We start from the raw sequence: 72,089 nt of genomic DNA on the forward strand, positions 1-72,089 counted from the left end.
AAAACACTTTAGAGAGCCCTATATTGAATATGAGTTAATCAGTACACGTTTCAACAAGGCTAAAAAAAAAATTAATATAAAATGTCTAGATTCTGATCATGTCTCAAAAAGATTTATGAACTACATCAACCCTTAAGAAATCTCATGCAGTTTTTTTTTTCCAGTTTTCAAGCACATGGCCCAGTCGGACCAGGTCGGCTGGGTCTGTGTTCTGCTAAACATGGTCCAACCTAGTCGAACCCAGTTTGGCTAGGTCTATACCCTGTTAAGACTCACCCAGCCAACACAGTTGGCTGGGTCTAGTCACATGCGTATGCCCAGTCAAACCCAGAGTTTGGCTGGGTCTGGTGAAAGCATATTATAAAACCCCCTTTTTTTTATATGGCTACAACCAAAATCATAGCACTTCGTTGCAGACCTGTCCAGGTATGTTCACCATTGCAGTGGACAGACCTGTCCTATCTATCCAGGACTAAAAAGGATCAAACATGTCCAAATTTGTCCGATTATTTCATGGACAAATATGTCCAGGTGTATATATATATATATATATATATATATATATATATATATATATATATATATATATATATATATACATATAACCACAAGCTTTGTATTTTCATCTATACATATGTGCACATATGCATATAAATTTGAAACAAGGCACAACATTATATGGGTATCACATCCCTAATTCGAAATACAACTAGATCGCCATGTATATGTCGGTTTTCCTTATTTTAAATATAAAAGATTAGACCAGATTCATGATCTTTTTATAAAATATTTCTTAAGTCATATTTAAACTATTTTTTTATTCAAATCGAAAGAGATGAACCCGTACCATTTTTTTTATACTTTACAAAGAGGATTGAAGAGCTTCGAAGCTTCAGAGAGGACAATGACTTCTCCCTCCTTCTTCTTTCCTTCCCTTTACCTTTTTTTTCTCTTTTCCCTTCTCTCTCTTTCCTTTATCTTTATCTTTTCTTTCTTTTTTTCTTCCTCTTTCTTTTTCTCTCTCTAGTTCACGCCCTCCTTCTTTTTTCTTTACTTTAAATAAGGAGAGGCCCTAGAGGTGCGCCCCTCTAGGGTTTCTCATTTGGGGGTTGGAGAAAAAGTTACCTTTCTTATTTTTCATCTAACTTCCTCATTTTTAGTAACATTTTTAAACTTCAAATCTTTCCACTTACCTTCTTTTACTTTTAATTGCCTTTCTCTCTCATTGTTTTAAGGTTAAAGTAGATTTTTCTAGAGGCTTACCATAAAACAACTTTTGAAATTTAGAATTAATTTACACTTAATATTAATTTAATTATTTATTAATAAATAATTATCTAGAATCTTCCAGAGGGTACTTTATCCTTCTGAGGCCCTGTTTAACTTTAAATTACGTTTAGTTTGAATATAAAAATAAATTTAAAGCTATATTAACATTGGGTATGAGTTTGAATTTGAAACAAAATCCAAGATCTAAATCCATATCTAAACCTTAATTGGGTCCTGGGCTAGATCAACTTCAGATTAATGTAGGTCTTGGATAGTGTCTAGATTCATATTAACATGAATCAAACACATTAGATCCAGTCCAATCCAAATCCAGACCTTGCTTGTCGAGGCGGTCTTTTTTTAAAAAATAACGATTTTTGGGCTAACCATAGTTAGGATTGGAGAAAGTAAAATATCGTTGGACTCGAGATTCCGACACATCCAACGACATATACTTTGAATTTCACTTTTGAATTTCACTTGAATTTAACTTACAATTTACTTGAATTTAAAGATAAAAAATAAATGTTTGTTGTACCTTTTAATTGGCTCGTTTAGACCTTAATGATGAGACCTAGGTCGATTCGAGACTCAAAAGACATAGGCCTATTATCATGGTTTACTCAGTTTTTCTTTTATAGCTGAGTATGAGAATACATGATATTACACGGACTGTTTTTTTCTTAGTGCACATTGTTATCGATTCATGCACCAAAACACCGTTGCTGATTACAAAAAGTTAGCTGAATTTCTGTTATAAGTTTGAACCGGATATAGCTTTGATTGAGTGAGCTTGATGTGAGTTTACAAATTGTCTAGTTTGTCGGCTGGAGGTCTTTATTTCAGTTGTTGATTTCTTGCTGCTAAAAGAAAGACTTGTTATTTGATCGTTAATGGCTTGTAAGTCTGCGTAGTTATTTTCTGTTTGAACGTCCCTGGTGTGTGCCCCAAAACAACAAACTGCAACATAGTTGTCAGCCCTCACTGGAGGCAATCAGCACCTTCGGCGCTAAGCGGTGGACGACCACGCTTCGGCGCCGCCGGCCTGGTCCTGTTCGTCAGTCCAGCGTGACGCTGGACATTGGAGCCGTTAATCTGATCCCTGAAATCTAATTGTTAGAACTGAAAGTGTTATTATATATCAGCTGCGATTTCTTGTTTTTGAGAAAAACTGAAAACTGTTCTGTTTATTGGTTGCTTTTGTTGTTCGGACTGAACCCCGTGTGTTTGATTCGGCATTGGCTTGAGCGGAGAAACCATTTTGCTGTAGGTAGATAGATATACATGTATATCTTGATGTTCACGATTGGTGATCCCTTTGCTTCAGAGTTGGGCCCCACTTCACAGATGTCTCTGACTTCTCTGTAAATGTGAGAAGGAATTTTAATGTTTTTTGGAAAATATCACATCAAAATCACAGATGCCTCTGACTTCTCTGTGAATGTGAACATATGCATGAACTTAGTATAATATATATGTATTCTGTCACCTGCCTTCATATAATAGTGAAACTTCTAGTATATATACTTGAACTTAGTATATATATATTCTGTCTGAATATAGCTATTCCTCAAAAACATTATAAATTTGATTTTTATTTTCTTATCTTCTAAATCTGAAAATTGCTTTCAAAAGTATTTCTAGTTTTGAAAATTAGTCGCTTCCCCATCGTACACTACTCGTGTAAGTGTGAACCGACTTCCATAATCCGTTTGCACAAGATAGACACTAGAGAATGGATTTCCTACAAAAAGTGTTTTCCTACCTGAGAATGTGAACTTTTTAAAGAACATGCGCTCGATATGAAAGTCACACTCCTGAAACAAACAGATCGTGGGCCTAGGGGAAAGGATGCGGGTCAGTCGGTTGGGTCAATAGCAGCATTATATAGCGTATGAATGTCTTGAACCACAGATCTAGTGTGGGGTTCACAGCAAATCGGGAAAATTCAGACAATGAACCTCAGGTCTTTTTACTTTTTTAGGATATGATCGTTTATTTTTTTTTGGTTCTCTCGTGCAAATTCACACATATTTGGCCAGAGTTAGTTCTTACTTCATATATCATACCCTTAGTATTGTAGCTTGTTGAGGCATTCAAGCACAAGTTATATGGCAAGGTAGGTTTAATTAGCTGAGCAGGATGGAACAAAAGAAGATATGAAAGAAACGGGCCTGGTTGGATATGAGTTGGATCGAGAATCCAACAAGGTAAGTAAGTTTTAACAAAAGAAGAGATTGTCGGGTCTGGTGCTGGTAGCTATCTCAGTCCAAACTAGATCTGGCCCTGCTTAAGCGAGTCTAATCGGACCCCGGTACCAACACCTTAACAACGCCCGATCAGCTACGGGACCAATGTATTAATCCGGCTCACGTCCGGTGCCTTACAGCCCCGTGGCTATCAGGCTGAGAACAAGAAAGACGGACACGGTACAGGTCGTCAAACCCGAACCGAACCAAACCAAACACGGAGAAACCGGTAGGCTCTAATCTCTTATGCGGACGGAACGGGTGGGATCAAAATAAATCGCTCGGCTTTTTATGTTTTGCCCCAACCAAGGAGAGGAGACGAGAACAGAGGGGAGTTGGGCGTTCTCTTCCTTCCCGTCGATTTCTAGGGTTTCCCCGTTCCCGGTATCCCTCTGCCTTCGCTCATACAGAAGATTCGTATTGTTGGTTTGTTTGTTTTTTTCTATTGACTTCTCATCTCATCTGTTTGTTCTTCGTTATCTCTGATATATGCCACGGATTTTCCTGTATTTATGTTTTTTCCCTAGAATTTCGTCGGTTTAATAATTAGCCCTAATTCATTCTTAAAATAAGTAGAGTGGTGATCTGCTTTAGTGCATATACTTCTCATCAGTAGTCTTTAGATTATTCATTGAAAGGTTGCTTCAAATGGATTTGTTGTTTCGATGACTTGGTCGTCATCTGTCGAACTATTATTACAGTAAATACGCACACACACATATATTTGAAGATTATACGTGCCGATTTTGTTGGTGATTGGTGAGGATGAACGCTAGTACTGTGTTTTGCTTGTGGCGTATTAATCTTGTGGGATGGTTGGCAGTCTTTCGTGGTTGTTAAATTTTGGGTCTTGGGGGATTCCTTGCATTTTTTGGTGAACCCTGAGAAAATGATGAGTCCGTGGAGTTTGGCTAGTTTCCGTTTGTATTTTGGCAATTGGTCGTTCAGTTGTAAATGACGCCTTTGATTTTACGGCTGGCATTTATTTGCTATTAGGGAGATTTCCTTTTCATGCAAATGCGGTTCCCGTGCCTGATGTTTCCACAACCAAGCGCACTCCCAAATGTGTTGTTGCAAGTGAGCATTGGTTTTTCCAGCAATGTTCCACTTGTTTTAGTGATTGGTCTTTCTGTTGTAAATGCTGCCTTTAAATTTATGGCTCGCAGTTATTTGCTTGTAACATACAAATATGCTTCCTGTAACTTCTTGTTTCCACAACCAAGCATGTTAACAAGATGTTGTAAGTGAGAGGTGGGTTTTCAAAACTGTTACGCTTGTTTTTGTGATTCCTTTTTTCAAATTTTTTGTCCTTCAGGGCAACACAAAAGAAAATGTCTGGAAGGAGTCGGGTGCCTCGTCATGTTGTAGACAATCGCAGGGGTTTCCGCCCTGGCATTCGTGATGGACCACCGATTGGCCGCGCTCTACCACCCCACCCTGCTGTACTTGAGGAAGAGCTTGAGATTCAGACGGATGAGATCCGTAGGCTATTGTTGGAGAACCGAAGGCTAGCTGAAGATCGTGCAGGCATGCAAAGGGAAATTGCTGTTACCAAAGAGGAGTTCCATCGCTTGAATTTGGTGATAAGGGATATTCGTGGGGAGAAGGAAGTCCATGCTAGGGAGTTGATAGAGAAGGGTTTGAAGTTAGAGGCTGATCTTCGGGCTACCGAACCCTTGAGAGCAGAAGTTGTGCAACTGCGGGCAGATGTTAAAAAATTAAATGCTTTGCGACACGAGTTGGGTATCCAAGTTCAGGGTCTTTCTCAGGATTTGACAAGGGCACAAGCTGAGAATCAACAGATTCCACATTTGAGGGCAGAGATAGATGGTTTAAGACAAGAACTAGCTCGTGCCAGGTTTTCTGCTTGACTGCTACTATAACATATTTAGTTTACATTTACATTGCACTGTGCTCTTCTTCTTTACATTTTTGTTTAGTGGAATGCCATTGGATTCTGTGGTCCAACTAGATAGTTGTGAGAAAGAAATCTCTGTTGTTGTAGAATGGCATTTGAGGCAGAAAAGAAGGCTAGCATTGAGCAGATGGAGCAGAAGCAAGCAATGGAAAAGAATCTCGTTTCCATGGCTCGTGAGATTGAGAAACTTCGTTTAGACATTGCCGGTTCTGAGCCTAGGTCTTGTGCTGCTGGTATTTATCTTTAAGTTAACAACTAATGCAATTATATTTACATGACTGTCAAGCTTGTTGCAGCAAGATTTGAGATGCCATGTTGGTTTGAAATGCTTGTCTTATATTTTTGTATATTCCTTCTGAATTAAATAGATGAAATTGTGTGTTGGTCAGCCACAATGAAAAGTTTCACTCATTGAGTGTATGATCGAAGGCTTCAGATAATTCAATGGATGACATGTTTGTTAGTTGTGAATATGTTATTTTTTTCCCTTTTTTTTGTAGCATGGATATTATTTATGTAACCTTGCTTCAGACAACTCTCTGATACAGTTTTGTCTTCTTTTAACTGTTTTTCTCACTTTATTTTAATTTTTCTTTAGCGTGTTGATTTATCTATCTTGACAACACTGCATCATTTAATTCCATTTCTTATGCAAAGATTCCTTGGTATGGTGTAAGTTGTAGCTTTCTCTGTGGTCTGTAACTCTAGTTGTTTAAATATAACTTGTTTGGTTTGGGGAAATTGTTATTGTAGAGCTTCATCTTGGGGCCCGATTGGTTGAACAACAAATTTCTGTTACAGGTCATATTTAAGGTTCTTAAGGTATTTTATTGAGGCAATGCTGGTGATTATTTTAAGGAGCATTTGATTCACAAATAAGGGAGGACAAGGACACAATGTCCTATCTTATCCTGCCTGCGGACAGCCTTGGACAAGGACATTTTTTTTCAAAGGTGTCCACATTGTCCTGTCCGTCCTTGTTCCATGGGGAGGGCAGAACAGAGTGGGACAGCAAAAGTGTCCATGTGGATACAATGTCCTGCCCATTCGCGCATCTTGCATTTGCATGGGTGCTCATGGGTCCCACAAGGCAGTACCATCTATGTCACACGGACTCGCCAAAGAGGCCGCCACACACCCATCGATGTGACATGACGTGGGTGCAGGTGCGGCACCCGGTGCGGTCAACTCTCACCCAGGGTTATATTTGTCCAAAATGGACTCGGTCAACTTTGAATGAGTCTATTTTGGTCAAAAAATAAAATAAAATGAAAGGGGGAGGGGTTGTTAGGGCATGATCGCGCCACCTCTCCTACCTTTTGCTGCTCCTGATCCTCAGCGCCACCAACACTGTGCCGCTCCACCAACGATGCCACCATGCTGCCTCCCTCTCTCTCTCTCTCCTTGCTGTGTGCCGCGTTCTCTTGCATCGTTCCCTCTTCTGCAGGTGCTTCTCTTCCTCCGCTCTTCCTGCTGTGAGTCTCTCTCTCCCCGTACTATGTGCCACGTCCTCCCTCTTGCGTTGTCGCCTCTTTTACAGGTTCTTCTCTTCCTCCTTTCTTTCTACTGTGAGGTTCTCTCTCTCGTTTTGTGAACTATCTCAACACCTGGTCGGCCAGGTGTTGGGTTTGTTTGACCTGAAACAGACCTGGGCAAATGGCCGTCTGATTAAACTAATTGAAAATTGTGTGGACCCAGGTCTCATTGAATCTGAATCAGAGATGGGTCCACACCCAGGTCTCATTCGATTAAATGAGACCAGGGTCTGGACCAACCCAGGTCTGATTCAGAGTATATCAGACTTGGGTAGATTCCAGAACTAGGTCTGATTCAATTAGTTCATATCTCGGTTAAAGCCCAGGTCTAATTCGATTAAATCAGACCTGGGTCTGGCCACAGGTTTGATTAGACTAAATCAGACATAGGGTCCATATCTAGTCTGATTTGATTAAATTAGATCTGGGTCTGGGCACTAGTTTGATTAGGCTAAAACAGACATGGGTCCATATCAGAGTTGCCAGTCGGAGAAGCGGGAGCCTGTAGTGATGCGGGGAGCGAGGTACTTCCAAAATTTTAGGAAGCGGGAAACACGGGACGACTTAGAAGCAAAATAGGAATCGTCTCGGAAGTGACATAGGAAGTGAGGGGGAAGCAAAAAAAGAGGAAAAAGTAAGAAAAACATAAAAACATAAAAAAATAAAAAAATAAAAAAATAAAAAAATAAAAAAAAATAAAAAAAATAAAAAAAATAAAAAAATAAGGGAAAGCGAAGGGGAAGCGCGCTTTCCAATTTTTTTAGTGCTTACTCGTGTGACACTTCCGAAACACGCTTCAGTGAGGCACATTTCCCTATATTGTATGGCACTTCCGGTAACCCTGGTCCATATCTGAATTAGACTTGGGTTTGGATACAGGTCTTGTTAATCATACATGGGTCCATATCTGGGCTGATTTGATTAAATCAAACTTGGGTCTGGGCATGGATCTGATTAGACTAGATCAGACATGGTCCAGATCTATGGATGCATCCCTAATAGAATTGAAAATTCAAACCTGGGCAGCTGATTGGACCCAAACTGTGACTAGACACTCCCCACATCTTGGCACCCAAGTTTTTTTAAAGTGTCACATCGCTGCGTCGACTCCTACACCTATGTGACATAAGATAATTGTTTTATTTCATTAGTGTTAACTTAAAACTGTTAAAAATTATATATATATACCCTCCCCCATGTTTTTTTAAAGTGCCGCATCACTGCACCCATACCCACACCCGTATCCGCACCCACATCCGCACCCGCAACCGCACCTATGTGACATAGGCGGGTATCTTGCGAAATCAAACACCCCCTTACTTCATTACATTCTTTTGTGCTTAACAGCTGGAATTGTATAGGGAGTCATAATGATTAATCAAGTAACGAGTGAACCAAAAGAACTGTGTTTGGCATGATATGATCACCCTATTGTTAATATATATATATGTTTGGGAAATGAAAACCTCCCCAATGGAAAACCCTCCCAAACCTCCTCAATGGAAGTTTTATTGGATTTTTGGTGTTTTTTTCAAAATTCCGACCGTACAGATGTGATCTATATGCTTGTTTTTATAGGAATCAGTTCTTGGAGCATTTGATTCCGATGCATGGATATGTTTTTATAAGTTTCAACATCAACGCCGTACAATTTTCATAAATTTTAGAGGCTCCGAATACCATTTTTTCTATCCAAAATTCGTGATCCAAGTGTCAATTTATAGTCAATCAATCATGCTGAACACCTGTGCGGTCAAAATTTTGAAAAAAACACAAAAAAAATTCCATTGGGGGAGGCGTGGGAGGGTTTCCATTGTGGAGGTTTTCATTCCCCTGTTTATACATATATATATATATATAATGTTTTTGTAATATATATTTATACACATATATTTCACAATTTTACATACATATAATATATTTATATATAGTTTTATTTCTGTATTTTCTAATGCCCATTAGGGGCAATTTAGTCTTTTTGTACCTATGTAAATAGTCATGTCCACTAAGGACATTTTTGTGTTTTCTTTATTTTTGTCTTTCCTTTTCTTTTTCCTTATTGACCAAGGGCAAAAGGGTCCACCCCCAATGGTCATAAATACGACCGTTCGGGAGCTCCCAATTCTCCTCATGGGGACGATTTTCCTAATGATATTCATATGTATACCTGGCGTGAGGGAAATGAGTATCAAAATGCTTTTGATATATATTCACAAAATCTCTCTTTAGATGACCAAGTAGAGGAATCCTTACCCAGATGGTCCTCTAGAAGTGTTAGACGGTCCTCTAGAAGTGTTAGACCTCCTCAAAGATTTGTGTCATATGATTCATTTTGTACAAATGATAGAGCTTGTCTAATGATGATCCGCTCCCATCATGAGCCTTCAAACTTTAAAGAAGCTAAGCAGCATTTACATTGGGTAGATGCCATGAAACTAGAATTAGAGGCACTCAACAACACTTGGGAAATGGTAACACTTTCTTTGGGAAAAAAGACTATTGGGTGTAGATAGGTTTATAAAGTAAATGCAAAAAGTGATGGATCATTAGAAATATATTGATGCAACTGACTACTTGGGGTCGGTTCGCAAACACACTTAAATAACTAATTTGGAATGGGGAAGCGATTTGATTTTCAAAACAGGATGTAATTTTGAAAATATATTCAGATTTTGAAAGTATATGTTAATCAGATTAGGTATGGCAGTTTGCTTGAATATATATATATATATATATTTGTAAACAATGATTGAGATATACCCTTTAGCAAATGCTCCGTATATTCCTTCACCAACTTCCAACAAACTCCAATAACACACACAACACACACACACACACACATATATATATATATATATATATATATATATTTGTAAACAATGATTGACATAGGCTTCTTATATTCCTTCACCAACTTCCAACAAACTCCAATAACACATTCAAGGTGCACTTCAATAATATTTATCAACTTTTAATGAACACACAATGATCGAACACTTTCAGCAAACCAAACAACGCACAACAATTAATAGAGGCGATTCAGCTGGGATTTTGCAAGATTGAAATAGTGGTCATCAGACCCACTATTGACATTGCTTGTTGGATATCAAACATAACCAACAACTAGATGGGGTTTCAATGATGAATCAGCAAACAAAACATTAACGCAGGAGGCTAACAGGCTCAAAATTCAATGGTGTTTACTGAACAATGCTTGTGAACAACATATACACAACATTCGTTCAAGACATGTAACCTGTGATTAATTTCGGTTGACAGAAAACAACCAAATCTCTGCTCAGTCCAAACAGTGGAAACATTGACAACATTTACTTGCTGAACAGATTTTCCATTGATCAATAATCTAAAACCTATTTAAATGCTGTTAGAGAAACACCAAAACGGGTTTGAGATGCAAGTCAACACAGATAACGAAACTCACGCTGAACAAGAACAAATCTGGTTGTTGGGAGCAAGTTCAGATCGCATAAAATGAATTCAGTTACAATCCAATTAACAATTTTGATAGCAAACAACAAAACATTACCTTAGGTACGACATTCTCAAACAAAAATTTAAGCCAAAGTAATACTGATTCAAGCAATAAATTCTTGCTGTAGTGACAATGACAAACATCAAACACAGGAAAAGACAATTTTCTGATATTCTTTCAAGTTCATAAAAACAGAGATTTCAAACCAACGTTTTCACGATTTACACACCAAGTTCTAGCATGCGACAATGGACATAAATCTAATTATCTGGTAAAAAAATGCAGCCACACATGCTCTGAACAACGTCAACTCGTCACCACCAGAAGGAGACACACACCTGGTACAATGGGGCCTGGTTCACGCCAGCCACAAGGATGCCTTTCACGAAAGAGCAGCTAGAAGCGACAGCAATGGGGGGACGTCCTTTACTTACAAGTTCAACTCACCCACAAGAGTCTTACAATACCTCCAAAACTCACATTTTCTCCATCTTTCTTTCCTCCCTTTTTTTTTCTCAAGATTTTTTTTAGAATAGCCAAAAGCCTCTGTCTTTTTTTCTGGATTTGTTTTTATATGGAGGAAAGTAGCATGGGTTGTCATTGGCCATGTGGGAAGCCACCTCCTTGGAGGCCAATGAGAGGCCTCTTTTTAAATTCTTTGTCCTATTCTCTTCTTGTCTGGCCAATGAGGAGCCACCAAGGGATAAGGGGCTCGAACCTTTGGGCGACACCTCTTTTCCAGCCCAATGAGGCTTGAGGAGAGGTGGTTAGCCCTTGGTTAGCTAGCCACTCAAGGGAGAAAGAAGATCACTTGGCGTGGAAGGAGGGGTTCTATTAACAATATGGATCCAGATCTTGGATTTAAAATTAAAACTACCCATTAGACCCACTACACCCTCTAGTACCACAAAAGTAAGCCTAACAAATACTAGATTTATCTGGATCCGTAGAATTCGGCTCCTAAAAAAAATAAAATAAAATAAAAAATTCAAAAGCTTTTTACTTGGTTTCGAAAATTCATACAATAGCAACCAAATATCAAAATGAATTTTCTGAGATATACTACGCAAAATTCTCAAAAAATTACTTATAGTAAAATTATAAAAATACCCTTGGGTGTCCCGAATTGGCCCAAATGGATCAAAATTGGATAGAGTATGTTTGGATTTACGTTTTGGATCATATATCTGGATTTGGATCTTTTTCCCACTACTCACATGTAGGGCATAGATCCCGATGCTCCTGCATCATTCCCTCCTCGGTCGAAAGGCTTCGTCCTCGGAGCCTGATTCTTAAGCAAATCTCCATAATACCTGGTTGAAAGATTACCTGATTCCTCCAATCTAATTCTTCATAAAATTTATATTTAACCTATTTTGGAATTTCAACAATAGATGTAATTTGCAAAAAATTATCTTGAAGCAACATTTCATCTAAGACAATATTTAACAGGTTTTCCTTCAAATAAGACAATCACAAATTCAGAAAAATTTTGAGCATCAACCGGAAAAAAAATTTATGTAAAATTTTGCTCAAATAAAAGGTTTTTTGCCTAAGATTGCTATATGATATTACATTCTTTTCTCAGAATTAGTAATGAAACACATTCTAAAAGGAAATAACTTGAATGAACTACATGCATTTTCCCTAGTTTCAAATGTAATGCTCAGTACATGTCCTAGATTAACCAAGTCCTGATGAAACCTAATTTTTTTTGGGGCTTTCACACACAAAACGTTCGATGTATTCAACTCACATTTAGGATCAAAATGTCTACCTGTACTCTCTAAAGCCTCAACATGATTTTTTTTTTCTCAACTCCTAAATGCCTGACATAACAATTCTCTTATTGACCCTCACTATCTTCACATTTATCAAAAATAGATTCACCCTCAATTTCGCGTTTAGGTTCCTTGCGAACCTTATCAACTACTAGGGCATCTATAAAAATATGTGGGGATTCTTCTTCTGACTTCCTCATTGAAGATTCGATCGCCAAGGGATTCACGTGGCTCTAAGTCAAAAATCCAAGGGGTTTGGACCAACTCATCTATCTCCATATCTTCATAGAAGATGGGCTCGTCCTCGAATGTAGGTAAAGATTCCTCATGATCCTCATCAAATGAAGGAACATCCTCAAATAATGACCTAACATGTATCAATCAATGACCTATCTATCAATTGGATGTCAAAAATGCATTTTTAAATGGAGATCTTTGTGAAGAAGTCTATATAGATCTCTCGTCGGGTCTTAAATAACCTCCAACAACTTGGTATGGCCGCTTTAACAAAGTTGTTCTTGATAGTGGATCTACTTCTTGTTATACTATTACTGCTCTTTTTGTTAAGAAAGCAGTGGACAACATAACTATTTTGTTGTTATATGTTGATGATATGATCATCAATGAGAATGATAAAATGCGTATCGAGTTTATTAAAAATGTTCTTAAAATTAATTTTGATATGTCAGACCTTGGAATGCTAAGGTATTTTATAGGAATTGAAGTTTCATATCTTTCTAGAGGATATGTTCTTTCTCAAATGAAAATTGCATGTGATATTATTGCCAAGTTTGGATTAACTGATGACAAGGTGGATACTACAAAAGTAATAAATGCTAAGATGAGAGCCAATGCTGAAACTCCTTTAGAAGATCCTACTCTTTATCATCAATTGATTGAATCACTAACATATTTGCCTATTACTAGGCCAGCTATTGCTCATGCCGTTCACAATGCAAGTCTGTTTCAAAATGTTCCTACTATTATTCACATGACTGCTGATGTAATGAAACAAGAGCCTTCGAACAAGAACACAAAAGTTCACAATAAGTATCCATGAAGGGCACATCAACAAAGCCTACAAAAGGGCATACACAAGAAGGCTCAAGAATATAAAAATAAATATTTTATTCAATCCATAAAAATGCTAAAAAGCATTTAATACAATGAGGCGCTTGACCCCTATTTATATACAAAAGGGAGCTCAAGAGAGAGGCCCTTGAGAGACTCAAATAGAGTCGTTGGAGTCCATCGACTTTATTTGTAGCTGTTGGACTAGCTCCAATGGCTATCAAACTAGTCAATAATGTGTTGACTAGTTTAAATCTAGTTCAAAATGAACTAGACAAAAAAAGAAGAAAAGAATATATATATATATATATATAAATAAATAAAAGGATATGAATGCTTTGAACCTCACCGAGGACATGACATTGGATAGAAATGATTGGGGGAGAATGATTCATGTGGAAGACCCAAAATGATTTTCTTTTTTGGTTTATATCGCCGACCCCAATTGTTTTGGGATGAAGGCGTAGTTGTTGTTGTTGTTGTATATATATACTACATGTACATACATTGGTATATACATATATATATGTTATATATATATACACTTTTAACACTCCCCATCAAACTTATTATACAATGATCGAAAGTTTGTCTAAGAGGAAGTGAAATTTTGGAGCAACACGAGGTTTGGTGAAGAAATTTGCTAACTGATATTATGATGTAACATAAGACAAATCAATAGTCTCGTGGAGATACTCCTCTCTGATGTAGTGACAATCCATTTCTATATGTTTGGTACGTTCATGAAATGTAGGGTTGCTGGCTATGTAGATCACACTCTTGTTATCACAACACATGCATGAGGTTTTTGTCACTTCAACTCTCATATCGACCAACAATCTTTTGAGCCAAACTACCTCTATAATTGTGGTCGCCATAACTTTATACTCAGTTTCAGTTGATGAAAGAGAGACCTTCTGCTGCTTTTTGCATCACCACAAAATCAAAGATTCACCAAAGAAAACATAAAAACCAGTGATTGAGTGCTTGTTATTGGGATCACCTCCCCAATTAGCTTTGGTGTATGCAATTAAATATAATGTAGATAAAGCAAACAGAAAGAGGCATCGAGAAAGAGAAGTCTTAGTATGTCCAATAATATGCAAAACTGCTCCCATGTGAACAGAAGTGGGAGCGTGCTGAAATTGACTAACTATGTGTACAACGTGTGATATATTAGGTCTAGTAATTGAGAGGTGGGAAAGTACTCCAATAAGTTGTCTCTAAGGAGTAGGATCTTCAAGAGGTTCTCCGTCATCAACTCACATCTTGGTATTGACAACCTCATGGGTATCAACTCTCTTATCATCTTTGATTCCAGACTTGAAGACAATGTCAAAAGTAAATTTAGACTGAGATAATAAATACCCCTAGGAGAGTTAGCAACTTCAATTCCTAGTATCTTAATAAACCCAAATCATTCATTTCAAAATGTTTTTTGAGAAGTTTTTTAATGTTTTCAACTCCCTGTTTATCTCCTCTCATAATGATTTGTCGTCCATACGAAGGATGAAAATAATAATATCTGCATCAGAAATCTTAACAAACAAGGCAATGTCAGTTAGATAACTTCTGAAGCCAATATCAAACATAACATAACTAAACTTGTCATATTAGGCTTTTGGTGCCTGTTTAAGACCATAAAGAACTTTATCTAAGCGAAGAGCTTTACCCTGAGGGATACTCATACCTACACGTATACTTCTTTAACTAAGTTTTCATTAAGAAATACATTTTTGACATCCATTCGAAATATATGTTATTTTCTAACCGAAGCTAAGGCTACTAATATTAGGCCCTAACTGTGATCATCCTGACAACTGAAACAAAAGTTTTTTCATAATCTATGCCGTACTCTTGAGAATATCCCTTAACAACTAATCTGACTTTATACCTTTCAAGAGTTCCATCACTATTGGTTTTAACCTTATATACCAACCTACAACTTCTAAGATTTTTTTTCCTTGTGGGATATCTTTAATAGTCTAAGTGTTAACTTTTGATAAAGCTTTTAATTCGACCCTCATGGCTTCTACCCATTCAAAATGTTCTTTGACTTGAGCATAAGTTAAAGGTTCTACATATGAATGTATTAATGCAATATCTGCCTTATAATTGGGAGAAAAATATTTAGAACACACAAACTTTCGGGGTGGTTTAGAGATTCTAGATGACCTTTTAGTTTGTATTGATCAAAATATTTTTTGACTCCACATGGATGACTGGGATCCCCACTCCTATGGTATTGCAAATAATTCTTGTCCTTATGGGATTGCTCTTCACTAATAACATCATCATGGTTTTGTTCTCTATCAATTATATCCTGACCATTATCAAGGTCACATTTACAATCACAACTATCATTATCATTGGTGTTGTTAAAATTGGTGAGACCCTTTGTGCCTTGAGGCGCATGTCTTAGGCGTAAATGACAAAAAAATAACAAAAAATGCATTTTCAAAAGATTAAAATGCATTATTTATTATTATTTTAAAGGTTTATTTTAATAAAATGCATTTTTAACATTAAAATAACAAAAAAGAGTTTTTTATTAATTAAAAACTTTAAAAATTGTCCTCATATCTTATTTTTCAAAACATTTTCAAACTTACGAGTCGAACCTGCTCATGTGTCCTCGTGTCGACGATGTGTCTTTCTGACATGCGTTGAGATGGATGGTCATCAACAATGGAGTTGTATGCTAAGCATGCGGCACCACTTCCTAAAAAATGAACTCATATGCATAACCCGATTCCGTAAGCCAAAACCACGTCCAATTATAATTGGATTCGGATTTGATTAGATTTGATCTAAATTAGTTCTGACCTAAAATACTAATCCGAATTTCATAGTTATAATTGGATTCAGATTTGATTAGATTTGATCCAACTTAGTTCTGACCTAAAATACTAGTCCAAATTTCATCAGAATCCAAACATGAACCAACTAAGTGAATCAGAGTCCAATCTGAATGCATGTTTGGATCTTACTTGAATGATTCAAATATGAAAATAATGTGCTAGACTTGGATTGAATATTTGACGGTATCAAATCCATTTTTACCCCTAGTCCATAGGATGTTAGGTTGGTAAGTCTAAAACCAAACTAAGCATTGATGGTAGAAAAGATTTTTAGGGTAATAAATATCCTTAGTAGTTTTTCTCGTGGAACTCATTTAGAAAATAAAAACTAATAGCTTTTTGTATAATTATGTGTTAGGAAAAAGTAATTATGTATAATAATTTTGTTGGTATTTATTTGAGATTTTCTATCTTATTGGTTGTTGCTTTATAAACAAAGCGTTTTTTTATTTATTTGTATTTTTAGATAATTTTAAAGTATTTTTTAAGTTTTCAAAATATTTTTTTAGGCTTATGCTTTATGTCTTGAGGCTTATGCCTCGCCTCAATTTTTGGTGGAGCGCTTCTTTACGCCCCAATGCTTTTCACAACATTGATTATCATACTTTGAAGTCAAATCTAATAAATAGGAATACTGAGATACTTATTTTTTTCAAAATCAAAGAAACTTTCCTTTTCTAAGAAGGGTACATTTTTTTGAAACATATAATTTTTTATTCTTAAAATGAAAGCACCTATAGCCTTTTTGGTTGTCTGCATAACCTAAGAAGGCACAAGGAGAAAGTTTATCATTCCTGTCAGTGAAAACAAAACATTTGCATTAAAAAACTCTCAATCTGGAGTAATCAGAAATTTAACAATTTTTTCAATTGGGGTCATTTTTTTCAACGAAGAATTTGACATTCTGTTAATGAGATAGGTAGGAGTTAAAGCGACTTCAACCCAAAAATCTTTTGATACTTGGTTTGCTATTAGTGAGGTTATATAGTAGTGTCTATAATGTGTCTTTGTTTTTATTTGGCCAAACCATTTTGTTGTAGTACATGATACAAGATTTTAGATGTTTGATGCCATGTAAATTAAGATAATCCTTAAATTCTTTTGATAAAAATTCTCTCTGAATCGTTACAAAAAATAGAAATATCATTTTGAAATTTATTTTTGACCAATTTGTGAAATATTTGAAAATATAAGAAAACCTCATATTTATGTTTAAGAAAGTAGATCCAAGTATGCCTAGAAAAGTCATCAACAAAAATTCTATAGTATGCATATCTACCTTTTGGTACGACTGATGCCGAACCCCAAACATTCGAATGTATCAAACCCAAATCCAATTTCGGAACACTAACAAAGGATATCCTTGGGTATTTCAAAAAAGTCCATATAGTAGGAACATGGTGGCGACTTTATCATTGTCATCCATTCTTACAAAGAGAGAGAGAGAGAGAGAGAGAGAGAGAGAGGAGTGTGTAATGAAATGGTGGTCTTCAACAAATGCACAAATAACTCACAAACAAGTGTCTATTGGAGACACTACAAGCATGACCCTTGAAAGGGTATAAGGGGAAGAACACTTGAAAAATAAATAATACTTTATTCATGAACAAAATGCTTAAGAAGCATGGTTGTATACATTGAAGGGGTTCACCCCTATATATACAAAACAATGGGAGAGAGAGGAGAGCTCATTTTGAGCTCTCCAAAAAGAGACGTTGGATTCCAACGTCTCTTAATATAGCTGTTGGACTACAGTCCAACAACATTTATTATTATAGCTGTTGGACTATAGTCCAACAACATTTATTATTATAGCTGTTGGACTATAGTCCAACAACATTTATTATAGCTGTTGGACTATAGTCCAACAGCTACTTGCACAGTCAAGTTCCAACAGGAACTTGACTGGATCAAAATATCTAGTTTCTATTGAACTAGATGCTAAAAAAGAAAATAAAAAAATAGAAAAAGAAAATAATAAAAGAAAATATAATAATATTAAATAATATATATATATATATATATATTGCAGTTTACATTTTAACACTCCCCTTCAAACTTACGGTACAATGAGCGAAAGTTTGTCTAAGAGGAAGTGAAATCTGGGAGCAGCGAGAGGCTTGGTGAAGAAGTCTGCTAATTGATATTCTGATGTAACATATGGCAGATCAATGGTTCCATGTAAGTATTCCTCTCTGACATAGTGACAGTCCATCTCAATGTGTTTAGTGCGCTCATGGAATGTCCGGTTGCTTGCAATGTAGATCGCACTTTTGTTGTCACAACACATCTTTGAAGCTTGCGTTGCTTTAGCTCCCATATCTGCTAGCAATCGTCTGAGCCAAACAACCTCCATAGTGGTGGTTGCCATGGCTCTGTATTCAGCTTCGGTGGAGGAAAGAGAGACTTTCTGCTGCTTCTTGCACCTCCACGAAATTAAGGTTTCACCTAAGAACACACAAAAACCAGTAGTTGAGTGTTTATTATTGGGATCACCTCCCCAGTCAGCATCAGTATATGCAATTAAATTTAATGAAGATGAAGCAGACAAGAAGAGTCCTCGTGAAAGAGAGGATTTTAAGTATCTAATAATACGCAAAATCGCTCCCATGTGCACGGAGGTGGGAGCATGCTGAAACTGACTAACTGTATGAACCGCATGAGTTATATCTGGCCTAGTAATGGAAAGATAAGAAAGAGCTCCAACAAGTTGTCTATAAGGAGTAGGATCATCAAGAAGTTCTCCATCATCAATTTTCATTTTAACATTGACAACTTCTGGAGTGTCTACTTTCTTATCATCTGTAATTCCAGACCTGGAAACGATATCAAGAGCAAATTTAGATTGAGATATCAAATACCCCCGAGGGGAATATGCAACTTCAATGCCTAAAAAATATCTTAATAAACCTAAGTCAGTCATTTCAAAGTGAGTTTTAAGAAGAGATTTGATATTTGCAACTCCCTGTTTGTCGCCTCCGGTGATGATCATATCGTCCACATAGAGAAGAAGAATAATGATGCCTGCATCAGATTTCTTAACAAATAAAGCAGTGTCAGTTAAACAAGGTTGAAAACCAATATCAAGCATAACATGACTAAATCGGTCATACCAGGCTTTTGGAGCCTGTTTAAGACCATAAAGAGCTTTTTCTAGACGAAGAGCTTTACCCTTAGGGATACTAATACCAGGTGGGGCTTCCATGTATACTTCTTCAACGAGATTCCCATTCAGGAAAGCATTTTTGACATCTAATTGAAAGATAGGCCATGTTCTAATGGAGGCCAAGGCTATTAAAGTTCTAACAGTGGTCATACGGGCCACAAGAGCAAATGTTTCTTCATAATCGATGCCATACTCTTGGGCATATCCTTTTGCTACTAAACGGGCCTTATATCTTTCCAGGGTCCCATCACTTTTGGTTTTGACTTTGTATACCCACCTACAACCTATAGGTTTCTTACCCGGAGGAATATCTTGTATCGTCCAAGTATTGGCCTTTTCTAGTGCATCTAATTCTATTTTCATGGCTTCTATCCATTCTATATGATTTGTTGCTTGAGAATAGGATCATGGTTCAACATATGATTGTATTAATGTAATGGCGGCCCTATACGTGGGTGAAAAAGATTCATAAGACACAAATTTTTCTGGAGGTTTAGAGATTCTAGACGTTCTTCTAGGTGGGACTTCAGAGTATTTTTGTAATGCACATGGAAGATTTTGCTCTCTACGTCTTGAATATCGTAGACTAACATCCCTATGGATTTGCTCTTCATTATCATCATTTTCAACAACAATAGGACTTTGATCATTGTCAAGGTCATATCCAACATCACATTCATTGGATTTTGAAGTTAGATCAATTAAAAACGAGTATTCAGTGACATCCTTGGATTTTTCAAATTCAAAGAAGCTTTCTTTTTCCAAAAAAGATACATTTCTTGACACATATAATTTGTCATTTTGAAAATCGAAACACCTGTAGCCTTTTTTATTATCAGCATATCCTAAAAAGGCACATGGGATTGCACGAGGAGAGAGTTTATCATTTCTGTTGGTGAAAACAAAACATTTGCATCCAAAGACTCTTAATCTAGAATAATCTGGAGTTAAATTAACAAGCTTTTCTATTGGAGTTGTATTCTTTAATGAGGAAGATGGCATCCTATTAATGAGGTAGGTGGCAGTTAGGACCGCTTCAGCCCAAAAACTTTTTGGAACTTGATTTGCAATTAGCAATGTCCTAGTAGTTTCCATAATGTGCCGATGTTTGCGTTCGGCTAGGCCATTCTGTTGTGGAGTGTGTGGACATGATCTTTGATGTGTAATACCATGTAAATTGAGATAGTCTTTGAATTCGTTGGACATAAATTCTCCCCCTGAATCAGTGCGAAAAACAGAAATATCATTTTGAAACTTATTTTTAACCATTTTATGAAATATTTGGAAGTTAGCAGAGACATCAGATTTATGTTTAGGAAAATAAATCCAAGTATGTCTAGAAAAGTCATCAACAAAAATGACATAATATGTATAACCACCTTTGGAAATAACTGGTGCGGGGCCCCAAACATCCGAATGTATTAACTCAAGTGGTCGTGAGGAAACAAAAGTTCTACTAAGAAATGGTAACCTTTTCATTTTGCCAAGAATGCAGTCTTTACAAGAAAAATTTTCAGAATTACAAAATTTTTCCAAACTTGGAAAATATTGAATTTTAGACATATGAGGATGGCCAAGCCTTTTGTGCCATAAATCCAATTCTAATTTCTGAATATTATAACAAAATGCATTCTTGGGTAATTCCAAAAAGTCCATGTAATAAAGTCCTCCTTCTCTATGGCCTTCCCCAATCAGCTTCCCTGACTGGCGATCCTGTACCCAACAACCATGAGAAGAGAAGGAGATATTACATCCATAATCAGATATTTGCGAGACAGATAAGAGATTCAAATTAAGTTTAGGGATATATCTAACTTCTGGGATAAAAAATCTTTTGGATTTTTGAAGATTTTCAAAACATCCTATTCCTTTTACTTCGAGAGATGTGCCATCGGCTGTAAAAACCTTTGACACACTTGAGTCATTTTTAAGACATTCGGATAGACTATTAGCATTTGGGGTCATATGAAAAGAAGCACCAGAATCTAAAAGCCAAGGAAAGTTACCTGGATCGGAGAAAGATGCAACTGCCGCTCCAGTTGAGGCTTCGGTTGAGGAGGATACCCCTTTGAGAAGAGGTTGAAGGATTTCCATCAGTTGAGCCATAGACACAGGTGCATCTTGATCTTTTGACTCAGATTCAACTCTTTTTTCTTCTCTTCTTTTTAACTTTGGACATTGAGGCCTATAGTGCCCCGGTTCATGACAATGATGACAAATAACTTTTCTTTTATCAAAGTCGCCGTTTTGCCTTCCAAAATGAGGCGGCTTGTAAGTACGAGTATGATTCCCCGGTCTAGATACAACTAAAACAGAGTCATCATCAACTTTTGGAGTACTTTTTCTAAGTCTATTTTCTTCCATAGTGAGCTCTTCTATAGTATCAACAATAGAAGGAATTTTTCCACGATGTAAAAGGGCCGATTTGGTGGATTCAAACTCCGGCCTTAAACCATTCACAAATTGATAGAAATGTTCCATATCGAGTTGTTTTTGGCGAAGCTCGATGTCTTCGGCACAATGCCATTTGGGCTCAAGAAGAGCCAACTCTTCCCAAAGTTCAGACAACTCATTATAATATTCTCTAATAGTTTTATCTTTTTGAGTCATTGTCCGAACTTTATCTTGAAAATTGCATACATGTGCAATATCTTTAAGGGAATACATGTTTTTGAGGTATTCCCAAGCCTTATCGGCATGCTCAAACTTAGCTAGACTAGAGCATTTTTTAATGTCTATGCTATTGATGAGCCATGACATAATTTTTGCATGCCCTATCCTCCATTCTTTCCATTTCTTTTCATAAGTGGCTAACGCCTTACTCTTCTCTTCTTCCGTTAGAGGAACCTCTTTATCACCATCTTTCTTGGTAAGAGATAGTTTAGGTTCCAAATCAGAACCATCCACTATACCCCATAAACCTTTTCCCCAAATGTGGTGCTTCATAATCGAAGCCCACATTACATAGTTAGTATCATTTAGCTTCATAGGAATGATGGTGATCTTATCATTGTCATCCATCTTTTACAAGGGTAAGAGAGGAATAAATAGGAGGAGAGAGAGAGAAAAATAAAAAGAAAAGAAAAAGAGTAGACAAAGGAATAAGAGAGGATACAAAACCAATTTTTTTTGTAGCACAAGTTCGCCTTTCTTCAAACAAATCTTCTTGAGCCAAGAACAAGGTGATGAAACACCTTTTGTAAATGTGGCACGGAAATCGAGGCGGAAGCACTTCAAGATCTAAGGATTTCGTAGCTTTGATACCATGTAATGAAATGGTGGTCTTCAACAAATGCACAAATAACTCACAAACAAGTGTCTATTGGAGACACTACAAGCATGACCCTTGAAAGGGTATAAAGGGAAGAACACTTGAAAAATAAATAATACTTTATTCATGAACAAAATGCTTAAGAAGCATGGTTGTATACACTGAAGGGGTTCACCCCTATATATACAAAACAATGGGAGAGAGAGGAGAGCTCATTTTGAGCTCTCCAAAAAGAGACGTTGGATTCCAACTAGCTGTTGGACTATAGTCCAACATCATTTATTATAGCTGTTGGACTACAGTCCAACAGCTACTTGCACAGTCAAGTTCCAACAGGAACTTGACTGGATCAAAATATCTAGTTTCTATTGAACTAGATGCTAAAAAAGAAAATAAAAAAATAGAAAAAGAAAATAATAAAAGAAAATATAATAATATTAAATAATATATATATATATATATTGCAGTTTACATTTTAACAGAGTGTATGAGTGAAACAAGAGCACAATCACAGTTTCACGAACTTTGAGTAGAATCAACTAAGACTCAAGCCAACAAACCATTCTTTTCTCCAACTACTCAAGCACACAATCACTTGAATCACCAATGACCAAGAAATTTCTTTTTGCTTCCACAAGCATGAAAAATGAGGCAACTAATCTCCAAGGATCCAAGAGCTACGAGGCTATGATACCATGTAATGAAACAAGAGCCTTCGAATATGTACACAAAAGTTTACAAGTGTCCACTAAGGGCACATCAACAAAGCCCACAAAAGGGCATACACAGGAAGTCTCAAGAATATAAAAATAAATATTTTATTCAATCCATAAAAATGCTAATAAACATTTAATACAATGTGAGGGGGATGACCCCTATTTATATACAAAAGGGAGCTCAAGAGAGAGGCTCTTGAGAGACTCAAATAGTGTCGTTGGAGCTAGTCCAATGGCTTTATTTGTAGCCATTGGACTAGCTCCAACGGCTATCAAACTAGTCAACAATGTGTTGACTAGTTTGAATCTAGTTCAAAATGAACTAGACCAAAAATAAAAGAAAAGAAAAAGAAAAAATATAAATATACATATATACTATATGTATGTATATAATATATGTACATACATTGGTATGTAGACATACATACATATGTTATATACACCATATGTATAGCTATATATATACACTTTTAACAGCTGTCATGCAAATTATCAGATATCTGAAGAAAACAACAACAAAAAGACTATTCTTATCTTCTTTTTCATCTCCAAATTTAATTGCTTATACTGACTCTGATTGGGGTGAGAACCCCAATGATCGTATTTTTACTACATGCTATTGTGTTTTTCGTGAAGAATCATTAATTTCTTGAAGATGTAAGAAACAATGAAAGGTGTCGCTATCTTCCACGAAAGCCGAGTATAGGGCAATAACTACAACTACAACTGATTGTATTTATCACTTGATTGACCTTTGTTTAGTTAAACAAACTGACTAAAATGCCCTCTTTTGTTGATTTGTCAAACAAAGACCATAAGATGAGACAAGTAGCCGTACTCCCATACCCATACTTTTTAAAACTTCGCATGTCGTGTGCTCCTTATTGGCGCCTATGTCACAAAGAGGTCCAAATAGATAATTATCTTGTGAAATTCACGTAGAATTTGCTTGTATGCATGTGATACATTCCTTTAACGCACATAGAATGAGGAATATACGTGCCAATGATTCTGACCCAAGCTTTATGATAGTTAGAATAGTTAATATCGATTGTTGCTATAGACCAAACAGTGGCAGATTCTAAGTCCAACCTGTTGAAATTGAGAAGACCACATGGATCTCTATCATGTTGCTAATTTGCTCTTCTGACTGCTTTAAGTGAAAGCTTTTAGTGTATGTTCTAGCTTAGATTGGTGTAGCTGGCAGTCACTAGTGGATATTATTCTCTTCCATCTTGATAGAGGAGGATGTACAGTGGTAAAGGTTTTGAGGTGTTGCACATTTTGCTTTAACATAATTCCTGTTTTAACTTAAGTAGTGGCAATTAAAACTTTATAATGGAACCATGAGTGCTCAGAACAACTTTAATTTTAGTATGTAATGACCAAATAAATAACTATGTCCATGAGTATCCCATGTCGATAAAGTTCAAGAATTATCTCCATTGTTGATCATACCTAGATGTGACGGTGCCAAATTCTAACAAAATTTCTGGTGATTAGTGATGCAGTATTTATTGGTGCATGGCTGGCTTAATATTTTGTGGTGATATTTCGAAGAATACTTGGTTGCTGCAGTCTAATGCTTCTTTGGTTGACTTTGTTATTATACTATCTTAATTTTTTTGGCACCTTGTTCATGATGAATTTGTGGCTGCAGGTGGAAATTATGGAATGAAACTTGGTAGTCCTGAGATGGGTTATCCAGGTTCATATGGAGATGGATATGGATTTTCATCGGTATGCTTTCCTTTGTGATTTTGCTGGCCAACTTGTTGGAAATTATTAGCTAGAAGCCTATGCAGTAGTCTACTGTAGTACTTATTCGAACCTTTTCCCCTCATTGTTGTTTCATTTCTCATCAATTTTCAGGCTGTTGGTGACAAGGGTCACACATTTGGGGTGGGATCTGGTTCGTATGCATATGACAAATCTCGTCTTGCACGTCGCTGACTGCAGAGATTGTGTTGATGTTCAATGTCCTGGAATATGCAGCTGTATTAGGATTGCTGATGTTTTAGTAGAAGTGCTAGACATAGTTGGGTGCAGATGAACATAAGTTTACTTATTTCACATGTAATGTGGACATCATCTTATGCATGAGCTTATTCTTCATCATTGCTCGTGTTGGATTTGATAAAAAAAAAACTTGATTGTTCTGGTCAAAGTAATGATCTTTCAGTTGAACTTCCTTGAGGTCCTTGGTACTTGTTAAATTACCATTTGATGTTTTTTCTTTTTCTTAGTCTTAGTTTTTGGTTCTAAAATTTGCAACCTTGATTGTGGTATGATGTTCATAATTTACTCAGTGAAAAATGGATGATGTCAACTGATTTATGGGCTCATGTGCTTTAAAACATTGCATATGTCGGGTTTAATTTATTTCCTTTTTTTTTTGAAATATGGACAACTACCTGATGCACCCTATTTATATTTGCGTAAACTGATAATTTTTCTATCACATATGATAGTATTGATAAACCATTTGTTAGTTGGTGACTTTCCCTAGCCCTCCCTCCATGATTTTCATTAATAAATTCTTGTTGAAAATTAAATAGAACTTTTTGCTTTAGAAATTGCATAAATTGAATGTTAGTTCCATTTTGGGACACGAGATGTAGATGCATGAAGAATTTTGCATTTTGTGCAGTTGGTTGACCTGGCATGAACACTGAAGTATGCGCTTCCAAATGGTAAATTGCGTTAATTGAACCTATTGTACCATGTTAAGAGATTGTTACATGGTAGGATTCAAGTGTAAAGAAATGAGGTGCAATAGATTGTGCGTTTGAATTGCTAAACGTTGGTAGATTTCAGGAGTGTAGAGCGCTAATTGATTGCTGTAAGGCCATAAGATTTATTTGATATGCACATCTAAGAAATGAAATTACATGGTAGTTAGCCCGTTCTACCTAATGGTAACGAAAAATTAGCCATGTTTCTGGTTGATTGATACTGGCTTTGTGTGGCTCTCTTAGCACTTCATTCAGACATGAATGTGCGTGGTCAAGGCCCTGGCTGATCTTGAAGATTAGTGATCCTTATTCTTTGTTCGTATTTGATTATGGTGATTGTGCCTTTTAAAGCAATTTATTCTAAACATTTTAATGGGATCTATCATTTGGATTATTAGACTCATTACCATGTTGTGTTAGTGTTGGATTGCACTTATTTTTGTATGGTCTAGGGTTGGTTATCGATTCATTTCTCGCATATGATTTCTTCATGTTCGCTTGAAATATGGAATGTCTTAACTTGCAACAATCCAATGAACTGTTGATATTGGGCCACCATGCCTATGGAAATGAATCTTTAGCTGGATGACACTTGTGAAGTTACTAATTTGGTTTTTCTAGTGAGTTTATTTTTGTGGCAAGCACAAAATTACTACCAGCACATGTGGACAAGATTGTTGCGTTCATTTTCTATTATATGGAGGTGATTTTCCATGCATGCTGGATTTGGGGTGTGAAATATTAGTTTATGAAAAGAAACTCCAAAAAGTAGCTATGTTTTTAATTTGGCTCGATTATTGGAACTTCCTATCTGGGTAATGAATTGGATTTGAAGGCTATCTCATGTAAGTGACAATGTTTTTGAGCTTTTCCCATGGATATGATGGGCCTTCATATGAATGCTCACATTATCACATTTGGATTAATAACTGTGTATGCAAAATCTGCTGATTTTGCATGCATTTGAAGATCTGCTGCTGAATAGAGTGACCTTATTTGGATCCCTTTGTTGTCAACTCTCCATAAAATGTCTTAGGACACAAAGTTATTTTGGTTGTTTGATTTAGTTGTACAAGATGGTATTCCAATGCAGTAACTGTGGATGTCTATGAGAAATGTATGGAATTAAACCTTTGAAAGTTGGTGCTGTTTCTGGAAAGATTATGATGCCATGCTCTCCCTTTTGGAATTTGTAGAATAACAGTGGCTGAAATGAGTTGGTTGTCTTGTCTTTTATCCATTTGACTACTGGATGATCAGTCAATACAAGGATCAACCATATGACAATATTTGAACACCTCGCCTTTTGTGTCTTTGATACTTTGCGAAAATTGTGGTTGAGAATGAGAATTTGGTTTTTAGTTGTGGTTGTTGATGGAATGAAGCATTATCAGTTAACTGTGTGCTGCTCCTAGTTAGTATTGGTCTCACAAAAGGGTTGTGACCTGTTGGTTTTGTATTTAACAGATTGATAGTTTCCGTAAAACCCCAGGTTTTCAGTCTTTGGACTATTGAACTATTTGAGATAAGATGCTGAGCAGGTGTTTAATATTCTTAAGCTGTATGGCTGCAGCATTGTTTGGGAGAGTGGATGAATTTTGCTTCTCTGATGGGACACTTAGTAATAGCATAAGTTGGAGGCAGTGTTTCAGGGCAGTTTATCAGAGTTTGTTGAATAAAGCCATTATAACAATTGGTGTGGTTATCAGATCATTGGAGTCATTATTTGTTGTTCGGCTGATCTGCTTCTACATAGCACTGCTGATGTGCTTCCAAGCGTTCCAGACCACCTTTGGATTCACATTTTTCTTATCTGTTGTTGGCATGACATGTAGCTTGCATTTTTATTGTTCAGCATGCCAAAATAGCCTGCACGTCTTCGTGGAAAGTAATCTGCAATTGCATGCCATGAGATGATGCTGCAATGCCTGAAGATGGTGAAAGTTGTGCCTGTGGAGATCATTCTACCAACTGGTATGATTTAATTAGGCAAGTATTCAATTTTTTTTTCTCCAGGGTTTTTGTGCCTTAGATTTGCACTTGTTTTTGCCTTTTGGTAAATTTATGTGCCTGTGTGCACAGGACCACTCTTATCAACATGAAAGCGACTGTACACCTTTTACGCTTGTTTTGTGCCCTATTGCATTGCATTTATTTGTTATTAATAGGTGTTGGTTGTCTACAATTATGAATTTATCAGAATGATGATATTTTGTAGTATTAATGATTTATATATCTTTCCATAATTTATGGATGATTTTTTTTTCTGAGTTCTGTATTTCTATCAATGAATTTTATGTTTCCTCTCTTGGTTGATGTATTGATCCCTGTTTATGGTGGCTTTATTGTTGACTTGAAGCTGTTGCTCAAAGGCCTCATTCTTTGTACAAAACTATCATGGCTTTTAATCTGAGCTCTGGACTCAAACATATGTGAATGTAATCTTTCTAGCTAAGTTGTAGTTAATTTTTAGAAATATTTTTGAAGTATTTGTACTTGTATGTCTGGTACATTGAGAAATTTATTCTTTTGAATAAAGTAGCACTTAATTGTTCTGGCAAAAGTTTTTTCAGCTTTTATGTCTGCAAGAGAGGATGCTCAAGATTTTGCTGACATGAATAGTTTCTTCACGAGTAGGATTTGTTATGACATTGCATTTGACTAGAAAGGTTTTGGCCAGACTATCTAAATCATTCTGTCAAGAAATGTTGCTGGAAAGACTGAGTTTGCATTTCAATGGTTAGATTAGTTACTGCCTATTGTTGGCCTATATGGTAGAATCACTCAGTAGGACCTGAGAGGCGGTAGTTTATCCTGCAGCAGATGTCAGCAGCTTGAGTCCGCTTATCTCTAGCTTGTGATCTTTGCTGAAGGTATATGATAGCACAAGTTGTATTTTTCTGATTTGCCAGCTTGATCTATTTTTTTATCATTCATGGACATCGATAAGATCCTTCCATTTACCAGCACCTTAGGATGGCATAGTCTTATCGTTATTGCCAAGGTTCAAACGAGGAAAGACTTACGATGGATACCTAGGCACCTGGAGATGAGGCTAATTTAGATTTTGTTGCTGTTGTGACATGTAGGCCTTTAGCTTTTATATGAGTGGTTGTTATTCCAAGTAATTTAGAAAATTGTAATATGGAGTTAGTCAAGGAATAAGTGTTTAAAACCACATCAAACTTATTCTTCTTCTGCTGATCTTATGGCCACATCAAGCTTACTATTCTTCTGCTGATCTTATGTTTACTTTTCTCATTCAAACACTAACTAGCAAGATAAGTGGGATGGTGGCTATTATAGTTGGTGACAATTTCTCATCTTCAATTAAGTATTCATATTTTCTAGCCATTTGGCTTAATGAGTGTTATGGTTCCTGGGAATATCCATCTCCAGAAGCTTGTGCATATGTTTAATTTGCACTGTGGGTTCAGAAGTACAAAGCTCATCACAGATGTAAAATCTGGGAAGCAGGAAGGTGTAGGGAAAGTGTTATTGGTGAAGTACATTGTTGTGTAGGATACCGAGTACAAGATCAAGCAAAGACATTGCTATCTACTTTATATCTGAATAATTTGCAATTATTACTGTTCAAAACATTATAATCTGTGCTCGCTTTCAAACTTTGCTGTATCATACTGATATGGCAATTTGAGTTAAACATGGTTGAGCATTTTAGTTGTGGCTAGCCTGCTATGTGCCATTGTGCAAGGTGCAGTTCCATTCGCAAGAAAGCTTGATGTTAAGTAAATTTGTTATTGAAATCCCAACAACTAGGTTTTCTCTGTTGTATGACTGCTGTTGCGAACTAATTTGTGCTTGTGTCGATTGTGAAACTCATGATCAGTGATGAGGTTTATTAATAAATTCGAGCCATCAAAACATTCTTCCATGACTGGATCCTTTAGATTTGGAATAAAGGTGGTTGTGGTTTTGAGTTTGGACAACTTGCTTCACTTGTATTGGTTAAAGAATGCTATTGCTATGAAGGGAAAAATTGGTAAAGTACCAACTACTGATACCTTGAGCCAGAACAGAGCCCAAAATTCAAGTTGTCGTCATGCCACACTACTGGTTGTACAAAACCAAGGATATATTTGGAGTAAGAAAGCTGATGATTTTGAGGAAAGAAATTTGACAACTTTACAGGTAGTAGCAGATAGCTGCAAGAATCAACTTTCGAACTTACAGCTGGGTCAAGAAGAAATTCCAGAAGTAAAACATGGACTTCATGATGATGCAGGTCTGGGGAAGGAAAATTGAAATTTTTTCAGAGAGCAGCACATAGCTGCAAAAATTAATTTTTGGCCTTACAACCAGTTATTCCAGAAGTACCAAGCATGGGCTTCATGATGTGCAAAATGAACAGATCTGGGGAAGGGAAAGTTTTTCTACTTTTGGTTTTCATATCTATACATAAAAGTCACTTCTTTCATGGTTGCGTTCTTAATGTTGAGGCGAGTTATGGTTGGTGGATTTTGCCTTTACAAAGAATTTGATGGATCATAATTATGTCAAAAAAGTCTTCTGGACCTTATTGGTTACATGTTTCTTTTGCTGAGATGATCACAAGATTGTTTTTTTTTGGAACATAAGCAACAGAAAAAAAGGAAAATCGTGCATAACACACCTTCAAAAAACCCACTTTTGTTTAGTAATCATTAGCCTGCAATTTGCAGTTTGAATTATAATATATTTGGTTGTGTATCCCATCTATGCTGTTCATTTTGTTAGGGACAATTTTCTCCACGTACACCTGTTGCTCTTACTGTTTGTGACCCTCTTGACATTTACAGTTCTCGGACATATTTAAAAGGTGGTCCACAGATAGATGGATGCTGCTGCTGGAATGTGTTTTCCTAGGTAACTGCATGATATGTTGGCATTGCAAGAAGTGTCGTTGGGTTTCTCCCCCACTGAGCTTGTCTGAATTCATTGTTTTCTTGCAGATAAGTGTCATGGTTTCAGGGCCATCTTACCTTTTCCATGATGAGAAGACTGTATATATTGCCAGCATTATTTGTTTCATGAAACTAGTCGGAGCTGGATCATCACTATGGTAGGGAGCAGCTGTTGGAACGTTTCATCCTTTGTGCTATGTTTGGAGCTTGCTGTTCCTGCCATTGGTTGACCGGCTTTCTCCTTGGTAAACTTTTGCCATTTCCGTGAGCTTGTTAGGGAGCTAGTCTTTGTAGTCATAGGCAGTTTGTTCACTCTTTTTTTTTTTTGTATTTTCTGATGTGCACGTGCATTTCTGTTGTTTACCTTTTGCATTTTTCTGATTTTTTCATGCCTTTTTATTCCTATTGCTCTGACCAACCTGAGTGTTTTTGTATATAGAGATATTGCAAAAGACTATTCCAAATACCCTCTAAATTATGTGGATTGTGTTTGGGATTTCATTTTCTTGACCTGTATAACAATATCCTGGACCCAAACATGAATATTTGTTATTTGGGCAGGTTTGGGTGCATCCTGACAGTCAGATACTGTAATGAAATGGTGGTCTTCAACAAATGCACAAATAACTCAATTCCAACGTCTCTTAATATAGCTGTTGGACTACATTCCAACAGCATTTATTATTATAGCTGTTGGACTATAGTCCAACAACATTTATTATAGCTGTTGGACTACAGTCCAACAGCTATTTGCACAGTCAAGTTCCAACAAGAACTTGACTGGATCAAATATCTAGTTTCTATTGAACTAGATGCTAAAAAAGAAAATAAAGAAAAATAGAAAAAGAAAATAATAAAAGAAAATATAATAATATTAAATATATATATATATATATATTATAGTTTACATTTTAACACTCCCCCTCAAACTTACGGTACAATGATCGAAAGTTTGTCTAAGAGGAAGTAAAATCTGGGAGCAACGAGAGGCTTGGTGAAGAAGTCTGCTAATTGATATTCTGATGTAACATATGGCAGATCAATGGTTCCATGTAAGTATTCCTCTCTGACATAGTGACAGTCCATCTCAATGTGTTTAGTGCGCTCATGGAATGTCCGGTTGCTTGCAATGTAGATCGCACTTTTGTTGTCACAGCACATCTTTGAAGCTTGCGTTGCTTTTGCTCCCATATCCGCTAGCAATCGTCTGAGCCAAACAACCTCCATAGTGGTGGTTGCCATGGCTCTGTATTCAGCTTCGGTGGATGAAAGAGAGACTTTCTGCTGCTTCTTGCATCTCCACGAAATTAAGGTTTCACCTAGGAACACACAAAAACCAGTAGTTGATTGTTTATTATTGGGATCACCTCCCCAGTCAGCATCAGTATATGCAATTAAATTTAATGAAGATGAAGCAAACAAGAAGAGTCCTCGTGAAAGAGAGGATTTTAAGTATCTAATAATACGCAAAATCACTCCCATGTGCACGGAGGTGGGAGCATGCTGAAACTGACTGACTGTATGAACCACATGACTTATATCTGGCCTAGTAATGGAAAGATAAGAAAGAGCTCCAACAAGTTGTCTATAAGGAGTAGGATCATCAAGAAGTTCTCCATCATCAATTTTCATTTTAACATTGACAACTTCTGGAGTGTCTACTTTCTTATCATCTGTAATTCCAGACCTGGAAACGATATCAAGAGCAAATTTAGATTGAGATATCAAATACCCCCGAGGGGAATAAGCAACTTCAATGCCTAAAACATATCTTAATAAATCTAAGTCAGTCATTTCAAAGTGAGTTTTAAGAAGAGATTTGATATTTGCAACTCCCTGTTTGTCGCCTCCGGTGATGATCATATCGTCCACATAGAGAAGAAGAATAATGATGCCTGCATTAGATTTCTTAACAAACAAAGCAGTGTCAGTTAAACAAGGTTGAAAACCAATATCAAGCATAACATGACTAAATCGGTCATACCAGGCTTTTGGAGCCTGTTTAAGACCATAAAGAGATTTTTCTAGACGAAGAGCTTTACCCTTAGGGATACTAATACCAGGTGGGGCTTCCATGTATACTTCTTCAACGAGATTCCCATTCAGGAAAGCATTTTTGACATCTAATTGAAAGATAGGCCATGTTCTAATGGAGGCCAAGGCTATTAAAGTTCTAACAGTGGTCATACGGGCCACATGAGCAAATGTTTCTTCATAATCGATGCCATACTCTTGGGCATATCCTTTTGCTACTAAACGTGCCTTATATCTTTCCAGGGTCCCATCACTTTTGGTTTTGACTTTGTATACCCACCTACAACCTATAGGTTTCTTACCCGGAGGAATATCTTGTATCGTCCAAGTATTGGCCTTTTCTAGTGCATCCAATTCTATTTTCATGGCTTTTATCCATTCTATATGATTTGTTGCTTGAGAATAGGATCATGGTTCAACATATGATTGTATTAATGTAATGGTGGCCCTATACGTGGGTGAAAAAGATTCATAAGACACAAATTTTTCTGGAGGTTTAGAGATTCTAGACGTTCTTCTAGGTGAGACTTCAGAGTATTTTTGTAATGCACATGGAAGATTTTGCTCTCTACGTCTTGAATATTGTAGACTAACATCCCTATGGATTTGCTCTTCATTATCATCATTTTCAAAAACAATAGGACTTTGATCATTGTCAAGGTCACATCCAACATCACATTCATTGGATTTTGAAGTTGGATCAATTAAAAACGAGTATTCAGTGACATCCTTGGATTTTTCAAATTCAAAGAAGCTTTCTTTTTCCAAAAAAGATACATTTCTTGACACATATAATTTGTCATTTTGAAAATCAAAACACCTGTAGCCTTTTTGATTATCAGCATATCCTAAAAAGGCACATGGGATTGCACAAGGAGAGAGTTTGTCATTTCTGTTGGTGAAAACAAAACATTTGCATCCAAAGACTCTTAATCTAGAATAATCTGGAGTTAAATTAACAAGCTTTTCTATTGGAGTTGTATTCTTTAATGAGGAAGATGGCATCCTATTAATGAGGTAGGTGGCAGTTAGGACTGCTTCAGCCCAAAAACTTTTTGGAACTTGATTTGCAATTAGCAATGTCATAGTAGTTTCCATAATGTGCCGTTGTTTGCGTTCGGCTAGGCCATTCTGTTGTGGAGTGTGTGGACATGATCTTTGATGTGTAATACCATGTAAATTGAGATAGTCTTTGAATTCGTTGGACATAAATTCTCCCCCTGAATCAGTGCGAAAAACAGAAATATCATTTTGAAACTTATTTTTAACCATTTTATGAAATATTTGGAAGTTAGCAAAGGCGTCAGATTTATGTTTAAGAAAATAAATCCAAGTATGTCTAGAAAAGTCATCAACAAAAATGACATAATATGTATAACCACCTTTGGAAATAACTGGTGCGGGGCCCCAAACATCCGAATGTATTAACTCAAGTGGTCGTGAGGAAACAAAAGTTCTACTAAGAAATGGTAACCTTTTCATTTTGCCAAGAATGCAGTCTTTACAAGAAAAAATTTCAGAATTACAAATTTTTTCCAAACTTGGAAAATATTGAATTTTAGACATATGAGGATGGCCAAGCCTTTTGTGCCATAAATCCAATTCTAATTTCTGAATATTATAACAAAATGCATTCTTGGGTAATTCCAAAAAGTCCATGTAATAAAGTCCTCCTTCTCTATGGCCTTCCCCAATCAGCTTCCCTGACTGGCGATCCTGTACCCAACAACCATGAGAAGAGAAGGAGATATTACATCCATAATAAGATATTTGCGAGACAGATAAGGGATTCAAATTAAGTTTAGGGATATATCTAACTTCTGGGATAAAAAATCTTTTGGATTTTTGAAGATTTTCAAAACATCCTATTCCTTTTACTTCAAGAGATGTGCCATCGGCTGTAAAAACCTTTGACACACTTGAGTTATTTTTAAGACATTCGGATAGACTATTAGCATTTGGGGTCATATGAAAAGAAGCACCAGAATCTAAAAGCCAAGGAAAGTTACCTGGATCGGAGAAAGATGCAACTGCCGCTCCAGTTGAGGCTTCGGTTGAGGAGGATACCCCTTTGAGAAGAGGTTGAAGGATTTCCATCAGTTGAGCCATAGACACAGGTGCATCTTGATCTTTTGACTCAGATTCAACAGATGCAACTCTTTTTTCTTCTCTTCTTTTTAACTTTGGACATTGAGGCCTATAGTGCCCCGGTTCATGACAATGATGACAAATAACTTTTCTTTTATCAAAGTCGCCGTTTTTCCTTCTAAAATGAGGCGGCTTGTAAGTACGAGTATGATTCCCCGGTCTAGATACAGCTAAAACGGAGTCATCATCAACTTTTGGAGTACTTTTTCTAAGTCTATTTTCCTCCATAGTGAGCTCTTCTATAGTATCAACAATAGAAGGATTTTTTCCACGGTGTAAAAGGGACGATTTGGTGGATTCAAACTCCGAATTTAGACCATTCACAAATTGATAGAAATGTTCCATATCGAGTTGCTTTTGGCGAAGCTCGATGTCTTCAACACAATGCCATTTGGGCTCAAGAAGAGCCAACTCTTCCCAAAGTTCGGACAACTCATCATAATATTCTCGAATAGTTTTATCTTTTTGAGTCATTGTCCGAACTTTATCTTGTAAATTGCATACATGTGCAATATCTTTAAGGGAATACATGTTTTTGAGGTATTCCCAAGCCTTATCGGCATGCTCAAACTTAGCTAGACTAGAGCATTTTTTAATGTCTATGCTATTGATGAGCCATGACATAATTTTTGCATGCCCTATCCTCCATTCTTTCCATTTCTTTTCATAAGTGGCTAACGCCTTACTCTTCTCTTCTTCCGTTAGAGGAACCTCTTTATCACCCTCTTTCTTGGTAAGAGATAGTTTAGGTTCCAAATCGGAACCATCCACTATACCCATAAACCTTTTCCCCAAATGTGGTGCTTCATAATCGAAGCCCACATTACATACTTAGTATCATTTAGCTTCATAGGAATGATGGTGATCTTATCATTGTCATCCGTCTTTTACAAGGGTAAGAGAGGAATAAATAGGAGGAGAGAGAGAGAAAAATAAAAAGAAAAGAAAAAAAGTAGACAAAGGAATAAGAGAGGATACAAAACAAAAATTTTTTGTAGCACAAGTTCGCCTTTCTTCAAACAAATCTTCTTGAGCCAAGAACAAGGTGATGAAACACCTTTTGTAAATGTGACACGAAAATCGAGGCGAAAGCACTTCAAGATCTAAGGATTTCGTAGCTCTGATACCATGTAATGAAATGGTGGTCTTCAACAAATGCACAAATAACTCACAAACAAGTGTCTATTGGAGACACTACAAGCATGACCCTTGAAAGGGTATAAAAGGAAGAACACTTGGAAAATAAATAATACTTTATTCATGAACAAAATGCTTAAGAAGCATGGTTGTTTACATTGAAGGGGTTCACCCCTATATATACAAAAAAGTGGAAGAGAGAGGAGAGCTCATTTTGAGCTCTCCAAAAGAGACGTTGGATTCCAACGTTTCTTAATATAGCTGCATTTATTATTATAGCTGTTGGACTATAGTCCAACAACATTTATTATAGCTGTTGGACTACAGTCCAACAGCTATTTGCACAGTCAAGTTCCAACAGGAACTTGACTGGATCAAATATCTAGTTTCTATTGAACTAGATGCTAAAAAAGAAAATAAAGAAAAATAGAAAAAGAAAATAATAAAAGAAAATATAATAATATTAAATAATATATATATATATATATATATATATATATATATATTACAGTTTACATTTTAACAGATACCTGACACATTGACAGCCATAACCTGAATCCATGCCCGTTAGGGCTTGACAGACCTGATCCTAACCTTGACATGCTGGGATGAGAACCTATTCCAACACTTGTTGGGTTTGGTTGGCCCAGGTCTTTTGGGCTCGAGTCAGTACCTTTTGAGCCCAACTTCTATTGGGTTGGGTGGGCTATAAGTCTGTTGTTACACTCTTTTGCTTGTATGCAAACCCAGCCTGGTTGCTTAAGGTTAGGCCCAAATCTTTTCGGGCTTGGGGGCATAGTTGGCAAACCCGTGACTCGGATAGCCTGACCCTTGAGTCACGGATCAGCGGGTCAACTTGGTAACTCGGACGGCCCAGGACCTAAGTTTTTTTTTGCATTTTTTTAAATAATACTTTAAATATTGAATATAACACTATGTTTTCTACAATGTGAATGCAAATAATCAAACTCCAAGCAGCAAATTCTCTAAATCAAAGCATCAAAGAATAGAAACTACAAAAAATCTGCATAAAAAATAAAATGACCTTCGTAGCTGCACATAAGAACAATAATGAAATAAATAATTAACTAATTAAGCTACACAGGTAGAATAGAAGTAAATTTGTAAAACTGTAAAACAAGTAAAAAGTGAACAAGTAAACTAGTAATAACTACCTTTCTAAGTTCCATTATGCATTAAAAATTGAAAGTCATAAAATGCAATTAATGCATAACATAACAGAATATTAACTATAAAGAAGTAAACTAATAAAAAAGCATACCTGAAATTTTCAATTTTCAACCTGTTGCAACTTGAATGATTTTGTAATATTTTGCCACTAATAAAAATTATAAAATGGAGACAAAAAATTAACAATTTATAATCAAAGTTCAAAATAACTAGTAAATGTTTCACATTTCACAGCTTCATAAGTTTAGAACTTCAAAATTTAGATAAATTTAAAAATCCCATACGGGCCACCATATGCAATCTGCCTGTCACAATTTAGAAATAGAAGCACCAAAATTGCATAATGCACAATGCCAAAAAGTCAAAAGCCCGAAAAAGAAATCTTAAAAGTCATGACTCATAATCATTCCTATACCCCTAGTCCCAGCTCCTAGCTCCTATCCTTTGTAATTGTATCCTATCAATAATAAAAGTCAACTAGTGAAAATGTCAAATTGTCAAACAAAAGATTCAAAGTCTCAAAAAAAGGGGCTATGTTTGGACTTAAGAGTACAAGTCATGATAATTATGTCACATAGGTGCAGGTACAGGTGCGGATGCGGCACTTAAAAAAAACTTGGGTGCGGGAGTGCAGGAAGGGTATATATATATAATTTTTAACAGTTTTAAGTCAACATTGCGTGTATGTGTGTGCTTTTATATATATATATATATATATATATATATATATATATATATATATATATATATATAAAACTAGACTTGGTTAGGGTTGAATGAATCTACTTTTGGATAGAAATCGACCTCAGCGTGGTTGATTTAACCAGACACAAAGAAAGCCGTGTCCAAGTGTCACACCCGCATGGGTGCAAGTGTGACATGGGTGCGGTGCCCTGTTAGAAGAGTCCGTGTTACATAACCTGATAATCATCATCTTATCCGTCCACTCCACTAGACACCAAATCCCTCATCTCAACCGAGTCCTCATTCTCATTGTTATTAGTAGCGTGCACTTTGAAATGAAGTGAGGATCTTCCACAAAAGTATTTAGATCTGCAAGAGAGTGTCTAGAGAGACACTTGAACATAACCCTTAAAAAAGGGTATAATGGGAACAAAAAAGAAAAAAAAACTTTATTGAAATGATAAAATGCTGAAGAATCGTTGAGTGAGATTACAAGAGGGGATGCACCCCTTTATATACAAGTGAGAAAGGAGAGCTCTTAAGGAGCTCTCCTTGTAACCATTGGACTGGTCCATCGATTACTTTACTAGTTAAGTTCCAAGTGGAACTTAACTAGTTAAAGTTGTCTAGTTCTAATAGAACTAGACACTAAAAAACTAAAAAGAAAATGGTAAAAATACAAGAAAAATAAAGAATAAAAATACATATATATAATAATAATATGAATAATATATATATATATATATTTTACATTTTAACACTCCCCCTCAAACTTACGGTACAATAAGCGAAAGTTAGAAAGTGAAATCTGGGAGCAGCGAGAGGCTTTGTAAAGAAGTTTGCTAACCGATATTTTGAAGTAACATATGGCAGATCAATTGTCCCATGTAGTTATTCCTCTCTGACGTAGTGACAATCCATTTCAATACGTTTGGTGCGTTTGTAGAATGTTCTGTTGCTTGCAATGCAGATCACTCTTGTTGTCACAACCCATTCGTGAAACTTTTGTTGCTTTGGCTCCCATGTCGGCTAGCAGACATCGGAGGCAAACTACTTCCATGGTCGTAGTTGCCATGGCTCGGTATTCGGCTTCGGTGGATGAAAGAGTGACCTTCTGTTGCTTTTTGTACCTCCATGAGATTAAAGATTCACCTAAAAAGACACAAAAACCAGTGGTTGAGTGTCTGTTACTGGGATTACCCCTCCAATCAACATCAATATATGCAATTAAATCAAGAGAGGAAGAGGAAGACAAGAAAAGTCCTCGTGAAAGAGAATACTGGATGTATCTGATAATACGCATGACTGCTCCCATGTGAACAGAGGTGGGAGCATGTTGGAACTGGCTTGCTGTGTGAACAACGTGTGCTATGTCTGGTAATGGATAGATAAGGAAATACCCCGACAAACTGTCTGTAAGGAGTAGGATCTTCAAGAAATTCTCCATTATCAATTTTCATTTTAACATTGACAACTTCTGGAGTGTTAACTTTCTTACAACAACAACAACAACAATAACAACTATGCCTTCATCCCAAAACAATTGGGGTCGGCGATATGAACCAAAAAAGAAACTCATTCTGGGTCTTCCACATGAATCCTTCTCCTCCAATCACTTCTATCTAATGCCATGTCCTCGGTGAGGTTCAAAGCATTCATATCCTTTCCTAACATCTCCATCCATGTCTTCCTAGGCCTACCCTGACCTCTTTTAACTAATATATTTTCCCATTTCTCCATCCTTCTAACTGGAGCATCATTAGGCCTTCGCCGAATATGTCCAAACCACCATAAACGATTCTCTCTCATCTTATTTTCAATGGGTGCAACGCCTACCTTCTTACGTATCTCCTCGTTTCAAATCTTATCTTTTATTGTATTTCCACACATCCATCTAAGCATACGCATCTCAACTACACTCATTTTTTGAATATGATGTCTCTTGGTGGCCCGACATTCCGTACCATATAGTAAAGCGGGCCTAATAGTCGTCCTATAAAACTTTTCCTTCAACCGCAATGGCATTCTACGATCGCACAACACTCCAGTTGCACTTTTCCATTTCATCCACCCAACCTTTATCCTATGATTTACATCTCCATCAATTTCTCCATACTTTTGAATGATAGATCCCAAATATTTGAAACAATCATCCACCGATATTTCTTGCTCACCAAGCTTCACAACACTCTCATCACTACTTCGTTGCTTACTAAACCGACATTCCATATATTCAGTCTTACTCTTACTCAACTTAAAACCTCTAGCTTCCAATGTCTGTCTCCATAATTCTAACTTAGCATTAACCCCAGCTCTAGACTCATCAATCAAAACAATATCATCAGCAAACAACATACACCACGGTACATTTTCTTGAATTGATCTCGTAAGCTCATCCATCACTATCGCAAATAGAAAAGGGCTTAAAGCAGATCCTTGATGTAACCCAACCGTTATCGGAAAATTGGTTGTCACCCTCCACAAGTGCGGACATTGGTTACTACTCTTTCATACATATCTTTAATTATACTAATGTACTTGAGAGAAACACCTTTCTTCATCATTGTCCACCAGAGAACGTCCCTAGGTACTTTATCGTATGCCTTCTCTAAATCAATAAAAACCATATGCAAATCTTTGTTCCTCTCTCTATATCTTTCAATAAGTTATCTAAGAAGATGTATAGCTTCCATAGTTGATCTTCTAGGCATAAAACCAAATTGATTCTCCGATATCATGACAACCTTCCTCAACCTAGACTCAATTACCCTCTCCCAAAGTTTCATAGTATGACTCATGAGTTTTATACCACGATAGTTTGTGCAATCTTGTATATCACCTTTATTCTTATATAGAGGCACCAAAGTACTCTTCCTCCACTCATTAGGCATCTTATTTGTCCGCCAAATCTTGTTAAAAAGATTTGTCAACCATTTTAAACCTCCAAGAAAGTATCTAAGAAAACCTAAAGCAGACATATCAAAATTATTTTTTAACATATTTTTAACATCAATAATACTATTTTGATCATTTTCAGTGATAATCGTATCATCAACATAAAGTAACAATATTACGATACTAGTACCTGCATTTTTAACAAAAAGAGCATCCTAATTTTATCATGATATCACTGAAACGATCATACCAAGCCTTAGGGGCTTGTTTAAGGCCATACAATGCTTTTAAAAGCCGAAGAGTTTGTCCTTGCTCAATATTAATTCCGGGTGGTGGATCCATGTAAACTTCTTCACTTAAAATTAATTTGATCATAACATGCTTTTAGTAAATGAGAACTGATATATATATATGTATATATAAAACAATGGACGGGTTGTCCGTCGGTCGGACGTGCCTTGCGTGTTCTATTTGCACAAAATCAACGCATTAGTGGCGGTCACGACCGCCGCTAATGTGTTGGGCAGAAAAATGGGTGATATTCAATGCTAACTAAAGTAGAAAACCTCATTAATTTCTATTTATCCGGATCTAGGATCCATTCTTGTTCTATCATCTTCCTATGTTGAGCTTAGAAACCCTAAATGGCATCTCCTATCGGGCATGCCCATACCATCTCCGAGACTTTCTTATTTCATTACTTCTACGATTCCCTTATCCACTTCTATGAGATTCCACTAGTCCTGCCATGAGAGAACAGAAGTCAGGCCCTAGGGCAGGCGAGCCGAGCATATTGATCATTCCCATTTCCTACCCCTCTTTGCCGCTACCAGGCCATGTGCTATGAGTGGGAGCGACTCGTCAGGCATGGCCCACCCTTCCACTCAATGGGTAGTGTGAAGGGTAATCCTGAGAGCAGCAGATGGGTCCCGTGAGGAAACCTGTGGCTGATACAAATTTTTGTCATCCAAATTGTGTTATGAGTTGGGATCGAGATTCCCATGATTGAGAATTGAGATTCCTAATTTGAATGATTTTAGTTACCATGGGCATGATATGCTGCGTATGTGATAGACAATGATAAGTAGTTTTAAGCCTTTTCGAATGATGCCTTGTCACCTCAAGGAAGTAATTTGTTGTGTATTGATCACATGTTTTTCCTTCATACTGTATTTTTTCTGAACTGTAGTTCAATTTTGTTTGCCGAGTTCTGGTCCATCATCTCAATCTGTAAGTACAGACCTTCGTGCAACTTAAATTCATCCGTTTTTTCTATTAAGTAGTACGTGAGATCTAGTTGAAGTATTTTCCTTTTGTGGATTCTGATTCGTCATTCAACTCTCCAATGATAGGTTGCCTTCAGGTTGGCTTTGCTCTTTTCTGGCTTTGCATGTTTATCCATATCTGCAAGAATTGCTCATATTTTCTTTCATATCTTTACAGCCGGTTTTGCTGCCCATCTAGGAAGTTCAGACCATCAGAAGTAGCACAAGTGCTAAGCGAAGATCTAATAAGGACAAACTGGATGCAGAAAGTGAAAACATTTCATTAGGATGAAGAGCTGGTTAGCATGGGGCAGTGTGGAAAATTGTATTCCAATATAAAAGGGAGTTTCATTAGGATGAAGAGCTCTCTAGCATGGACTGTAAAAGTTACGATTTGATAATGTAGTATTCTCCATGAAGTGGTGAATGACATGGACATACAAGAACCCAGTATTTGATTTGTTTCCATGGAGGATTGCAGAAGTTTTTGATATAATTCCTGTCAGTTCGACCTGTAACAGTTTCCTTGATGTCTGTTGAAAAGAGATCGGAGAATTTTTGAGAAATCTGTTTGTTATCGGACCATGATTACTTAGGATTCGAAGTGCACTAATTTTATGTGCTAGAGAGAACTGGTGGCCCTGGTGGGTATCGACTGGATTGGCTCTGAGGTTTCTCCACAGTTGGTCTGGCTTCAAGATGAAGGAAACAAAAAAAAGGTGCGGCTCATCTGTGTTTGGTCATCGTAGTTTTCTCATTAAACTGCATACAGCGAAGTTGCTTTTCAAATAACATTTTTCTGCTGGAGCTAGTTGATGTGCATTGCTTCTGTGCTGAATTTAGGACTGACCAACGGGGGCTCCGCTTGCCTGGCAGGATCTGTTAGTGCATGTCACCTTGTGTTGGGACGTTGCAAGTTCGAACGCCAAATGGTATGGTTGTATAACTGGTAGGGGTCTGCCCTAACCCCAGCTTTCTCTGTCAAAAAAAAAAAATTTTACTCCCCCGACCCTCGTTCCTGGGGAGGTTAGTCAAAAAAAAGAAAAGCAAATAAGGGGCCCAAACCCTATTTCTGTAAGTGGAGGGCGTTAAAAAAATGTGAAAAGTTCTGGTGGGGAAACTAGTGACCGTAGGGCTGAACAACCTAGTCAAGCTAGCTTAGAGTTTGCCTGTTTAAGTTCGGTTCAAACTTGTTTGAAAAATAAATGAGCAAAGCTTCAACACGGGCTCCCTCTTGGTACAGATGAACAGTTCAAATTTTAACAGAATCGAAACTCAGAAGATGTTCAGATTGAGTTGAGTTTGTGCTTGACTTGAGCCAAAGCTGCCGATGATGGACAAAGGCTCTTAAAGCTTCAGTCGAGCTTGACCTGAGTTTGAACAGTTATTTGTTATTATAAGCCATGATTGAGTCAAGCCAATCTCAGATCAAACCCAGTTGGTCTGCAGCTCTGGTGACAGTGTTCATTCTGCTGTTTTCTCTTTTCATTGTGCAGCATAAGGACTCGCATCTATCCAATGCGTGCTTCATTTGGACCTATGATCCACGCTCTTCTTGATTCGACGAGCTGAAATGATGTGCAAGAGTTAAGCGTAGGTCACATCGCAGCAATATGGTTGGTGGAATTGTCTGTCCTGAGTATTAACACCTTGGTATAATCTGTATCCACCTAGAAGGTAAAAATGATATGCTACGAGGTTCCTGGACTTCCGGTTGGTGCTTGGTCGACTCTCAGGCTTGCCATGTGGTACAAATTGGTTCCGGCCGCGTCCGCTGCTAATGGTTCTTTTTTGCACAAATTAGACATGCAAGGTGCGTCCATCATTTGTTCGTTGGAAAGCCTGTGCGATGTGAGAGAGAGAGAGAGAGAGAGAGAGAGAGAGAGAGAGTAATGGTCAGGGGCCCTGACTTTTTTTTTGTGCCTACCGCATGCCTACCACCCTTTGGTAGGGATTGTTTCTATTTTTTCTAAAATCTGACCATATAGGTGATTTAAATGCTTGAATTTTTGGTAATTGACTTTTGGATTGTCCAATTCCAACACCAAGTTAGGTCTTTATAAGATTAAAAGATCAATGGTCTATAATTTTAAAAAATATTTAATGCTTAAAAACCTTTTTTTTCTCAAAAAAACATGCTCCAAGTTTGATTTCCTAGCAAATAGATTTTTGAAAAACAACCTGAAAACTCTTATCCACTGGTGGTAGGCACGCAATAGGCAAAAAAAAAACAGGGTAGGGGCCTGACGCTTTTTTGTACCTACCTCGTGCCTACCACCCTTTGATATCATCAGTCGTGGTGTATCATAATCGAAAAAGCTCTTTGTGGTGGTTAGGCAACTCGACTGACAGGAAAATAACCCGAAAGGTAAAAGGTGGATGGTTGATAATTGGGAATTGCAACAGATAGATAGAAAGAGGGTTAGGGAATAAATGAAAAAATATTTGCTAACCTCGTGAGTAAGGAAACCCTCAGTTGAAACTCATAGACGGAGGTTTCTTTGATCAAATTTGATGGCATGGATGGTTTTAACTTGACCAAAATACTAGGAATGGACCCTTGAATTGTATTTTTTTTTAGGTAAAGATTGCATTTTTTAAGGTTGGAAACATGATCCCTCAAACATGCAGATCACATCTAGAGGGTTAGATGTGCTATGCACAAAAACTACCTGTGTTCTCTTTTTTTATATGTATTTATTCCTTGCATCCCATTTTGTGAGATTTTGATATGACATTATGTTAGGGTTACGATACACCAATTTGCTAGTTTTTAATGAGGCACACTTAGCAGAATTTATCTTCTGATTAGCTGAAGAGCTATTAAAACTTTGCGATACAGGAGAATGACAGTAAAGTGACTTATTTGTCAACTCTTTCATTTCATCAAAAACACAATCTTCACCTTACATAGATCATTGTTTATATATACCCCAAGGGTACGTTCGCTCAACTCGATGGGATTTGGAATCAGAATGATTTCAAATCATTCTGATTTCATTCCCCAGGGCAACCCGTGAATCAGAATGATTCAAAATCACAAGCTGCTGAACAATGAGATTTCAAGCTTTTAGAATCACTTTCTCAGGTTCCCATGAGAAAGTGATTCTATGAGAACGAACGGAACATCCAGTTGGTATTGGTCATAATTTTTAGAAACATTATGTAGTATTACTAAGAGGAGGAATCGTTAAGGATTTACACCGTGTGATATTCGAGAAACTCTAGATGTTGGTTAAGTAAAGAATCATTGGTGTACATTTTATAAAACATATTTTTGAAAGATATTTTTGATAAAATCGATTTGTGTAAACCAGATACCAAATAATAAAACCGGTTCACACTAGGGTGAGATCCGAGTCGAACTCAAGGAACGGGCTGATAAATTTCGTATACCAAACAAAGCACACCTTTATTGTCTTAAAAATCAAATAAAAAGTAAATAAATGTGCAACAGACAAAAAAATGCATAAAACCCTATTACACAACAGCCCCAAATGTGGCTTAAGGCCCTATTTAACTAAGAAATAAAATTTAAAAATAAAAACAAAGAAAACAAAAGAGCCACCTTTGCTCGTGCACTAAGCTCCAAATCCACAGGTGTTGATCCTGGTGCATCCACTTAAACACCATACCTCCACCTCGTGGCATCCACCTACAAAAACAAACAAAAACACAAACACAAAACACAAACTCTACCCAACTAGGTTAGATAAAAATTAATACAAAAAAACAATTAAAAAAATCAAGGAAATGACCCAAAGTTCTAAACACCTATCCCAAATGATTTTATTGGGATCCAGTCCAAGACATGACACTACCACAAAAATTTACTAAACAAAAACAACCCAACACAAAAACATCAATTCAGTCCTTCGTGATTTCCTGTCAAGATAGGTTTTCGTAAATCTATAGAACGGATAGGTAAACTGCATCGAATCCCAACAAAAATTTTTAGATTGATTTCTGACACACTCAAGAATCTGACACAATTTACAGAATTGAAAATTTTTACACGAAACTCATGAAACAATTAAGCTAACAGAAAAAATATAGAAAAAAATAGAAAAACAAGTGTTTCTGGATAGATTCATGTAAAATGATGCAATAATCTGTCAATCAGAATTAGAATCTGACAAAAAATTGTAAAATGGAAATAGACTCATCCAGAGATCTGACCCAATTTACGGATTCACAAAATGTGTACGAAAACTTCAGATACACACAAAACAAGACCAGGAAAAATAAAAAATAAAAAAATAGAAAATCAGCACTACCGATTCTACACAAATCTACCACTATTTTAGTTAACTATTTTGTGAAACAATAAATCCTAGTGAATCAAATTAATAGTAATTAAATATAAATTAATACCCTAACTAATAAGAGAAAATAAAATAAAAATAAAGCAAATACAGAAAAGGAAAAGATGCAATGTTAGATCTGATCGATGGCTTGAATTGGACGATAACCGATTCAAGCTCTCAATCTATCTTTTTATTATTTTCTTAACAAGATTAAAAAAAAGGAAAACACAAATCAATAGATTTAATCAAATATATTCTGATCTATAAAAAAAAAATAAAAAAAGAAACAATACTGAAATTAGAAAAGAAGTAGATCTACAATTGAAAGGACCGATCGACGGTTTGGATTGAACGATGGTCAGTCCAAACCGTGAATCGATCTTGCTGAAATATATTTTTTTCTTTTCATAAAATAAATACTGAAAACACAGATCTAATGTAGATTAATAATTAAAATCTAATCTAATATATACCATAAAAAATTATGCTAATAAAAAAAAACAGAAATTAAAACTTGTAATCTACAATAGGAAAAGAGGGAGAAGGAAATACTGAATCCCGGATCTGGCATTTCCTGATGGCCTGGGTTGAGAAAAGAGTGAATCCTTTCCTCGTGCAATGTGTAACAGCGCCTCAGAGTGGATTCCATGCTGATCCTGTAGAATGAAGAAAAAATAGAAAAGAAAACGAAAAAGAAGGAGAGACGAAGAAGAAGAAGAAAAATTGATAGAAGAGAAAGAGGAAGAAGAATAAAGTTTGCGTGGAAGAAAGAGAGGGGATCAAAGAGAGAGAGAGAGAAGCTGCTATAGAAAGAGGGTTGGACTAATTCACGCCCCCTTCAAAGTGAGCTTTTATAATAAATTTTAGGTTTTACAAGAATTACAAAAATGGTCAAAAAAATAAAAATTATTTCAAAATACTACCTAGGCCTACTCTATTTTGCAAAAAGGGGTGGCGCCAAATAGGAGGGGGGTTTTGGAAAATTTTACAAATAGATTTGAGTGGATTAGATTGTTGATCACATGTGGACCCGATCCAAGATCCACCAGATGCTATTCGGACCGGATTGAGAGCCGATTCTCTTCGAAATTCGCTCCAAAACCGTAAAATAGCTATAACTTGGTCATTTTAACTCTGAATTGAACGAAATTCGAATTGTAGCTCTGTGACACATAAAGCATGAGCTTTAACACAGTAAAAGATACCTAAATGTATGAATTTAATAATAATAATGAATGTATTTTTATATATTATCAAATTCCCCCATACTTATTGTTTGCTAGTCCTCGAGCAAACGCTAATCCTAAACTACTAGAACAAACCTATATGCAAAAAAAAAGCAACAATGCAAAACTAATATACAATATCTAACTCACTTTCGTAAGAATCACGATCGCATTTGGCATATGCAACAAGCTCTTTAAACCCCTGGTTACCCTAGTGGATGAGTAAGGTCTCGTGAGGATTTTCAGTGACTATACCCACAAACATCTCCAGCATTCTTTTTTCAAAAACATTAAGCAATTAAAACTATTTTCAATAAGTATATTTCATGAAATCACATTCTTTTTTATTTTTTGAATCAACAACGCCTCCACAGTAGAAAAATTTTCTATCTATTTATTTAGAATTCAAGATTATCTATGTTTTTTTTAGAGCAACTTGCCTACTCATGTCATGATCTATTATCATTACACGAATGCTTTTGCAAAATTTTGCAAAACTTTTTAAACCAATGTTTTTCTTTTTTTTTAAGTTCTTATTATATATATATTTTTTATTTTTTCTAAGAACTATGTTAATTTTTGGATTTTGTGACCCATGTAATGAGCTTTAGGCTTGTGACTCCTAAGCTGGATGGTCTTAGGGTACTAGACACAGAGTGTACCTCAGACTTAATCACTCGAGTCACTATATCTTAGATTTTTTATAGCTATTTGTAGTTTTTCTCGCTATCATTTGCAATATCTCCAATGACCGGGCTTTCTAATGGATCCATGTAGTGAGCTTTGGGTTGATGGCTCCCAAGCCAGATGACTTTAGGACACCAGGTGTAAAACAACCCTCAAACTTAATTGCTTGAATCTAAAAGGTCTTATGTGTCAGTTAGATAGAGAGTTTTGATAGTTCTAACTGCCTTATTCGCGTGAGCATAGACACTTCAACTCGCATCTAAACCCGGCTACTAAGGATCTTATTCACATGAGTGCAAGCACTTCAACTTGTGCATGAACCCCACTATTAAGGGCGAACAACTAAAAACATCAAAATACTACTTGTATGCTCTTTCTTTCTTTTTCTTGCTATCATTGCTCATTTTCAAAAAAGTTCAGTGCATCTACATTCGTATAAATCAAAGTAGAATCTAACAATTATAAAAAAGTATTTTCTTTAAAAGCCACATAAATAACCTATTCATTTACATCCATTTCAGAAAAATTTCTACGTAGGGCTTAAAAATGTCAAAGGCATGCAAAAACAATAATATATTGTTAAAATTTTGCTTAAAAAATGCCTAATTTTATGAGTTTTAATAAAAGTAATACATGAAAAGAAATTTTTTTGAGGTATGCATCATACCTTTCCCTCCATACTTGAATGTTACTGTCGTCAGTGGGACTCCACCATGCTTATATAAAACTACATGAATGCATGAGTGCACACAGAGAACAACACGAAAGATGAGAAAAAGGAGAGATATGACTTGATATGTATACTGGAGCTCACTTGATAAGATGCCTTGTTGAGAAGCTTCAAACTGTCTTATCACCTGTAACTCATAAACTCTATCAACAATATATACATGATCTGTCGTTCAAGCCCATCAAACGAAAAGAAAGGAAAAATAAATAAGCAAAAAAAAAACTACTAATCTACTAAAATTACAACACTAGTATGGGCTACCTCCCCAAAAGGGCTAAGTTTTACGTTTTCAGGTAGACGGATCTCCGGTTACCCTTCATCATCCATGAGATCAATGGACTTAAAGTCATGCTCAATCGAGAGGCCTGAGGTATATCATTTTATCTTTTCCCCTATCTACTATATGTCCCAAAACTCTATCCATTTGGACCCTGTAATGGCTCTTTTTTCCGCTACGAATGAACTTAGTCTCCATGCCTATTTAAAAATCTTTGTGAAGCTCATGGAGATGATTCTTAGATGATGTGGATCAGATTAATCTCATTGAGGATTAGTGTTATCCATATGAAAACATTCATTATTTCCTGTCGTTCTCATGACCGAATCAAATATGTTTAATCTTATTCTCTTGTTGCCAAATACTATATCCATCTTCCCAATACGACAGTTAATCCAAGCATTGGCAGTGACCAAGAATGGTCTGCCCAGAATAATGGGGTCTGGTGAACGACATCAGTGATTTCCATATCCATAATAACAAAATCAATAAAAAAATAAAAGTCCTCGATCTTGACTAACACATCTTTCAATATTCTTTGAGGAATCTTGGTAGACTTGTCGTCCAACTGTAAGATAGTCGATGTGGGTTTTAAATCTTCAATCCCAAAAGTGTCATAAAGGAAACCCGACAATATGTTTACACTGGCCCCGAGATCGAGCAGAGCACGCTCGATGGTTGTGTTCCCTATGACACAAGAGATGATCGGAGCCCCAAGATCCTTAAGTTTAGATGGACCTTGACGCCGAAGCACTGAACTCACCTGCTCCATCAGGAATATTTTCTTGGGCAAAAATCTTGATTTTCTCTTCTGCGTGCAAAGTTTTTTACGAAACTTTGCATAGGCAAGCACTTGTTGGATGACATCTAACAAGGGGAGGTTTATGTAAACATGCTTGAATATCTCAAGCATTTCTTGCATTCTTGACCCATGCTTGCTGAAAAAATTTAGTTTTTCTAAGGCTTGAGGAAATGGGGTTTTAGGTATATATGAAGGAGAAGGCGCAGGCCATGGGCCTTGACCGCTTTCCTTGGGCCTGGCAGGAGAAGTCATCTGGTCTTTAAGTTTTTTTTTTTTCTTCAGTCGTCTCTTGAACTAGGTGGAATTTCTTCCTACTCTAAAGGGTCATAATAGAGTTGACCTGCTCTTGATGAGACTTTGTCATGTATAGGCTAGAGCGCATGAGTTTCTTACAACTCGAGTTGACAAAAGGCTGACTAGGAAGGCTTCCCTCATTGTGCCTGCTCAAGGACTCAGCCGATTGTCCCATCTGAGTCTCTAGTTTCGCTATTGACTGCATGTGAGAGTTGATGACCTTTATGTCAGAAAAGGCCTCGAGGAGTTTCTTCCGAAAAGATTGGCTCATTGTAGGTTCCTGGGGAGAAAGCTGGCTAAACTAAGGATGAGCCTATGGGAATGTGGGCTTTGGGTAATCTTGTTGGAAGTTACCCAGTCTGGCCTGTGTCTGGGAAGGCATAGGGGGTGGGTCTTGTGGTTTTCTTCATGCAAAGTTGGGGTGGTTTCACTAACCCAGATTATAAGTGAGTGCATAAGGATCATGCACCGGTCTGGCGAAACCTTGAGCAACATTTACATGCTTCTGAACGAATTCAGGATAGTGAGGTGTTGCCAGAAAGTCAGTTACATAATGTGTAGGGCTAACACATAACTCACATACTTTACTCACTTGATTTATTGAAGTTGGGTTGGTTAACAATTGGTCAACTTTTCTAGCCAATTGGTCAACTTTGAATAACTACTTACAAAAAGGTGGACAATGTCATTGTTATTAAATGCATGAGTTGTTATTTGTATTAAATGCATGCGTAATTATTTGCATCATACTAAATATGTGAATTGTGATTTACTGAAATTATATCAGTAGATCTTTGTGCTTAATTTTGCAGTATGATGCCTAACATTAAATGATAAGCTTCATATAGTCTGAATCTGAATTGTATAAGTAGAGTTAAATCATGATTCCTAAATATGTTTTGATATTTTAAGTTGCCTAGAATTAGTATTTACATACCAGGCTGTCACAAGTTTGACCCTGTGTTATGAAAAAATATAAGTTCAGGTACAGGACACCTTACACCACAGTGGATACTGGAAGAGAGTGGCATCGAAGAATAAAGATTTTTAAGATCTCGAGAAAACTCTCTCAAAACAATAATGCACTTTTGCATTAAGATAAATAAAGAACATGCCCTAACTCGACCTTTCTTGTGTGTTCCACACACACAAGCACCTCACGTGCAACAAACAAGTATGTGACTTGCATCAACAGGTCAATCACATAACCATAAACATGACCTTTTCATTCACACATAAAATTCATATGCAATGACATATGCAAACCTTAGTAGTCTCTACATGTTCATATCTATAAGTTTATGCATATGATAACAGTGATTCTAAAAATCTAATTTCTTATTTCTCTTGTCTATTCAAACCCATCTGGTACAAAAGTGGGTATAGACATTCAGAAACAATCATAAGAGTATTTATTATTTTATATATTTTATTTACCCTCCTATAGCTTAACTGGTTCTTTCCTGAGCAATTTAACCCTACAATGAAGAGGTTGTGAGAATGAACCCATGGTACTAGGTTTTGGCCTACACTAAACCAAAATTGTCAGTGAAGAATCAGGCATGCATCCCTAACTCTGTAGAGTTGTGATACTACCACCTGAGACTCATTGGTAGACCTGTCCTATAACCTCAGTGGGACAGAGACAAGAGGCGCCTTCAGCCCTTAAAAACTCAATATATCTCACGAGGCTTGTATCACCTTTCCCTTTCTCAAGAAGACAAAGAAATTAAGATAGATCCAACCATCTCTGAGAGCCCAACTTCACCGGTACCTCAAATGGACCCATAATTTAGGGTTATCTTTATTATTAAGTCATAGGTCACAATCAAGTATTATTATCTTACAGGATAACCCTCTTATGCCCTTACGCATGACTAAAGAGTCTATGCCATATGCATAACTTAATCTTGCATACTCTCATGTATGTTATATGACAACTTATAACTATGCTCTCATGCATACTACGTGACATATTTATATTTACTTTTATGCATGATCCTATCATGTTATGATTTATCTACACATGCTTTTATACAAGATCCATTATAAATGCTTTCATGTATGATTCAATTACAAATGCCTTATGCATGATTCTATCATGTGTTTTTATGCATGAAACATGTTATAGATGATTTAATTTCTCATGCATAATATATGTCACATCATAATTCACACACAAACATATCCATGTTCACACAAATGATTCATTCATTTCAAAGCATACACTCATGATACATACTTTATAAACATGACATCATTTACAAAATTATTATTTCATACAAGCATTCACAATAGTTATGTCAATCATGCAATATTCATTTCACACAATGTATGCTCAAATATGTACCGACAACAAACACACTCCATATTATACTATCTAAAATCATGACGAGCATGATCTTCTGAACTACAACAAGAAAAATACTTCTATTATCATACATTTAAATCATGCTCAACATGATCTTCGAACTACAATCAAAATAGTTCCAGATATCCATAACTAAGTGGTGTGTGTGTACATAACGGTGTGACATACAAGCACTTCTATTCTCATACATTCAAATTATACTCAGTATGATTTCTGAACTATAATCACAACAGTCCTAGATATCCATCACTAAGTGGTGTGTGTAAGTATGAATTCTGAACTACAGTCACAACAGTCCTACATATCCACAACTAAGTGGCGTGTGTAAGTCTAAAAGTGTTGCATAGAATAAAATAAATTTATTGAGCGAGCATTTGCACCACATACTTACCATGGATATTTACCCGATTTGCATTTTTATGCATTGCATTCAATGCGCATGGCTTTTCTAGCCGCAAGCGATATTTAGTAATAAGTATAATTTATTTTATTTTTCGTACATGCAAATCAATTAGCACAGTGCAATATATACAACTCCAAGCATTTATGCTATTACAACTAGATTGATAATTACATATAAGCACATTCCTTTTGAGAACACAAACCATGCACATGGATGTGCGAAGACTGCACTCGCGATGTACATGTTAACATGGTTAACTATGCATATTCGCGCACTCTTAAGTGCATGTTCATGATGCAAACTAGGAAATCAAAAGCGTATTTATGTCATGTACAATACTCATTTCGAAATTAAGTTTTAAACATGAATATTCGACTTTTGAAGACATTTTTGAAACTTTGTTAGAAAACCACATTCAAAACTAAAATTCGGTCTCACAGGCATTTCACCGAACACTTAGCATGCGACAAAATTTTTAAGACATAATCAAATTTCAAAATTATATAACATGCTTAACAATGTTAATACGCTACACTAATCATGCTAATAAATCAACACAATTGCTAATTTAATTCATGCAAAACCATCAAATTAGGCATTTCTAAACCTAATTCGCTACACATAACACTGTGTTATGATACTTAAGAAAAGTTTCATTAAGACACACTAGATTAATACCAAACAACAAGAATTTATATTCTACAAATTTAGTTTAGAAGTTCTACATTTTGTGATATAATGAAAAAGAGTAGCGAAACTAAAAATCAGGGGGTCCTACGCAAACCTTAACAGATTTAACGCGCAAGCAAAATGCTGAATACTTAGTGTGTGACACACAACACCAAGTGAACCACTAGAACAAGGTCAGTTGGGCATCCTCTCACAGTGGGAGAGTGTTACAATGTTGCACACATAATGATAAATTCATCAAAATATGTTTCTGCATACGAGCGACAAAAACTATAATATAAATCGGTAACCCAATTGGCGAAAGACCATAAAACAATATACTAAAAGTCCAAAACAAGGTTGAACAACTCTGTTGGGCATCTCCACAGATCTGCATGTTGTCCAACGCATAGCCATAATGCTTGCACAAAAATCTAGGCACCCAATTCCAAGGAAAAAATCACATTCCCTTAGAAATTTGATCCAAAACAGGAAAATATGAATAAAATGATGGATAAATGAATGAGACCTACGTTGTCATGGTTGACAGGGGTATCATCAGCAACTAGACATGATTTCCAATGCTGGGAATTGGGCACACAATACGAGAAAAACATAATTGATGAAAAACCAACAAAGAACGCTAAAAAATGAGAAGGAAAATTTGTATGGCACTGAGGAACACATACCTCACAAGCTGTTGAATGTGGAAAAGATCTTGATCTATTGGGCATGAATCCCAATGTAGGGAAAACGCAAAAAAAACAATAAATAAACCCTAATTAGGCCAAATGACTAGGGCTAAAAACACGCAAAATCAATGAAAATAAGAAAAAGAAGGAGATAAAAAGAGAGGATACACACCTTTACATGAGATTTAAGTTGGGAAAAGGTTCAACTTTGTTGGGATATTGTTCCCAATGCTGGATATGGCGCAAAAAATAAAAAAAACCTAAATCGGGTAAATCGATTAGCATAATACTCAAAAGAAAAGGGGAAGAAGAGGAAGATAAAGGGCAATAAACTTACCTTCACGACAGTGGAGATCGTGGGTGGGCCTGGAATGACTGCAACAACACAAAATCCTAGATGTGGCTTTAGCATTTTCCCAAATCAAAAATGGGGAAGATAAGAGGATAAGACGTTGTTGATGGTTCTCGAACCCAATAACACCTCAGAGGGAGAGGGGCTTCGGTGAGGGTGGCACTGACATGTGTCGTCATGGTGTCCTCAAACCAATGAAAAGAAGTAAATGTCGATGAGGTCGCTGCTCGCCGATGGGTCTTAGTGGTGGCTTGAAAAGAAACCAAAGGAGAGGAACGAGATATCAGTCATGCTTCAAGTTGGTGGTCTGTGCATCAGCAAAACAAATGAGGTTATTGGGTGGAGGCTCTGGCAGCCTAACGTCTTGCAGGGGTGGTGTCGTCCTTGTGAAGGAAACAAAACCAGAGTCTGTGAAGAAAAAAGAAATAGGGGTGTTCACGGTTTTGGGGATATTTGGTTTGAAATGAAAAGAAAAGGAAAATGAGAGCATTCGGCAGGGGTTTGAGAAGAAAAGGAGAAGAGGGTAGAGGGGGGACGGGTGCCCTAGTGGGCCCCACCCAACTCAACCTTCACAAAGCCTTATGCGCAAAACATCTTGGGTATGGATTGGGTCCGTTTCTCACTCAAAACCGCTTAACACAAGACACCCACAAAAAAAATATAAAACAATAATTATAACAAAAACACGAAATTTAGTTTTTGAAATAATAACAAGACTAAAATAAGTATTCAAATAAATATTTAAATCGTAATAAACAATTGTCATTATTATTAAATTGGGTCATTTCATTTGGGTCCAAACCCACTTGAATCTCAAGTCCATAGTAAAAATCTATTTGCATTTTAAATCTTTGAAATATGTTTAGAGCTTCTAAAATCCATAATAATATACTTATTTTGACAATATTTAAAATAACCAATTATATATACATCAAAATTAAATGGTCGATTAACTATTATGTGACCAAAATATCTTTCTTTAGAATTTCTTTCAAAACACCACCAAAATGCATCTAGTTAAATTCTAAAACACCTAGATGAGTTTGTGATTTACTAAAATAAATAATTTTCATGCTAATTTAGATATTTTAAGCACATTTTATCTAAAATAATTTTGAAAATATCAATTTTACTCTTGTTATCCAGAAATGAGTAATTGAGCATATAAAACACCCATAATTAACATTTAAAAGATAGAAACACATTTTTAACTCAAAGCTAAAGTTAATTTCTTTATTTATTTATAATATCAAAAATTTTATAGGTTTTATATTTTGATAGGAATTTTGGTCTATCAGTGACTCACCTATTAAATTAGAGTCGACCTTGACATTCCTCATCTTAAGAGCATCAAGATCGACTATCTATATGCCCAAATTGGTGTTGATTTGAGGGTTTTATCTTTGACCAAGTCCATGCCAAATTGTAGGTCCAAAATCAATGTTTTTTGGCATTGACTAAATTTTTTTGTCGATCTGTGTGTGTATGATTAAATCTAATACCGCTACGATGATCTACATTTTGAGGGTTATCGAATCAACTATTTAAACATGAAATTATGTTCAGTCTTTGGGTTTGTAGGCCTCTCGAAAGGTTACCATGTCACTAGAGCCTAAGCTAGGGTAAGAAGTCCCCATCTTTCTTCTCTATCTTAATTAATTTCAAAATCCAATTAGTTAGGACCTATATTTTATTTTTTGTTTTATTAATAAAGAGATTAATATTTATTGACATCTTATATTAGAGATGAGACTCTTGCCTAAGCCCATCTATAAATAGAAGTTCTCATGAGGAGGATTAATAAGATTAGTTTTCTCTTTCCTTTTTTCATTCTTATTAGAATTCTCTAATCTTTTTCTTTCATCTTCTTTTATCTTGAAGTTTTTTCAACAACCATTAAAGTTGCTTCAATGAGTTAAGATGGGAGATGAAAGTGTTAACATATCTAGAAACTTGGTTAAGGTAGGATTCATCTTACCTATAGTCATAGATCGAATGCAAGTGCATTGATCATATGTTTTGCCGATTATACGGGTCGGTCCATACTGGATCAGACCTGAAACAAGTTAGAAAAGTGTTTTAAGATTGTTTTAAAATCAATATCATGCTTTGAAACAAATTTAAAAACATGTTTTCAATAAAACTAGGCCTGAACAGCTAAAACAGAAAATCAGGTAGTGTGAAACACAATTTTTTGTTCCTACATAATTTAAGATTGGTATGTCATTGTTCTAGCATAATCGAATGAATATTTGTTTTCTCTCATGTGTTTACAATATGAGTCATGATTCTGCTAATTTATTTCACATGTTCTATGATTATTTAACACGTTATCATCTTAAACTAGATATTATGTGTATAAATCATGAGTTATAGTGAAAGTTTAGGATCTGATGCATGTTTATGATCATGTGATATTTTCTATGAGCCTGCAAGGTGCGTAGATATTGTATATATAGTTGATGCATGATTTAAAAATAATATTACACATTGATATTTGTGTTTTTCCTATATCTATCATGTTTTATATTATGATGCACATGGTGTTATAATTTTCTTAACCGATTCATTGAGGTAAATTATAACTCTCAAACTGAATCACTTCTAGCCAAATCCCTTTATTGAGACCTTCTAGACATCTTAGAGATATCTCAAAAAAATATTGGGCCCCAGTGATTGTATAAAATTAAGGGTTATGACTATTGCAACACAAGACAAAATTTTTGTCTTATATGCAAAGCAAATTTCGACGGTCAGTTTTGCAGAAAATTCAATAAATCAATGGTTTGGTGTTTATAATTGTTTTTTGGATATGTTACGATTATTATGTAGATGAATCTGAGAAAATAAAAGAAAAATCAGTTTCATTATATGAAAATCACAAAATCTCACATAATTCATGTGAAATTCAAGATTCTGCAAAAAATCTGAATCTAGAAGTGTCTCATATAGGGCCCAGTCCTAAAATTCAAAAAATTCATATGATGTTTTTTTTTTGAAAAGGTAACACATGTATCTATCACCAAAAAAATTTAAAAATAAAAAATCCACGCGAACTGAGGTTGATATCAGTTTCTTTAAGCAACTGATTTTTGCATTGTTCTATAAGAGCAGAAAAACTGGTTTCATTTTGTAATTTACGACTAAACGAAAATAGATTTTATGATCTGTCACTTGGGTCTGAAAACTAACAACTGAGAGCGTGATCATAAATTTTAGTGAGTCTGATTTTGTTCAGTGTATTTACGAGCTATGTATGAATTACGTATGTATGACTTAATGACTTACAAAGAAAATATGTATGCTTGGGAATGCTTCAATGTTCAATTTATAAACGTGAAATAAGATGTTATTGCGTATGATGATAGAGCTATTGGGTTTTAAAACCCTATTGATATGCTAATATATAATTAAATGTTGAAAGCTGATTGGATTTAGATCTTTTTTATTATTCTAATATTGGATTTTTTATAAAAAATTTGAAAACAATCGTTTTTACTTTCAAGAAATATGGAAATCGGAGTCCGGTTCTGACAGAATTTGATTAGATAAGTGTCAGGCCGATCTGAATATTCAAATATTTTGGGTCGGCAGCGTCTAACACAATTATCAATTTCATATGAAGGCCTGGTCGAACCCGATCCATTTCAGGGAAAAGCGGACGAGGTGGTGTCAGATTTGTGGTGTTTCCACTTTTCCCTTATCTTCCCGTCTCCTCTCTCAAACTTTTGGGAGTAAAGCTTATCCAACAATACAATATCCATGGATGGGTGCTCTCACTCGCCGCTGATGGAGGAACTCCTTGCCTCTCGTTCCCCTCTCTCCTGCATCCACACCCCTTCAAAGACCACGCTCCTCCTCCCCAAATCTTCCTCTCTTTCAATCCTTTCCTCCCTCAAATCAATGACCAACAACCCCACCACCCTCTCCAAACCTTCCTTTTCTCGCCTTCTCTGCCCCACACACTCCCCTCCTCCTTGTTCCAAAATCAATGCCACCCATTTGAAGAAGACCATCATTACCTCTCAGAACCACTCCCACCGAGCTACCCACCTCGACCTCTCCACGGCATATGCGCTGTTCTCGATCCCGTTTTGCTCCTCTGCACTTGCTGCCGATGCCACCACCACCGCTGTTGCCGAATCGTCTTCTGCGAAAATCTCCCTCGAAAGCGTACTCATCTCCATCGACGACTTCTTCAATCGGTACCCGTATTTTGTTGCTAGTGTGACATTCATATGGCTGGTTGTCATTCCATTGACCCAAGAGTACCTGAAGAAATTCAAGTACGTTTCAGCCATCGACGGCTTTCGGAAGCTCCGGGACGACCCCGCTTCGCAGTTGTTAGATATCAGGAAGCAGAAGAGCGTGGTGGTCTTGGGGTCTCCCAATCTGAAGTTGTTGAAGAAGAAGGCTATTCAGGTGGAGTACTCGGAAGGGGACGAAGAGGGCTTCGTAAAGAAGGTCTTGGAAGAGTTTGGAGACCCCTCAGAAACCACCTTATGTATCATGGACAAGTGAGTGATACGATTTTAAGTTTATCTGTTTTCGTTTCGCTTACAGAAAATCTTGTGCCTACATGCGAGTATTCATTTTCAAGTACGGTGTGTTGATTTTCTTTGCATATGGAAATAATTTTATATCAGTTTTAACGGATTGGATCTTATTGAGAAAGCGGAAGCAACTTCTCACCATGCTGCTCGAATTGTACATGCTTGTTTCTGTTAGTGAAAAAGTTTTGATCCCGATACACAATTTGTTCAAGAATCGTATATTGAACAAGAGAAAAGATGCACTAGACACAAGTTAGGCTTCATCTTTTTCCATTAACCAAGTAAAATACGGCTGGTAAGCGAATTGAGCAGCTTATTGCTTGTCCCTTATGGAAAGCATCCATCTATACTTTGGTCATTTATATTATATCTATATCAAGTTAAAGTTGGTTCACAAAGAACTTTAGGCATTTTTTTTAGTGATCAAATTGAAAAGTGTGGTGCTGTTGTCTGATTGGTATAAACCAGAGTTACGGGAAGCTTCTTAGATAGGTGAGAAGCCCGCTTCCCAAAAACTCGTTTAGGAAGCACGATACTCATTGCTTCTGAAACTTAATGAGAATCTCGATTCCCCCGCGCTTTTCCTTTGTGTTCTACATGGTTCCTTTGTTCTTCTTATATGTTTTCTCACTCTACTTTTCATGTATTTTTTATGTGTTTTCTCCCACACTTCTCACTCACTTCCATGTGCTTTCTCTAAATTGGCAGTCATCATTTATAGATTTTGCTGAAAATTTAATTCTTACACTAAAAAATCATGAAATTTAAGAAGTCACTTTTATTTTACTTTTTATTTGTGTTCCATTTCATTTCCGATTCAATTCTTATATTGCTTTTTTGTTTTGTTCCTCACTTCCTATACATTTTAAAATGTATCGCTTCTCGCTTCCGCTTCCCGTATCGTTTTCGGGTTCTGTTTTCTCGTCTCGCAACTTTGGTATAAACGGTTCCAAAGTTGGGCCAAGTATTTAGAACCTGGAACATTTTGGATTGACTTGGATGACTGAAAAGACTGAGATGCAGGACTCAACCTGAAGTGCTCCCTCTTTCCTGTGTTCGATTGACTTGGCCAGAGCCAAGTTAATATGTGGTTGAGGAAGCAACCATCACCTGAATTCTGAATATCCTTAGGAAGGCCTCTCACTTTCATTGTTGTCAAAGACTGAAAGAAGTATTCTGTTATGCAATGTGATATATATTTTATTCCTGAAGTTTCATTTGCTGAGCAGCCTTTTTTGCTGTGTAAGGTAGCTTTGATGGAAATTCCTTGAAAGTGGCTCAGTTTTTGTATGAAAATGGTTTCAAAGCTGCATATGCAATCAAGGGTGGAATTCAAGGCAAGGAAGGATGGCAGGTCTGTTTGTTTTTTTATCTTTGTCGCATGACCATGAGACAGAGTAACATAGTTAGACTCAGCATGGGTGTGAATCCTTTAGATTGCATTTGAATTGCCTCGGATCTGGTGATCCTGGTTTGCTGGTCCGACATAACACCCCCCACCCCCCACCCCCTCCCCCCCCCCCCAAAAAAAAAAAAGATGTGTGTTGTTTTAGGGATCTGAGATCCCTTGTTTGCTTGAGGGTTGTATCTGGTGCAAGGCCCACACTTTATCCCACCTCAAGCCAAGAGATCCAAGAATCTCCGGGGCAATCAAATGCGCCCTTAGTGAGCTCATGATGCTCCCGGTTTGTCTTGAGTCACCTTAACCTACCCTGAACTCAGGTCAGCTTGCATCAGTCAGTTCACATGACATTTCCTTGTATGGTTCTTGGGTTAGTTGTCATAGGTGCTAGCGGAGCCTAGGTGGTGAGCCCCTAAAAAGGCCTAGACGGGGCCTAGGCAGTACCCCAAATAATTTTTTTTAAAAAAACATACAAAATATGTAAACAAACTACTAAAATTAATAAGAAACATGTGTACAATATAAAATCAATCAACAATAAGAAATTGACAAACAATAACATGTTCTCGAACACCGTAAAGCAATTATATTACATAACCTGCTCAGACAAATTAAGAATAAATTAACAATTGAATAAACAAACCATACAACTAACAATGTGAATGAACAATATACAAAAAATTAAATCATGTATACAAAAAAATTAATAACCACAATAGACATAATACAAGCAATAGACAAATAAGAAGAAGAAATGAATAGTTAAATAAACAAACCATGATGCAACTGATAACTTGCTAAAAAAAAATTAAGAATAAATGAGCAATTGAATAACCAAACCTGCATAAAAATGGTTGCATCCTCGTATCTGTAGCTGTATTGATATGATATAACTATCAGATTTTTGACAAAATATATTTTTATATTGCAACAAATTTTCACATATTTCATCAATTAAGTTACGTTTTGATCAAGCTTGAACTCGAAGGTCTGAAACTTCGGCCTACCACTGGTATCAAAGCACCTGAGAACATTCAAGCTTGATTGACAAAGTTTACTGAAATATAAAAAAAATTTGTCCAAAATTTGACAATAATTTTTTAATGATTTTGTCTAATTGTGAATGCAAAACTATCTTGAGCATTAACACAGCTAGGCAACTTGGGTTGCAAGATATCACAGACGATTATCATGTTGGTCAAGCTAGGACTCTATAATGTCTGAAACTTGGGCCTGCAACATTATTGAGCCAATGATATTTGTGCACAGATTTTACATGCACACAAAATGTTCATTACACAAACTCATATAGAGTTCCAAACAGATGACATGTAAGTTTGCAATTACATAAAACCATAGATGATCAACTTCAACATGAACTAAATAAAAAGGAAAGAAAAAAAATCTAATTGGCCTTTTTGTTTCTCCATATGAATGTTTGTGTGTTCATAGCCCACAAATCAATATCTGAGAGCCAATAAATCAAGATTGGAACAAATTGTGAAGTACTCGAGCAAATTATGAATCGACCAAATAAATGCATACAAACACCCCCATATGCACATCCTACGTAATTATCACTACAAAAACCCACAGCTACTCTTGAATAGTAACCAAAGTCATGAGAAAGAATACCACCCAGCAGAAAAGGAAAAAAACTACATGCACACACAGAGACAGCCCTAACAGGACACCAGGTCGGCCAAATATGTTCATCAGATCATCTCCACAAGCTTGTGATCAACACAAATTCAGTAATGATAGTTTCCCTACAAACCCCACCAAGACTTCAACAAAATTCTTTCCTAACCACAATCACATAAAACAAAAACTGCATCACTCCATCTGGAAGAAAAAAGAACACAACTCCAAATCTTGAACCCATTCATCTGCATGATCAAACAAGCATCCACATAGACACCACCCAAAAAAACATGAAAAGAAACACAACAGAATCAAACTTTCACAAAAAAGAATTCTACCGAAAAACTCACAATCAAATAAACAAGCCCAAACAGATCAAAACCAAAAAAGACAAAAAAACACAAAAGAAGAAAAAGGGAATCCACATACGAGAGAGAGCAGAGAAATAACGAGAGAGAGAAAGAGAGAAAGAGAGAAAGAGAGAGGAGGGCGTACCTTGGTTGGGTCGCTCTCTTCTTCTTCTTGAAAAAAACAAAACAAAAATGAGAGTGAGAGATCGAGACCGAGAGAGAGAGAGAGAGAGAGTACCTTGGTTGGGTCCGGGTCGTCCTCTTCTTCTTCTTGCAAAAACCGAGGGAGGAGAGAGAGTGTGAAAAGAGGGCAGCCGAGAGAGGAGAGAAGGAGATTATGCAAAAAGGGGGCAATTAGGCCCCCCTTTTTCGCTTTTATATGACTCATGTGGGTCAACAAAAAAATAGGACCGATTTAGGCTTACGCCTAGTTGGTCCCAGCCTAGGCGGCGCCTAGGCGCTAAAATAGGGCCCCACTGCCTAGACCTAGTCGCCCAGGCGGTGGGGCTGTGCCTAGGATGCCTAGGTGGCTACCTTTGACAACTAAGGTTCTTGGATGAGTTGTTCATCACGTAAGCACTCCCAAGTCCAACGTTGCATCCCTTTTCAAATTGTGTTCATTCCGTTTCAGTTGTGGTTGACTCTGTTTTGTTGTTAAGGCTCCAATTCCACTTGGTTTGTCACTTCGACCTACAAAAGTTCCCTCAACCGCTCTCCCTCTTCTCTTTTCAAGTAATTTGAACCTTTCATTTGATAAATGAGCTACCTGATTTGCAGGAAATACAAGGAACACTTCTTCCACCATCTCTTCATGTTCATCCAAGAAAAAGAAAGGGCAAGCGATCGGTGTTGTTTAATGAAAATAGAAAAGGAGCTGAAGATAAAAAGGTTGACACGAATGTAGAATTGGAGGAGAATGATACATCAAAAAGTCAATCCACAGAGCTTACTGAAGCTGCACAAGCAAAGGTGACTTTACAATAATCTTAGTGGCAAACTCCAGCCCAGTTCATTCCAAAATGAATGTGTTAATATATTGATTGACACAAATGCTTACATGCACTAGAGCTAAAAACGCACATAAATATGCTCACCTATATTATATCCCATGTGGGTTCAAGATCTGCCTGCCGAACTCTGGTCATGTGTGTTATCTTGCATATCATAGACATGTTTTTAGGGTGATAACTTTGATTTATAACATGTTCCAGGTACATGCATTCCTGCAGATTTGACAGTCGGTAGCATGCCATAGCCTTTTATGGATTTTGCTTTGTTTCTGAACCAACATAGCAGGAACTTTCTAGGGTCAGTTCTTGCTCGAGACCTGGACAGATCAAACTCAGATGGGACTTTGTGTACCTCTTGTGTGGACGGGTTGAGTCGTCTTTTGGTCTTTTTTGTTTTTTTTAATTCCTGCTTTTGCCACCAGGAAATGTGATTGTGGGACATCCGTACAATTTTTTGATCTACTTGTTCATGCATGCAGTCTTGCAATCATGCACACGAGCATTAAATGTCAATACATTTATGTCTATAAACAATTTGTTTCAAAGATGCTGACGATGTTATTCCCCATTCCATGCAGCTTCCAATTCAAAAGTCATCATGAACCCCATCTACGCGGCTCTGCTGAAACAAAAAGAAATTCATTGCCTCGCGCTAGTGTTTTTGGAGGCTCTGCTGAAACAAAAAGAAATTCATTGCCTCACGCTAGTGTTTTTGGAGGTGTTTCTTTGCATCATGAATATCGACATTTTTTTTCCGGAGATAAAGTGATAAACAAGTGCTATCAAAATAATGGTAATTTTTTATACTGTTCGGTTGTATCAAATCTTCTATCCAGATCGTACTTGAAGCTTGTAGCAGGTTGCAATGTTATGTTTTGATCAAGAGATCGCATGCTTTTCTTTCAATGGAAGTGAATCAAGACTAGGCGGTGTTCAAATGTTTTTCTCCTTCTTTAAATGTTGTTTGACACGTTTATTTTTCAACTATTGTCAAATAATGCTATGTAATGTATTTTCAAAGAATCCAGTGGGTTACTGACATGGAACTCTTTACTACTTGAGCAAATAGAATAGCATCTCAAGCTTCCGTCTGCCTTTGCTATTCATTCACCTTTCCGTCTTTTATCATCTTTTGTTTTCCTTTGGTACTCCCGTTTCTCTTCACGTCATTTCTCTGTTGTTGTTTTTTGCCATTTTGCCTGCATATCAACTTTTTTTTTAGGCTTTTTCCTCCATCCAATGCATAACAGGTCTTGAATTGTTTGGTATGCATAATCAATGATAAACTTCCAATGGCTCCTCAATGGTCACAATAGTGAACAAGCAAGAGAAAATAGTTCTCTCGTGGATAGATTTTTTTTTTCCGATTTATAACCCGAAGAAACCGCACCTGGCACAATGACCTGGTCGTGCTGGGCTCAACCTGCCATACTTATGGTCATCATGCTGACGCCGTAAAACTCAGGCTATGCTGATAAACTTCCTGATTTTATTATAAATTTTTAGTTGCATTTGGATCAGATATACATAAATCCAATATTTTAGATAAACTAAGATCCAAACTGAAAACATCCAAATACAAAAATAGATTCCCAGTGGTCCCTATACCTTATTTAGATTTTAATTTTAATTAGTTATTAGTACTTTCTAAGATCCACAATAGAACTAAGGTTTCCAAACACTGACCGTCCCTATCCTTGTGGGTGGGAGGACCCCTCCTCATTATTCGTATCGAACCGGTTGGTCCAGAACTAGGTCTATCCACCCCTTTTGCCACTTAACTCACCTAAACCACTCCAAACCGATTTTACTTCCAAATAGACCACACGCTCAGCTCACATTCACCTTGAACCTTGTGGCCTTCAATTGTTTCACCCTAAAACCCATTACAAACCCAGATCTAGTTAAGATTACACTTAGTTCCTATTAAACCTTTTCATTTGGATCTAAAGAGTATCTATAGATCAGTCTAAACCTCAAGCTCTTGATTATTAGGTAGCGACCAAGAACCACCTAATCTTAACATAACCATATATCAGGATTCATATTGCACCGAAGATGACTGGACCCAAGTCCCTTTTTACTTTGGACCCAACTAACAATGGCTTGTTTACATGGATGTCTTGTAACAACTAAGAAGCACCAGAGACTACTTACGCTTCATGCTTGGAGCTTCGATGGAGCGGATCCTACGAATGCCAGATCCTTCTGATTTACGAATGGCAAATTCTCTTCAAAGTTGCGTTAGATATCAATGGTTTGCAAAGCTCAAGAGAAACTAGAAAAGCAAAATCCGAACAATTCATCTAGATCCAGAATTCATTTATCCGTAGTCAAGGGTCACTCCTCAAGTTCAGAAAATGCCACAAATCTCAGGTCAGGAACTTTAAAGTAAAACATTACCAGGAATCACACTTCTATGGTTTAGTAGTTCGTAGGTTTTTGTACTGACGTAACAAGAGGTAGCTTTGCTCGACAATGTTGTTAATAATTATTCTTTTCGAGTGGCAATGGCTCGATGTCTCCGGTCATTAGGAGATTAGGCTACCAATTATTTTCCTAAGTAGTATATCCAACAACTTTTACAAAAGTTCGGATGCATCCTCCGTTTACAAGTGGCTTTTGAGAAATTCTCTTTCAGTCATTATACCGTCTCCTTTGGAACAAGTGCAGGCTAGTCAATCTGTCATCTGGGGTATCAAAATACATGGAATAATAAATTCTCAAATGGTCTCAATTGTTTCTACATTTTATCTTGTAAATACCCACAGGTCGATAATTATCAAAACTAGATTATGATGTTTGCTCTACTTCTTTAAAAGTTGAATGTTATAAAATATGATAATGCATATGTTAGTCTTGTTCTCTTGTCTATATTGTTGCACATATCAGACTTTCATGAGTCTGACTCATTTTATGTAATACAGGTGACAAATAGATAGATGTTGCAGGCGACGGTGTGATGATGCAATGATATAAAAAATCTACTCTCTCCGTTATTTGTTTATAAGCACGTTTTATAATTTTGTATAATGACTTTTGTATAAACTCTTTCTATCTAAAACCTTGTTTTGAATCTTAATGGTTTTGAACGGCAAGGTTATTCGGAGTGTGTTAGAGCTGTTACGGTCCTAGATTCGGCAAACTCACCAAGATCCAAGTTCCGGGATCCAAACGACACCTCAACTGGAAAGATGTGGCAACTGAATTTATCGTTATAAATCCGGTAATTATGTTTTGCTCAGGACCATCCTTGCCTTATTGTTCATATTCAAATTAAGAATTTAAGGGATGGTTGATATGGATCGGGATGTCAATCCACATCATATCCCATTAACCGGGTGGTGCTTAGACCCATTACTTGATCAAGTCCACAAATTTACCACGTGGAATCATATACCACCTACACGGGTTAGTTTTAGGTCCAAACCGATTTAGGCAGTGAACATATTATTTTAGGCATTTATGAAGTATGAATACATGTGCTCAAGTACTTTTGATCAGCTTATAATCTGGACCGTGGATCTTCAAAACGGAATGCTCTAGCTTCACTGCTGTTTGTGCGTCCTCCTTACAAACTTTTGTTCTTCAACAGAGAAAGCTGGGGTTAGTCACACCCCTACATATTCACAGCTTTACAAAGACAAACCCAATCTGGGTTCATGTTGAAACACCAAACTTGTCTTTCTATAGTGGTAGCCTATGTCTCACAAGGATCCTTGCAAGACAATTGAGGGCCTAGGGAACACTTCTTTGAAACATGTAAAGGCTTTGAGTAAGGAAAAACTTACTGATGATGGGGTTGTACCTATGCCTTCCATACTTTGGCTGATTTGAATGACTGAATCCCTTGGAGAAACTTCTACAATAACACAATGAAATTGGGATAAAAGATAAAATCCTTACCAAAACACCGAAGTCCCTGTCATCGATTGTTGAATGGTCGATGACCCCTCCCTGCTTTGATGAGCCGACCGTTAAGAGTCCCAGATCACGTAACCCACTTGCCATCGATAGCGGTATATGCTGAAGATGTTAATCTTGGTCCAATTTTACCTAGAAATCCGTCTGGCCCATCAAGGTCAAAAGGCTGACAAAGTCCACTTCATCATTAGAGACTGGATTGAGAAGGATGGTGTTTTCTTCCTCTGTGTTGATTCAGGGCTCTATAGGGCCTTCGAAAATCCTTGGATTGACATTGGTTCAGGCAAATAAGTTGAAGAAAAACTTCGAGGCCTCTTTAAAAATACCCTCCCGATCAGTCACAATAGAGCCATCTTGTTTTTATATCCATTAGATGTGTCTGCGTTGCACATTTTTACTGGCGATCTGATAAAAAAAAATTTAGAGTTGTAATCTCCTTCTTTGAGCCACCAACATCTAGATTTCTGACGCCAATCAGATTCCTCTATGCTTAGGATATCAGATAGTTTAGCTTGGAGTAGGAGCTCTTTTTAATGGCTTCTAAGCTTTCTGAGTCTACTTGAGGTTGCAAGTTTATGGTTTCAGCACTTGTATGCTTCTTTTGATCTTGCAAGTCTCCAACGAACACCTTTCATTCCTTAAGAAAATTAATGACCTAATTTAGAAACCACAAGGAAGGTCGGGCTGCCCTGAATCCTTGTTGACCTTGCTTTTTAAAGAACTTCGTTGCAAGAATGAATGGAGGTTTATGTGTTGGCGTTCTTAAAATAGAACCGGAACGTAAAAGAAAGAAACACATACCAGTAGACGCCACGAATGAAAGGAGCGTTGAGGGTGGTGTATGTCCCCCCCCCCGATGATTCACTGAATCTCACGTCTGTGTTCGGGGCTTTGAATGAGCACCACGTATACAAGCCCATGGGGCTCGTATTCCCGTGTATGTTGACATAACTTTGCATCGGACTTTGGTGTTGTTGCAAAGACTTAAGTACCCTTTCTTGCTATTCTTCTCATAAAGTGATGGTTTGAGAAAATGACAAAAATACCCTTCATTCAAAAAAGAAAAAACAAACAGTTCAAAAAAAGGACAAACATATCCTCCATCCAGAAAGTCGAGGATGATGTTGACTCTTCAAAGTCTTCTTCTTCTTTCTCCGTTCAAAAAAAGGACAAACATGTCCTCCATCCAGAAAGTCGAGGATGATGTTGACTCTTCAAAGTCTTCTTCTTCTTTCTCCGTAAAACACTGTAAAACCCTCTCTTTTCTCTCTAGAGAAGAAATCAAGGGAGGCAAAGAGTTCTCCCTGGAGAAGGCCATGAACATCAACCCTCTCACTCTCTCTCCCTTCTCTCTCTACTTCTGTGCACATCCAACAGACGATCCTACATTGCTCCATCAAACACCGACTGACCTGCACACTGACTGTAACATCGTTCAACTTGAAGAGTTGATATGTATAAGAGAATACAAAGATGTTTCTCGGATTCATTGGAACCTGTTATTTCTTTTTCAATGTTCAGTTGGCTCTTATCATTTTCAGTTGCTTTTTAGATTGTACTTTCAATTCTGGTGTATTTTAAATCCATCGATTTATATGTAATCAGAGCTCATTTTGATCTGAATTTTTTACTGCAACTTCATGCATATGTCTTCATGTTCTCCATCAAAAATCAGATCATTCTAAGTTTGTTTGACCCACTTTAAAAATCGAGGTTTAGAACCTGTTATTTTGCACCGTCAGGATTTTAGCAGAATCAGGACCAACTTGCGAGAGTGATTTCTCCCTAACCAGAGATGATCTTTCCGATCCGTAAAATAGGTTATTTTTTAAATTGAATCTAGTTTGTCCATACCAAATTTAAGTGATATCTATGGTGTTTTTATACCAGTTTGGGGTAAAAAACCACAACCCTGTCACCCTGTGTCATTTTAACGGCTCAGATTTTGATCCATTTTGTCAGAATTTTATTTCCCTAATGAGAGATCATTTTTGAATTTCGTAAAATGGGTTCTCTTTGTTTATGTGTCTAGTTCATCTCTGTAAATTTTCAGAATTTTTCATGATCAATTGTTATTTTATTTTGATTTAATACCAGAACCCTGTATCCAGATTTTGTAAATGTTCTGATTTTGGCCCCCATATCATGACTGTTGTAGCCCTCCTTCAACAAATCGTTATTTGATTGACAATATTCTTCAACAAATCATTGTTATAATTTTTTTGGGTCTCTAATGTCTCTCTACTACGATTTGTAGTATTTTCGGGTCTCCAACGACCCATATAATGATTTATAGTGTTGTTCGGTCTTTTAACAACGATTTGTAGTATTTTCAGGTCTCCAACGACCCCTACAACGATTTATAGTGTTGTCCGGTCTTTTAACTACGATTTGTAGTATTTTCGGGTCTTTAATGACCCCTACAACGATTTATAGTGTTGTCCGATCTTTTAACTACGATTTATAGTATTTTTGGGTCTCCAATGACCCCTACAATGATTTATAGTGTTGTCCGATCTTTTAACTATGATTTATAGTGTTTTCGGGTCTCTAACGAGACCCACAGTGATTTATAGTGTTGTTAGACCTCGCTATAGCGATTTGTAGTGCTTTCTGCTAAACACTACAGCGATTTGCGATACAAATTGTTGTATATCGCTACCAAAATTAGGACCAACTTGTTAGGGTCATATCTCCCTAACCAAAGATCGGATTTCAAATCCGTAAAAAGTGGTATCTTTGTTATGAAGTTTAGTTTATTCCTATAAATTTTCAGTGATTTCTAGAGTCATTTGTACCCCATTTGAATAAAAAATCAGACCCTTATCAGTTTGCGTTATTTGAATGACACAGTTTTTAGTTCATTTTGTAAGAGTCATATCTCCCGAACGGGATATCATTTTCCAAATCCGTAAAAAGGGTTTTCTTTATATATGTGTCTAGTTTATATTTAAAAAATTTCATAACTTTCTATGCTTATTTAATATTTCAAACCTGTTAAAACCGAGAGTGGTTACAGAATTTTAAATTCTGTAAAAGGTTCATTTCCTGTTTGGAAACAGTGACTTCTCGAAGTTGCCATTTTTAAACCAAAATTGATTTTTCAATTCTGTAAATTGGGTTGGTTTCTTGATTGAGTTAAGCAACTTCCCCCTCAAATTTGGGAGAAATCGGGTTTGTTTAGTTTCTGCAACATCCAGTTTACTGAAACCTGTTTGTTAGAATCCAATTCTTTGTTTCTGAAATTAATGCTCTGATGTTTCGATTATAACTCTAGTTTGAGAAATGATTTTGATATTTTGTAAAAAGGGAGTGCTTTCTTGCTGAGCTGTGAGTCCATGAATTCATTTTGAGCTAAATTTCGGTTGTTTAAGACTCTCATCTATCTAAAAATGATCTTTCAAATGCTTTCACAAAATCATGCATCATATATGTTTATTTTGTTTAATTTTCTTTATCTCTCAGGCATAAAAGGTTAATTTTGGATGTATTCTTTAATTTTTCAATAATTGAGGAAAAATCCATAAAGTCCTACACTTATTTCTAACAAGTTTGCTCATTTTGGAGGATTTTCTATTTTTGTTATTTCTTTTTCAATTGTTGTATCAATTCAAATGTTGTAATAAATCAATTAATGAGAAGTTTACTTTATACTTAGATTAGAATGAATGAGCATGTAGTTTAATTTTTCATTTTTTATAATCAATACGTTGCATTTTTATTTTCATTTTCAATAACACTATGGTGAAACACGAATGGCACAAGCACCATTCTAATAAAAGGTGATTAAATCCTAAGTTGACGATACCAAATTTTGGGTCAAAAAACACAACCCTGTCACCACAACAAGGTGACAAGTTGGTCTTCCGCAAATCGCTATAGCGATTTATAGTGTTTTTGAATCTTACTATAGATATTTGTAGTGTCTTTCGCAAATCACTATAACGATTTATAGTGTTATTCAGTAAGCAAATCGTTGTAAATCGCTACCCGAATTAGGACTAACTTGTTAAAATTTATAACTGTTTATACATATTTGATATTTTAAATTTGTTAAAATTCAGGACTGGTTA

At 36.5% G+C, this 72,089-nt stretch overlaps 2 protein-coding genes and 1 long non-coding RNA gene across 5 annotated transcripts; all 3 read left to right on the plus strand.

Annotated features, from left to right (window-relative positions):
* The first annotated feature begins 3,798 nt into the window (after positions 1 to 3,798).
* LOC149840934 (protein FLX-like 3) lies at positions 3,799 to 25,523 on the plus strand. Its single transcript, XM_090003475.1, has 5 exons — positions 3,799 to 3,902; positions 4,834 to 5,376; positions 5,524 to 5,669; positions 24,991 to 25,070; positions 25,203 to 25,523. The coding sequence occupies exons 2-5, from the start codon at positions 4,850 to 4,852 to the stop codon at positions 25,281 to 25,283; spliced, it is 834 nt and encodes a 277-aa protein (XP_089859601.1). The 5' UTR covers positions 3,799 to 3,902; positions 4,834 to 4,849; the 3' UTR covers positions 25,284 to 25,523.
* A 5,323-nt stretch (positions 25,524 to 30,846) lies between these two features.
* Positions 30,847 to 42,830, plus strand: LOC149840935 (uncharacterized). Its single transcript, XR_016431412.1, has 3 exons — positions 30,847 to 30,931; positions 31,018 to 31,214; positions 42,502 to 42,830. It is a non-coding gene; the product is annotated as an uncharacterized LOC149840935 (long non-coding RNA).
* Positions 42,831 to 58,862: 16,032 nt separating this feature from the next.
* Positions 58,863 to 65,198, plus strand: LOC149840936 (Rhodanese/Cell cycle control phosphatase superfamily protein). 3 transcript variants are annotated; one of them, XM_090003476.1, is made up of 4 exons: positions 58,863 to 59,650; positions 60,938 to 61,040; positions 63,860 to 64,051; positions 64,671 to 65,198. In XM_090003476.1, the coding sequence occupies exons 1-4, from the start codon at positions 58,896 to 58,898 to the stop codon at positions 64,692 to 64,694; spliced, it is 1,074 nt and encodes a 357-aa protein (XP_089859602.1). In that variant the 5' UTR covers positions 58,863 to 58,895; the 3' UTR covers positions 64,695 to 65,198. The 3 variants fall into 3 exon arrangements, with proteins under 3 accessions (XP_089859602.1, XP_089859603.1, XP_089859604.1); XM_090003477.1 differs by lacking the exon at positions 64,671 to 65,198 and adding an exon at positions 64,294 to 64,653 and having other exon boundaries at positions 58,864 to 59,650; XM_090003478.1 differs by lacking the exons at positions 60,938 to 61,040; positions 64,671 to 65,198 and having other exon boundaries at positions 58,876 to 59,650; positions 63,860 to 63,993.
* Positions 65,199 to 72,089: the final 6,891 nt, after the last annotated feature.

Source organism: Nuphar pumila, chromosome 4 (assembly GCF_984573655.1).
Source record: "Nuphar pumila chromosome 4, dmNupPumi1.hap1.1, whole genome shotgun sequence".
NCBI classification, from domain to species: domain Eukaryota; kingdom Viridiplantae; phylum Streptophyta; class Magnoliopsida; order Nymphaeales; family Nymphaeaceae; genus Nuphar; species Nuphar pumila.

What these genes read in the sequence shown, in the direction of transcription:
- LOC149840936 (XM_090003476.1), top strand. Translation starts at nt 58,896, where the DNA reads ATGGATGGGTGCTCTCACTCGCCGCTGATGGAGGAACTCCTTGCCTCT. An exon ending in ACCTTATGTATCATGGACAA is followed by an intron (nt 59,651 to 60,937) that starts GTGAGTGATACG and finishes TGTGTAAGGTAG; the next exon opens with CTTTGATGGAAATTCCTTGA. An exon ending in AAGGCAAGGAAGGATGGCAG is followed by an intron (nt 61,041 to 63,859) that starts GTCTGTTTGTTT and finishes CCTGATTTGCAG; the next exon opens with GAAATACAAGGAACACTTCT.
- LOC149840934 (XM_090003475.1), top strand. Translation starts at nt 4,850, where the DNA reads ATGTCTGGAAGGAGTCGGGTGCCTCGTCATGTTGTAGACAATCGCAGG. An exon ending in CAAGAACTAGCTCGTGCCAG is followed by an intron (nt 5,377 to 5,523) that starts GTTTTCTGCTTG and finishes CTGTTGTTGTAG; the next exon opens with AATGGCATTTGAGGCAGAAA. An exon ending in ATGGATATGGATTTTCATCG is followed by an intron (nt 25,071 to 25,202) that starts GTATGCTTTCCT and finishes ATCAATTTTCAG; the next exon opens with GCTGTTGGTGACAAGGGTCA.